General features: G+C 37.7%; 3 protein-coding genes and 2 pseudogenes across 3 annotated transcripts; 4 read left to right on the plus strand and 1 right to left on the minus strand.

Annotated features, from left to right (window-relative positions):
* Nucleotides 1-10,475: 10,475 nt before the first annotated feature.
* On the minus strand, nucleotides 10,476-11,045 carry LOC135229374 (olfactory receptor 4A47-like). The gene has a single exon (XM_064278979.1). The coding sequence runs from the start codon at nucleotides 11,043-11,045 to the stop codon at nucleotides 10,476-10,478; it is 570 nt and encodes a 189-aa protein (XP_064135049.1).
* An 18,706-nt stretch (nucleotides 11,046-29,751) lies between these two features.
* LOC135229437 (olfactory receptor 4C3D-like) lies at nucleotides 29,752-31,317 on the plus strand. The gene has a single exon (XM_064279016.1). It carries the CDS (start codon nucleotides 30,363-30,365, stop codon nucleotides 31,278-31,280), a length of 918 nt encoding a protein of 305 aa, XP_064135086.1. The 5' UTR covers nucleotides 29,752-30,362; the 3' UTR covers nucleotides 31,281-31,317.
* A 7,760-nt stretch (nucleotides 31,318-39,077) lies between these two features.
* Nucleotides 39,078-41,769, plus strand: LOC135229375 (olfactory receptor 4C3D-like). Its single transcript, XM_064278980.1, has one exon. It carries the CDS (start codon nucleotides 40,843-40,845, stop codon nucleotides 41,767-41,769), a length of 927 nt encoding a protein of 308 aa, XP_064135050.1. The 5' UTR covers nucleotides 39,078-40,842.
* Nucleotides 41,770-52,051: 10,282 nt separating this feature from the next.
* On the plus strand, nucleotides 52,052-54,784 carry LOC100669263 (olfactory receptor 4C6-like; annotated as a pseudogene).
* An 11,704-nt stretch (nucleotides 54,785-66,488) lies between these two features.
* On the plus strand, nucleotides 66,489-68,720 carry LOC135229444 (olfactory receptor 4C15-like; annotated as a pseudogene).
* The last annotated feature ends 3,369 nt before the right edge of the window (nucleotides 68,721-72,089 follow it).

The raw sequence follows: 72,089 nt of genomic DNA on the forward strand, positions 1-72,089 counted from the left end.
CTTGAAGCTTAATAAAAGTTATTATAAAAAAAAAAAGATCTAGAGAAGTTTTTATTTCCTTTTCTGAAGAGTAAATGTGACTACATGATTGGGATTTATTCACTATTTGTTCAATAAATGGAGGTATTAATATCTCTAAGTACCATAATAGAATCCAATTATAAATTCGGAAAATGATTAAGGGGGGAAAACACACACACACACTAATTTTAATGCCTTAGTATGTATGTTATGGGTAGACTTACCAAGAGGGAAACATCTAAGGTCAGAGCCTTAAACAAATGATCTTTGTAATACAGAATTGTTGTTGTTATTGGGTGTCATCAAGTTGATTTTCAAGTCATGATGACCCACATGACTGTACAACTGCTCCATTGAATTTTCTTGGCTACAATTTTTATGAAAGCAGATCCCCAGGTCTTCTCCTGAGAAGCCACTTGGTGGATTCACAATGTCAAATTTTGGTTAGCAGCCAAGCACTTATCCATTGTACCAAACTGCTACAGAACAATTATAAACAGAGAGACACCTGTGATTTATCACCTAAGTCGACAAGAATGTATAGGTGGCTTTACTGAGAATCAGAAAGGCATTCATTACATAAAACAAAATAACCTGTTCCAAAAATATTTAATATTTATTGTGTGTCTTAATTACCTAGTGCTGCTGGTGACATAGTGGTTAAGAGCTATGACTGCTAACTAAAAGCTTGGTGGTTCCAATTCACCAGGCATTCCTTGGAAACCCTATGGGCAGTTCTACTCTGTCCTATAGGGTGACTACAAGTCAGAATCGACTCGAAGACAGTGGGTTTGGTATTATTTTTATTTGCTATGACACAAATTGGAAACCCTGGTGGCTTAGCGGCTAAGTGCTATGGCTGCTAACCAAATGGTCAGCAGTTCAAGTCCCCCAGGTGCTCCTCGGAAACCCTATGGGGCATTGCATAGGGTCGCTATGAGTCAAATACCAAAACTAGGTAGCCTTAAATAAAAGAAATTTATTTTCTCATTTTTCTGGAAGCTAAAAGTCCATCTAAAGTACTGGCTGTGTCAATTCCTTGCTTGTGAATAGCCCTGGGCATTCCTTGGCTCCCTGACATTCTTTGGCTTTTAAAGAATCCTCACATGGTTTGTGTGTCTGTGTATATTCTGGTCTTTTAATAACTCAGACAAGATTAGGTTTAAGATCCACCCTACACTGGTATAGCCTCATTAACATAACAAAATAAAACTGCTATTTCTAAACAGGATCATATATGCAAGTACGGGGGTTAGAATTTCAATACATATTTTGGAGATGGCCCAATTCAATCCAATCCATAACATTGTGTTAAAAAGAAAAAAAAAAAAGTATACTCAAAGTGTTTAATGGAGGCAGATCCTGAAACTGCTCTGTGATATGTTGTTGTTGTTAGGTGCCATTGAGTAGGTTCCACCTCATAGTGACCCTTGTACAACAGAAGTAAACATTGCCCAGTCCTTAACCATCCCCACAATTGTTGCTATGTTTGAGCTCATTGTTGCAGCCACTGTACCAATCCATTTCATCCAGTGTCTTCCTCTCTTTCATTGACCTTCTATCTTACCAAGCACAATGTTCTTCTCTAGGGACTGGTCCCTCCTGGAAAACATGTCCAAAGTACAGGAAGCAAAGTCTTCCCATCCTCCCTTCCAGAGAACTCTGCCTGTTCTTCTTCCAGGACAACTTGTTTATTCTTCTGGCAGTTCATAGTACATTCATAATTTTTCAGCGACACCATAATTCAAAGACATCAATTCTTCTTCAGTCTTCCTTATTAGTTGCCTAGCTTTTGCATGTATATGAGGTGATTGAAAATATCATGGCTTGAGCCAGGCACTCATTAGTCGCAAAGTGACATCTTTACTTTAAACACTTTAAAGAGATTTTTGCAGCAGATGTTGCCAATGGAATACTTCATTTTATTTCTTGACTGCTGCTTCCAAGGGGGTTGATTGTGGATCCAAGTAAAATGAAATCCTTGACAACTTCAATCTTATCTCCGTTTATCATGATGTTTCTTATTGGTCCAGTTGTGAGAATTTTTTTTTATATGTAGAGATGCAATCAATACTGAAGGGTGTAGTCTTTGATTTTCATCAGTAAGTGCTTCAAGTCCTCTTTGCTGTCAGCAAAACCAAACCAAGAACCAAACCCATTGCCATCGAGTGGATTCCAACTCATAGCAACCTTATACACAGAGCAGAACTGCCCCATAGAGTTTTCAAGGAGCGCCTGGTAGATTCAAACTGCTGAGCTTTTGGTTAGCAGCTGTAGCACTTAACCACTATGCTACCAGGGTTTCAGCAAGCAAGGCTATATCATCTGCATATCTCAGATTATTAATGAATCTTCCATTTATCCAGATGCCACATTCTTCTTCATATAGTCCAGTTTCTCGGATTATTTGCTCAGCATACAGATTGAATAAGTATGATGAAAGGATACAACCCTGATGCACACCTTTCCTGATTTTAAAACCATACTGTATCCACTTGTTCTATTCAAACAGCTGCCTCTGGATCTGTTTACAGGTTCCATAAGAGCACAATTAAGTGTTCTGCAATTCCCATTCTTTGCAATATTTTCCATAATTTGCTATGATCCACACAAATGCCTTTCTGCCTTTCTATACTCAATAAAATACTGGTTAACATCCTTCTGGTGTTCTTTGTTTTAGGCAAAATCCATCTGACATCAGTGATGATATCCCTCATTTCATGTCCTCTTCTGAATTCACCTTGAATTTCCGGCAGTTCCCTGTGGATGTACCACTGCAACTGTTTTTGAATTATCTGTGATATGAATGACTTTAAGCATGTATTTCAACTATTGGAGAAGGTCGATTAACTAGATATACTAAATGGGGTTGAAGTACTTTTCTGTTCAAAAATGAGTCACAATTCACAAAATCGACCGTACACTACTTGGTTATCCTTGCTTCATCACAGTACAAAGTTAACAAACTTCATTTCTTATGAATTTATCTTCATCTATGAACATATGCCATGTAAATTTAATTAATTTGACAAAGTCACTTATTTTTTTGTTAGGTTAACTTTTTTAAAAATCTTAATTTTTAATTTTAAAATCTCACTGTCTGGGACTAAAAGAAATGTTTGATTAGGTCACATTTTTATGTTTCAGGAAGGCACCATGCTTCACAAATAAGAATTTGAAATAAAACCAAACATTGCTGTCCGCAAAGGAAAATTAACACAGTATGATTCAATATATAGGGGGTTAAACCTATGAAATTTTCTTTTTCTCTAAGGGCTATGACATATTCTACTTATATAAAGAATAATTTATATATAAGTCTAAAGATAAACAGTCTAAAGAATCCAACAAAAATGATTAAAAAAAAAAAGACTGGGATCACTGATAGTGAAAGCACTCCTTGGTTCTGTGAAATAATGAATATCATGTTCTGAGTGAGGGCTACAGCCCTCTTCCAACTAAGGTTACTTTTTTACTCCAAAGTTTCCCCACAGCATTTTTCATTTCTGAGTTTCTCAGGGTACAGATAGATTAAATGGTTCAACATAGGGTTATGAAAGCTAAAACCACAGTCACGAATATATCAGTAGGAAGGGAGATGTGGGCCTTGCATACAGGAAGATACAGAAAATAAAGAATAAAAAGACCACAGTCATATGAGATGCACAGGTGTTTCCCTTCCAAACAATTAGTTTTCAAGGAGTGTAAGATGGCCCCATAGAAGACTAGTAGGATGAAGATCATCACAGTTAAAATTGCCTCTCCATTGGCTATCACAGAAACAACTGTTCATGCAAGCAAGTTTCAATAAGGAATACACATTACACACAAAGCTGTCAGTGACTTTGGGGCCACAGAAAGGGGGCTGATAAATAAAGAGAATTGAACCAAAGAGTGTAGAAACCCTCCAATCCAGGCTATTATCAACATGAGAACAAATATCCACCAAATAATGAAGAGGTTTACAGATGGCCACATATTAGTCATACGCCATACCAGCAGAAGAGTAACTTCAGCACCAGCAAATAAATGATCTATAAAGACTTGTGCCGTGTAAGCATGGAAGGAAATGAACTTTTTTTCTAGTAGAGCATGTCTATGATCATTTTGGGAGCAATAGAAGTAGAATACACAGTGTCTATATAAATGATAAACAGGCAAGAAAAAAAAAAACAACACATGGGGAAACCCAGGGATTGGCTGGCTATGATTGTCACCACGATGAGCAGATTGACCACTACCTTCACAATGTAGCTGGGTAAGAATGCGACAAATGAAACTTTTTCCCCCTTCAGGATATTGAGTGAGTACAGGGAGGACAAACTCAGTCACAATGTTCCCATTCTTCATGTTTTCTTTTGAAGATGTTGAACTCGGTGTCAGAGCCTGCAAACCAAAGGGTCAATAATAAATTTGAGAAGAACAGAAACTCTAGGCCAAAAATTTGATGCCCTACTCAACAGTGTTTCTCCATAGAGCCTTGCACACAACAGTTCTTTAGAAAATGGGTTCTTGGAATCTTCTCCCACAATAATTTTCCCATGTTTTTTGCTTCACTCTCCATGATGAGACTTTGGTATTAAAGCTGAGTTCTATATGTGAGCGGCTACATCTGTGACATGATCTGCTGAAAATAAGAAGGCTTGCTCCAGAACATCCTTCAAAATGCTGAATTTAACATTATATATTCTTTATTTCATTTTATGAGCTCTATATTTTAACCAGGAACCAACCTACATTATGCAGATTACACAACCTTGCTTGCTGAAAGCGAAGAGGACTTGAAGAACTTACTGACGAAGATCGAAGGTCACAGCCTTCAGTATGGATTACCCACACAAACAAATCCACTACCTTAAAGTCGATTCTGACTCATAGCGACCCTATAGGACAGGGTAGGACTGCCCAATAGAGTTTCCAAGGAGCATCTGACAGATTCGAACTGCCGACCTCTTGGTTAGCAGCCATAACACTTAACCACTACGGCACTGGGGTTTCCGTATGGATTACACCTCAACATAAAGAAAACAAAAATCCTCACATGTGGAGCAATAAGCAACATCATGATAATGGAGAAAAGATTGAAGTTGTGAAGAATTTCCAGGGTTGCATCCATTTGTTGATACATCTCAACTGGTATTCCATCAATTCCTGGAGGCTTGTTTTTCACCAAAGCCTTCAGCACAGCTTAGATTTCTTCCTTCAGTACCATCAGTTCTTGATTATATGCTATCTGCTGAAGTGGTTGAACTTCAATTCTTTTAGTACAATGACTGTTTTCCTTCCATCTTCTTTTTTCGGTAGTTTATTTTATTTTGTTGTTGTTGTTGATAATATACACAGCAGAATATACACTGATTCAACAATTTCCACATGTACAATTCAGTTACATTTGTTATATTCTTTGAGTTGTGCAACCATTCTCCTCCTCTTTTTGCGAGTTTTTCCTCCACAATTGTCACAAACTCATTGCTCCTAAGCTGGCTGTAATCTTTACAGAAGTGGATTGAGACAGGTCTTTCCCCTACAGAGCCAGCAGCTAGGTTCCAACCACCAACCTATCGATTAGCAGCCTAGTGCTTAAATGTTGCTGCACCAGGACTCCTTCTTTAGTAGGGAGTAATAAAAAAAGAAAAATAAAAAAGAAAAACTCATTGTCATGGAGTCAATTCCAAATCATAGTGGCCCTATAGGAGAGAGTAGAACTGCCCTACAGGGTTTCCAAGGCTATAATCTTTACGGAAGCAGACTGCCACATCTTTCTCCTGTCCATCCATCTCCTTTAGATGCTGCCAGCACTGTTTAATATTTTTCCCATAGATTTCTTCAATATTGCAAATCAAGGCTTAATTTTTTTTTTCAGCTTGAGAAATGCTAAGCATGTTCTTCCTTTTTGGTTTTCTATTTGCAGGTTTTTACACATTTCATCATAATACTTTGCCTTCTCAATCCATCCTTTGAACTCTTCTGTTCAGCTCTTTTTCTTCATAATTTGTCCCATATACATTAGCTGTTCTGCCTTCAAGAGGAAATTTCAGGACCTCTTCTGACATACATTTTGGTGTTTTCTTCCTTTACCATCTTTTTAGTTACCTTTTCCTTTCTTCATGTATAATGTTGTTGATGTCATTCCACAACTCATCTAGTCTTTGGTCGTTAGTGTTCAGTGCATCAAATCTGGTCTTGAGAAATAGTCTCTAAATTCAGGTGGGATATACTCAAGGTTGTACTTTGGCTCTCATGGGCTTGTTTCAATTTTCTTCTGCTTCAATTTGAATTTACACATGACTGATTGATGGTCTGTTCCTCAGTCAGCCACTGTCGTTGTTCTGACTGATGATATTGAGCTTCTTCATTGCCTCACTCCACAGATGTAGCTAATTTGATTCCTGTGTATTCCATCTGGTAAAGTCCACCTGTATAGTCACCGTTTATGTTGTTAAAAAAAGGTGTTTCCAATGAATAAGCCATTGGTCTTACAGAATTCTATCTTGCAATCTCCAACATCATTTCTATGACCAAGACCATATTTTCCAATTACTGTTTGTTCTTTCTTGTTTCCAACTTCTGCATCCCAATCACCAAAAGTTATCAATGCATCTTGATTGCATGTTTGATCAATTTCAGACTGCAGAAGTCTGAATCTTCAATTTCTTGATCTTTGGCATTAGTGGTTTGTGTGTAAATGTGAATAATAGTTGTATTAGCTGGTCTTCCTTTTAGGTGTATCACTATTACCCTATCACTGACAACATTGTTCTTCAGGATAGATAGATCTTGAAATGTTCTTTTTGACAGTGAATGTGATGCCATTTCTCTTCAACTTGTCATTCCGAGCATAGTAGACCATATGATTGTCTGATTCAAAATGGCCAATACCAGTCCATTTCAGTTCACCAATGCCTAGGATATCAACCTTCAAACGTTCCATTTCATTTTTGAGAATTTCCAGTTTTCCTCCATTCATTCTTTATACATTCCATGTTCTCATTACTAAGGGATGCTTGCAGCTGTTTCTTCTCATTTTGAGTTGTGCCACATCAGCAGATGAAGGTCCTGAAAACTTGACTCCATCTACGTCATTAAAGTTGGCTGTACTTTGAAGAGACAGCTCTTCCCCAGTTATATGTTAAGAGCCTTCCAACCTGAGGATCTCATCATCCAGCACTACATCAGACAATGTTCTGTTGCTATTCATAAGGTTTTCACTGGTCTTTTTTTTTTTTTTTGGAAGTAGATTGCCAGGTTCTTCCTCCTAGTCTGTCTTAGTCTGGAAGCTCTGCTGAAACTTGTCAGCCATGGGTGACCTTGCTGGTATTTGAAATACTGATGGCATATTTTTCATCACAGCAACACATGAGCCATGACAGTACAACAAGCTGACAGACCAGTGGTTGTTATTATTGTTATATTAGACCCAGTCAATCATGAAAGAGGCAGTGATTTGTCTTCAAGGAACAGATAATGTTCTCTTTTTAGCTCTGCTGTATGTAGGTTTCCAAGAAACTTTTTATTCATTGCCATGAAGTATCACCAAAGATTATCTATGACCAAGAAATACATTTCATAGCAAAGCAATCTACTAATATGCGTGAAGTTTACTGGTCTTACTAATGTTCCCATTACCCATCAGACATGACAAAATTATGGATTTGGTTCTGAATACTCTATGATAGTGCTGCCTGGAAAACAAAAGACAACAAAAATAGCATTGGTATGCTATCCCACAGAATGCGGTATATACTTAAACCAAGACCATCTCTCCTGTAGCCAGAATAAAAAGCTTGTGAACAAAACATAGAGGTCAGAGTGGCCCTTGTCACTATTATGTCTAATATTCAAGTATTTCTGCTTTGTGTATTCAAAATTTTGAGCTAGCTATGTTTGGAAGCCCTAGTTGATAAGAAAGAAATGTGTCTGCCAATGAACACAGCTCTTCTTCCATTACATTTAAATGGAATTAGTCCCATTTTTTATTTGGGGATTCTATGCTGATGGAAAAGGCAGAAAGAATAGATTACTGTGCTGCTGTCATGTTTAACTATACAAATAAAATATTCAGTAGTTTAAATCAGATATTAAAAATTCAAAATTCTGAAATCTTTAGAAGACAATGTAGAATGTTTTCCTGTCCTTGTAATAGAGGATGGAGCCCTCGTGGTACAATAGTTAAGAGTTTGGCAACTAACCAAAAGGTTGGCAGTTCAAATCTACCAGTTACTCTTTGGAAACCATATGGGGGCAGTTTTACTTTGTCCTATAGGGTTGCTATGAGTCCGAATCTACTCAACCCCAACAAGTTTTGGTTTTATATTAGAGGACATCTTAAGTAAGACATAGAAGTGTTAACCTAATACATAAAGACTGAGAAATTTAACTACGTTAAGAAGTATTTTCAAATGAAATTATAAAAGTGTAAAAAGAAAAAACACAAACAGGGAAAAGACTTTTGTACTACTTTTAACTGAAATTTAAGAATTAGTACACAGGATACATAAACAATTTAATAACAGAAAGACAATCCAATTGAAAAACTGGCAAAAGGCAAGAATAAGTATATGTCATAGAAGAGGGGAACACAGTGACATCTAATAAACATGAAAACATGCTCAACTTCAATAGAAATAAGAAATGAAAATTAAAACCACAGTGAAATCACAGCTTTATACCCATTGAATGACCAAAATATCAAGCATCTACAATATCTGGTGTTGGTAAGTATACAGAGTAATGGAACTGTTCAACTCTGGTGGCAGGAGTATAACTGAGGATACCACTTCAGGAAAAAATTGCAACCATCTGTAAAAGTGAACATGTAAGTGCCCTTTTTAACACAAAATAATTTCTTTTAGAATATCCACAATGACACTGCTTATGATAACAATAACTGGAAACAATCTGTACGAGCACTGACCAGGGATGGATACATAACCTATGGTATATTCAAACAATTAAATAATATATAGCAGAAAAAATAATTGGACAAGAGCGACATGCAGATATATAATCAAATATTAAATAGTAAACATTAAGTGATATAAGTTAAGATTAAGAAAACTATGAGCTACATGATGTAATTTTAATAAAAGTAAGGAATAAGAAATCTAAATATACATTAAGGATATATACATTCATAGTTAAACTATTTTTAGCTATGATTAAAAAACTAGGAATTGAATTACTTCTGAGAAGGGGTGGAGAAATGGCATCAGAGAAGTGAAATCAGGCAGTTTCAATGATATTGGTAATATTCTAGGTAAGAGGCTACAAGATTTACAAACAATTGCATATGTTGTTGGATACACATGAAAAATTACACAGTAAAATTTAAAAATAAGAAAAATTCTAAAATCTTTCTTTTAGTTAGAAAAGTAAACTCTTGTTAAGCATAGATAAAGATCCATGTTACACTGAGAAAATTCTGCCTGCTTTCTGGCTTTGGGATGTCCCTGGACGGGCTGTAGACTGAGAAAAACTTATTTTTTTACGTAAAGTTGAAAAAACAAAATTTTGTTTTTGCCAAAACAAATCATTACTAAGTCTTTAAGTAAAAAGCATTTAAGTTTAATACAACTTTTAGGGAACATGCTGTTTATGCGACATAACACATTTCTTTCCGTATCTTCAATTTTATGGAGACAAAATCAGAAGCTCTACCTACTCTTTTAAGAACTGCAAAAAAAAATGCACATAATAACTAATGAGGAATGTGCAAAATATGTTTATAACTTAGATTGCGATTTTCATACCCAAATTGAAACAGTATCTGTCCTCTAATCAAGAACTAAAATGAGTTTTCTTCATCAACCACATCCCATCTATCAAAATTACTCACTCATGGTGTCTCAGACAAAACACAATATCATGTCCTACTTAAATATGCAGAATTAAAAATACATGGACATTGGCCAGAACTACAGAAGTAATTTTAAACACAAAATGCAAAGTACAGCTAAAAAAAGCTGTTGTGCTAAGAGGATAATGAACAGTAAAATTTTACATCACTCTCTTGGCCTCAGAAATTTGTTCTAAGTGTTAGCCAAAATGTTTTCTCATTAAATTCAGTGATAGAAAAATTTCTAAAGTAACTTGTTTTACTCTTTTTAAAAGAGAAGGAAAAAAAAAATTCTTCTAAGTCCTGTTTCAGTATATACTCAGAAAAATAAATTTGCAATGTGAGCTTAGTTTTATTTTTGTTTATAAGAAGAAAAATACCTATGCCGTTCATCCAGCCTCCAGAATGACTCTATTAGGTTAATTCTAACCTAGAAGAATAATTTATTCTACATTTTGGATGCCTTTTTTTTTTTTTTTTGTATCAATAAAGAGAAGTATACCTAGAGAATCCATAGAACTGACTAAAGCAGTCATTGTGATAATTTATTTCCTATTTCTTGCTTTAGCATTAGCAATAATATTTTCAGTGTGGAAGCATATTCTTAGTCTACCTGTGGTTAATTTTCTATTCCAGATTTTTTTTTCATAGCATTTTTCATCTCAGAATTTCTCAAGCTGTATATAAGAGGATTCAACATTGGAGTGATAAGCGTGAAGACTGCAGTCATAGATTTGTCAACAGGAAAGTTGGAAACAGCTCTAACATACAAGAAAATAGAGGGAACAAAAAAGAGGACAACTACTGTGATGTGAGAGTTGCAGGTAGACAGGGCTTTGCATCTCCCTTCCTGACTGTGAGTCTTCAGGGAGCTTAGGAGGACCCCATAGGAGATTAGTAGAAGGATAAAAATTAGCATACAGATGGCTCCACCATTGGCAACAACAGTGAGCCCTATAAAACAGGTGTCAGAGCAAGCAAGTTCCAACAACGGGTACATGTCACACATGAAGTGATCAATGACGTTGGGCCCACAGAACGGGAGGCTGTACACAAAGAGAAGTTGAACCACAGAGTGCAAAAAACCTCCAACCCAGGCCACCACCAGCAACAGAATGCAAACCTGTTGATTCATGATGATCAAGTAATGCAGTGGCTTACAGATGGCAACATAGCAGTCATAGGCCATTGCCACCAGAAGAAAGACCTCAGCACCACCAAATAAATGTTCTATAAAGTGCTGGCCCATGCAAGCTGGGAAGGAAATAGTCTTTTTATCACAGAGTAAGTCTACAATCATTTTAGGGGAAACAGCAGTGGAAAAAACAGCATCCATGAGTGACAGGCAACGAAGAAGTACATGGGGGAATCCAGGGAGGGGCTGACAATAGCAGTCATGACAATGAGCAAGTTGCCCACCATCATTACAATGTAGATGAGCAAAAACATGACAAATAACGCTTTTTGGCCCTCAGGATCCTGAGTAAGTCCCAGGAGGACAAGATCTGTTACATTGTTACTGTGTCCCAATTACTCTTCTACAAGACCTGTTTCAGAGATGGGAGCTCAGTAGAAAAAGACCTGTAATGAAATCATGAACACAATTATTAGTATACCCATTAGGTAATGGAGCACTTCTTCACTATTAATCTTCTACAGTGGTTTGTACTTAATAAACATTTAGAAATGTCTACTGGGTGCCATAGTGGTTAAGTACTATAGCTGCTAACCAAAGGGTCGGCAGTTCGAATCTGCCAGGCACTCTTTGGAAACTCTGTGGGGCAGTTCTACTCTGTCTTATAGGGTCGCTATGAGTAGGAATTGACTCGACAGCAGTAGGTTTGTTTTTACTGGGTTTCTCTTCCAAATATCCCAATTCTCTCAACAATTCTACTTCTCAGATGACTGGATTGGACCTACAAATAAGAGGTTCTATCTCTAAATGTGGAAACCCTGGTGGCATAGTGGTTAAGTGCTACGGCTGCTAACCAGACGGTCAGCAGTTCGAATCCACCAGGCGACCCTTGGAAACTCTATGGGGCAGTTCTACTCTGTCCTATGGGGTCGCTGTGAGTCAGAATCGACTCAAAGGCACTGTTTTTTTTTTAAAATCTCTAAATGTTAGTGGATCTTCTATAGAGAAGAACAGTCAGAGACCCAACAGTTAATCCTTTTTTAGAATATGACAGTGCTTGGCACTGAAGTCAGCAATGACAATGAAGGAAATTATTTCTGCTCTCAAGAAACTTATTCTCTGGTGGTGAAGATAAACTCTAAATAAATAAATTTACATAGAATCAGTACTTAGAGTTGGTACTATTTGTGGTGAGTACCTTTACAATATGATCTGTATAGCACCAAAATTAACCCCTCTTCAGGAATATCTCACTAAATATTATGATGTTCCACTATTAGAAGCTCAGTCCCTCCTGCCTCAGAGGTTGTCCAATCTTCATGAATCCTTAAATTTGAAGAGGCTGGAATTTGAAATGTATCAATTATTTAGCACAATATTCCCTGTAGCAATTATTTGGACATGGATTGTTGGTCTCTTCTTAAGGGTCCATAATGCTTTCCATTTCCTCTTTGCCTATCCTACAACTATTAACACACTTCCAAGCTCTATTGGCATAGAGTTGTTACTTTAAGTTGGTAGTATTTGTGATGAGTACCCTTGCAATATGATCTATATTTTCAGCAAATATTTTTGAACTGAAGTTATCAACTAGTACTTTAGCAGCCAGTATTTTCAAACCAGTTGGGGGTGAGCTGGGTAGTGACTGGGGGAGAAAACAGACACTGTAAAGATAGGTAGAAGACAATGGAACAGCGTTTTAAAGATATGCTTCTTAGGCACTGAGAGTGGTCAAAATTAGAACTTCAATGCCCAGATTTCAAAAGGAGCATATTCAAAGGAAAATTCCAAACTCAGCATAAGAAAGTATGAGTTGTAGACATTTTCTAAATTTAGTCACAAGTCTGTCTCAATTTCCTCACTGGAAAGTAAAAGGATTAAATTAGATAATCTTGGAATCCTTTCTAGTTCAACTGTCTATGATACTTTCAGTGAAAACCCACCTAATTTTATTCTGCTGTATACTTCCATTTACATATTTATAATTAAACAACAATCTCCAAGCTCATCACTATGACTTTAAAAATGCTAGCCAGTGTTGAGATTTGACCTTTACAGTGACCAAATAATGGTTAAAGTATCTCACTCAGTGTACCTATTTAAGGCCCAGGATATCCTTAGAGAGAACATAGCAGTGAAGAATAATGTGAACTCTGGAAAAACAGTTTTTGAATTCCACCTTCACCACTTACTATCTATGTGACCTTGGGCAACTTAATAAACCTCTTTGTGGCTCAGTTTCAGAATTTGTAAAATGGGGATACTAATAATACCTATCTCTTAATGTTGTGTGTTTCTTTTTTTGCATGTACAGCACCTAGATCACTGCCTGGAACCTGATAAAGAATCAACAAACCATAACTTTTATTATTGTTCTTGAATGTTTCACTATAGACATCGGATCAAAACAAATGATCTGGATCTTTGTCCATTTAGTAATATGTACATTACTTATAAAAAGAATATTATAGACCTATAATTCATGAACACCCAGTTTTGGACATAGGATAAAACTGTACATTGTAAGAATTATCCATTTTGCTGAATATCTGTAGTAATATCTACCTGTCATGTTATGTATATTGATGGAAGTTAAGCAGAAAAAAGGAAAAGATTGTACCCATGCATCAGATGGAGACCTGAAGAGTAGAAAATGAAAGAAAAGGAGAATCAAATCAGGAAGCAGAGATATTATATTTGAGAAATATTATACCCAGTAAATTATACACGAGTAATATTAATGTGTTAAGTGTGGATAGTGTTTTTAACAAATCTTCTTCAGGAAGATTTCTTCTAGTGAAAGAGTGCTGGAAGGCCAACCTCTGAGGCTTCCTGAACTTACTCAGAAGGCTTCTTGGGAAGCCATTGTAAATAAACAGAGACCCTCCTAGAAAATAAAGAATAAAAAAGAAAAGAAAATGAAAGCAAAGGAAGAGAAGACGAAAAGATAAAAGAAAGATGGGAGGAGAAGAGAAGGAAAGGGAAGAAAAAAGAAAGGAAGGGAAGCAAAAGAGGAAAAAGAAAAGAAAATTCAAAAGGAAAAACAACAAAAAGAACAAGAACATTGACTCCTCAAAGTCCATAGCTCTTATGGTTAAGGACAAATTCAAATAAGAGTGAATAGTACATATATAGATATAAACACAAACTTTAGGATTATTCATCGTTGGAGAAAGTTGCTGAATGACTAAACCTCAGATGTAGACAAGCTGATTTCATTTATATTGATTTGGTTTGGCGGGGGCGGGAACATGTGCAGAAGAATTCTGAGCTTTCTTTTAGAAACCAGCTGTAATGAGAGTTCTATATGTCTGGGTGGTTCAGGATTTCTGTCATTTTAGAAGCTGTAGATTAATAAAGGCACATCTGTTGAAGAATATAATGGTAAAGATAGTTTATGTCTAATTACTTTTTAACTACTGACCTGCAAAGTCTAATGTTCTTAATCTTATTAATAATTAATGCTGGATTTCACTGAAATATTCTACTGGCCAGCTAAATTACATGTAAAGAAAATGAGTATGTGAAGAATCCACTATAGTTTCAGTCCTCAAAGATTTGATACTATAAAAACTAAAAGTATGGGTAGGCTTTCAACTTAAACGCCTAAGTTAACATCTTTCTAGAAAAAAAATCCTTTGCTTTTTACAAATAGAAGTTAAAATGCCATAGTAACAAAAATAACCTCTGTAGTACATTACAATTACAGTTTTATAAGTCTCTCTAAGTTACAGTAGAGGAGGCATTTCCTGATCCCCTGTTTCTTTTTGTATATATCCTAATAAGGTTGTTGTCATTATTGTAAAATATTTACACATAAAAGCACATATCAAGCTTCCAAACACAACAGGCATTTGTTCTTTATACCCTGACAGACTTGATATAATACATAGTTTTAAATTCTCTAGCTACGGCTGCTGACCAAAGGGTAGGCAGTCCGAATCCACCAGGCACTCCTTGGAAACTCTATGGGGCAGTTCTACTCTGACCTATAGGGTTGCTATGAGTCGGAATCGACTCGAAGGCACTGGGTTTTACTGGGTTAGTTCAAATACAAAGCCTTGGTGGCTCAGTGGTTAAGAGCTTGGCTGTTAACCAAAAGGTCAGCAGTTCGAATCCACCAGCCACTCCCTGGAAACCCTGTAGTTTTACCCCATGCTACAGGGTTGCTATGAGTTAGAATCAACTCAATTGGATGGCAACAGGCTTAGTTATTTGATTTAGTTCAAATACATCTAAATTAATTATAAATATTTATTAATATATCATGTTACCTATGAACCAAAATTACAAATCTATCAACTTATTTTTAATGCACATGTTTCTTTTGTTATTTGGCAAATGGACAGTAAATGTCTATCAGGCTAAAATACTAAAGCCAAATAAACTATGTATATTCTGATTAATTTTTGTGTTTCTCTTGCTTAACTTTACAAATTCAGAATTAACCTAATGAAATATATTTAAGACATTAGCTATATTTCAATATATCATGTAAATTTATAATGAGTGTTTTCCATTAAAGATTTCAAAAACTCACCTCTTGGGTCTTGTCCTTGCTTCTGAAAATCAGGGCTTCTTTCACTGAGAATAATTGCCGATATCTCCTGTACTTATCTGCAAACACAGAACACATGGCAATGTGTGTTCAGTGGATCTAGAAATAGTTCCAAGTGGTTACACTTTTCATACTTCCATACACGCTGTTCATCATATATATATATATATATATATATATTTGATAAATGTGGAGGTGTATATGTATCTAAAGTGGATGCCTGGAATATGAAGACATTTAAAAATATTGTCAGTTTTTGGACGGAAACCCTGGTGGTTAGTAGTTAAGTGCTACGGCTGCTAACCAAAAGGTCAGTAGTTCAAATCCACCAGGCACTTTTTGGAAACTCTATGGGAGCAGTTCTACTCTGTCCTATAGGGTCGCTATGAATCAAGATTGACTTGACTACAAAGGGTTTGGCTTGATTTTGGTTTTGGTCAGTTTTTACAGTACAAAGATAGTATACAGATGAATGTTCTTACCTGTTGGGAAAATGTGTTCAGAGAACAACGAAGATGCTATGTTTGCATGAGTCTGCAAAAACTGGGCAAATTAATGGAAATTAACCTGGCCAAGCCTGTTATTTAGTGACACAAACAAAGAAAAAAGGAAAAGTTACTGATATTAGTTATTTGAATTTTTCTCCTTTTAATCAATTAAGATGAAGCAACCAAAAAGTATTTTACTTTGACTGAGGATTTAGGGTAACACTCATGTCCCTAGTCATTAATTCTGTACCTAACAGGGCAAATGCTGGGATTTATCTTCCGGGAAAAGTCAAAGACAGAGTTTTCTCACAGATAGGAGCAGAACTTTTCAGCAATTCAGTCATTCAAAAAGCATATCCAAAGACCATTTCTTTCCTCATTAAAGAATGCCCGTACATCTCTCCAACTTCACTTCAGAAAATCATGCACTTCCAGAAATTCCTACCAGCAATGAGAGATATGTATTAACAGAAAATATAACAAGAAAACATCTACAGATCCAGATGCCAATTAAAGAGAGCCTCCAGCCTGGATAGGAATTGGAGTTTTCAGAAATCTCTTGGGTCATTCTGTCAGGAAATAGTTCTTCCATTTATAAATGCAGACGTAGTGTGTGGCTTTTTACATCATCACTGTTTTAAATGAAAGACAATGCAAATTCATTATAAATTAGTTTGTTAGAATATTTGGAACAAATTCATATGAAATTTCCTCTCCTGGACAGTTTTCCTCCCCAGACAATCCCTAAAGGAAAAAAGCCTTGGGTCTTGCCAAGAAAAAGTAGCAGACAAGCAAGTAATGAGAAAAGTCTGTAATGTGAAGAGAAAATTCTAAAATAAGTTGAATAATAAATTATGAGGTTTATATTAGTAAATCTTTAGGTAATGCAGATAATGTTTATTTCAAAATGAAGGGAGAACAAGCCCCAGATTCTCTTGCCTAACCATATTCCTAGCAGAGAAAGGCCTTACTCTGACTGTTAAAGCGTGTATACACGATAAACTCTACGGCTCAGAGGCAGAGAGCATTGGAACTAGCTAAGTGACTGATATTTACCTTCCAATTCTTAAAAGGCAGATAGGCACAATTCTGCAGCTCTGGATAGGAATAAATGTTCATCTAGGTCAGCTGGAACCATACTGATCTATTTCTGAAACACAATCAACAATTGCTTTCATCAATAGTTGCAACATAAAGATTTAACTCCTAATCCAAGAGGATGTGTCTTAATTTAATCACTTTATTCTCAGTTGGACCAAGACTCAACTTGACTAGGACTTCAAACTGGTACTTTAACTTTGAGCCAGCTAAAATTTTACTTGCATGCATGGCTCCTTTACACAAAATTGATACATTTTATCAAATAACCCTGAAGCTTGCCATAACCTTGAAGTTTATAGTTGTGATGTCCAATTAATAAATACTTCATATTCAAAAGTTTTTAGTTGAGTTTTCTGTCATTTGCAACCAAAAGCAACCTAACTGAAACACCCTGATCTTAAATGTATATATGAATTTAGATTAATTTATGTGTATGAGTGTGTTTTTTGAGCCAGTGTCAATTGATTTAATTTTTACATTATAATCTGTCATTACTGTTTCAAAATTTAAATACAATTTCCATTATCATTCTTCTTTGAAATGAACTTTTAGAATCAGAGAAATGTTAGGCATAGTTATATGTGGAAAAAAAGAGAAAGAAGTGAAATATATGTTTATTTTTTTCCCAAGGATATACTTAGTATACTCACTATTTTGTGAGATAAAATTTAGACATGAGCACACTCTAAGCTAATTCACTACATTCTTCTGGCAGTCCATGGCATGTTGATTATCCTTTGCTAATACCACAATTAAGATGTATCAATTCTGTTTTTTGTCTTCTTTTTTTCTTAGTACAGCTTTTGCATTAGAAAGCCATAATCCTAGTGCTCAGATAACTTTGGAAATGTCTATTTTATGAACATATGCAGACAGACACATTGGCAGAAGCCTAATACTGCCACCTCGTGATGAACAACACTAGGAGGTGGAATTCAAAAGTTTCCTGATAGAGCTTCGAGACGCATGCTATTTGAAAGACAACTAGTAGAAGATCACTGGGATCTCATAAAGACGTGAGTAAATGACATCATGAGTGCCATTTATGTCATGGGTGATGTCAGAGGTTCATTTGCTAAGAGGCTGATCAACATAACAAAACTCCTTAAAAAAACGAGATAGTACATACAGATATATGGCAAGGAATGTGGCTCGGACAAGTCTATCATATTCCTAAGCATAATTTTCAAAACAAAATGGAAACTCTGGCAAGATTTCCACTTCTCTTGTTGAAAGATATGAATGCAATATTCTCTTCCTGCTAAAGAAAAACAAGATACTTTGTTTTCAAAAGAAAGTTCTCATATAGAAGGGTGTGATTCAATATAGAAATATGCTGAAATTCTCCCTCTGAATGGTACAAACTTAGTCAAAAAAGGCAAAGTTCATTCTCCCCGGTGCGCAGATGTATGAGCAGTATATTCAGCATGTAGGAAGCACTTGGTTCTCACAGTCAGAGCTATGCCTGGCTCTTTACACACTCATGGGTTGTGGTTAATGCACTCACCATTTGGTCAGGCAAACAATCTCTTGAGAAATGGACAGTCAAGAAATGAAGTGGTAGAGAATGCTGTTATGGAAGGCGTTATGGGTATTCTGAGGGAATATTAAAGTGGGTCATGTAGATGACAACAAAAAACCCAGGCATTGGCTCAAAAAACAATAGAATGCCTTTGGCATAACCCCCAGAAGTGGTCACTTGAATATTTAAAATGAATGACATACAATTATGCCCAGAATAACAACATATTCCCCTAAGCCAAGCAAAGTCACTAATGTGGTAGGAGACTATGCTGTATAGAAATAGCAGGAAAGCTCTTAAAATAGGGCCAAGGACCAATGCACAGTTGTAGAGAAATTGCAAAGAACAACTGGCTACAAATTCTGGTGGCTTAAAATGAATTTATCCTGAAATAATTTTTTTTTTCTGAAAGATTTTTAATTCCACTTTGGGCTTCACTTACTCTGTAATTCAAACCACAGCTGAAAACACTAGGAAACTATTCAAATAAAACATTCCATACCAATTAATTCTTCCAAATTACATCTCGTCGGACCAACTCAAAAATTTTCCCTTGCCCAGAACCAAAAACCAAACCCATTGCCGTAGAATTGATTCCAACTCATGATGATCCCATCTGTTACAAAGTAGAACTTCCACACAGGATTTTTTTTTGGGGGGGGGCTGTAATTTTTACTGAACCCGATCAACAGGACTTTCTTTCACAGTACTGCTGGGTGTGTTCAAATCACCAACCTTTAGGTTATTCATTGAGTACAAACCACTTGCACCACCCAAGGATGGAATACAGATATATGGGAGGTTGGTTATAGCTAAATCCGTGTTTGGTTAGATACAGATCCATACCTGGTTGAGTACAGACCCTTGTAAGGTCACATAAAAAACCATGTGTGGTTGAATACAGGCCATATGTGATCAGATACATGCTATTGTATGGTAAACTGTAGCATCATGTGTAAATGGATATAGACCTGTGTTTAGTCAAATAGTCATCTCAGTAGGCAGATACGAACCCGTGTGTGATCAGAAACAGATCCACATGTATTCACATACAAATGTGTGTGTGCAGTTTCAGTACACAGAATTAAAACCTTACATAATCATTGGAGGAATTGGAGGAGCTGGCTTTTGGATATTGGAGTGGACCCAGTTGAGATCAAGAATTGACAATCTAAGCTGTGATCCAGAGATTAGGAAGCTGGATTCAGAAGGAAAGGCCAATGAAACTACTTCTCAAAGTTCTTTCCTGCTTGGAGGTTAAAAAGATAATTTACTTCAAAAGTTTTAAAGCTTTGCTTTTCACATTTATGTCTTTAATCTATATAGAGCTTGAATTTTAAGGTAGTGTTTGAGGTGGTAATATAGCTAACTAGATTTTTCCAGCACCATATATTGAACAACCATTCCACTTCCTACTACCCTGCAATGCCATCACTATTACATATAAAATATCTATGGATCCATTGTTCTGTTTCTTGACTTTCTATTTCCATCAATTGGTCTGTCTATCTATGAGCCAACACTATAGTGTTTAAATTACTGTATTGTTTCAGGTACTATAGCTGTGTAACAAATTGCTCCAAAATTTAGTGGCTGAAAACAACAATCACTTTATTATCTCAGATGGTTTCTCCAGGTCATGAATCTGTAAGCAGCTTAGCTGGGTACTTCTGGTTCATGGTTTCTCATGAGGTTAAGTGATTGAGGACGAGGTCATCTAACAGGTTTCTTTATCATATATCTGGTACCTGGTCTTGAAAGTCTTGAAAAGTGATGGCTGGAATAACTGGCACTGTTTGGGCATCTCCCTCTATTTCTATGTTGTTTGTCCATATAGTCTCTCAAGCATGGAGACTTTTACATGGTGAATCAGAGCTCTAAAAGTATGTGTACCAAGAGAGTGAGCAAGGTAGAAGTGCATTGTCTTTTTTTTTAACCTAACCTTGGAAGTCACATAGAATCACTTCTGTCATATCCTATTAGTCCCCAGAGTCACAAATTCCCTTCCATGTTCAAATAGAAAGGGCATAGATGCCACCATTTGAGAAGGAAGTGGCAATGTTCTGGAAAAACATATATAACAGGATATAATGTGGTAGAAATACAATATGCCACAATATGTCCTTTGGCCTCAACAATGCACACCCCCTCCACAAGAAAAATATACTCACTGTCCCCTTTCACAAGGTTCCTCTCTCAACCCTCATCCAATGACAGTATTGAGTTCTGACTTAAGGGTCAGTATCTTATCTTCTAAATCATGTCCAAGTGTGGATGAGACTCTGAGGTGTAGTTCCATTCAGTCTGAAGACCTATGAACTAGAGATACCTTATCTGCTTCCTCATCCCCACTGCCCCCCACCTCCTGCACACTCTGACAGTTATGGGATAACTTCTAAACACACTTACATTCAAAAAGGGGAAATATGAGAGATTAACAGAAATGATGTTCCATAGAAATTTTGACAACCTATTTAAAAATATGCATGTTATTTCCAGGTCCTTGGTTATCTGTCCCGTACTTCTGGTAGTGATTTTTCCATGCATCTTTTCCCAAAATACCTTTGGGATTTTGATTCTACTTTCTGAATTATCCATTCTTTTCCATAATATATACTTTGTGTTTGTAGGTTACCAAAGATATTTGAAGGATGTGGGGGTGATTCTTATCACATTCAAATTTAATTTACTTGCTTGTCTTGGAAAAAGATGGAAAGACAGATTTAATATGTGTGGAAAATAGAAGGTTAAAAATTCCATATCATTGATCTTTACATTTTGTGATTTGTCTTTATATGATAAATTCTTTAGAACAAATTCAAAGTCTATTTTTGCTTATGATCTTTCAACATCTTCATTTCCCAAAAGGCTGGTATCGTTTGGAAACCAATGTGGGTAACTGTCTTATTATCTAGTGCCGCTATAACAGAAATACCACAAGTGGACGGCTTTAACAAACGGAAGTTTATTCTCTCGCAGTCTATGAGGCTAGAAGTCCAAATTCGGGGCATTGGTGCCAGGGGAAGGATTTTTCTCTCTGTCTGCTCAGTCAGAAGGTCCTTATTATCAAACTTCCTCTGGACTAGGGGCTTCTCAGTGCAGGAATCTCGGGTGCAAGGGACATACTCTTCTCCTAGCACTACATTCTTGGTGGTATGAGGTCCCTCTGTCTCTCTGTTCGTTTCTCTCTTTTATATCTCAAAAGCGATTGGCTTAAAACACACTTAATCTTGTAGATTGAGTCCTGTCTCATTAACGTAATTGCCTCTAATCCCAACTCATTCACATTATAGAGATAGAATTTACAACACATAGGAAAATCATGTCAGGTGACAAAATGGCGAGCAATTGCACAATACTGGAAATCATGGCTTAGCCAAGTTGACACATATTTTGGGGGCACACGATTCAATCCATTACAGTTATTGAAGCAATTATATAGATCAATTAGACAAAGCAATACCTTTTGTTTGAATTACTCTGTAACAAGTGAGAATATCAGCTATTCCATGTAGGGAAACGATGAACAGGTTGAGACTCAGGAAATCTGAATACTTATTCTTAGTCTACCACAGTCTGAATGTGCAATTTTGTAAATGTCTGTTTCTTCTCTCAGTCTCAGTTTCCTCATTTGCAAAATGAAAAGAATCTATCTACCTACTTACCTACCGACCGATCGACAGACCAGGCTACTGACCAACCAATCCATTCATCCATCTATCCATCCATCCATACATCCATGCATCCATCTATTCATCCATTTATTCTACCTATCTGTCATCTATCATCTATCTCCTTATTTATATATAATCACATTCTGGCCTGTATGTACTTAAATTCTCAGAAAATTCTCGTTATAATGTCATATGAATAGGATTTTACTCTGCTCAGTAGGAAATAGGGTCCAACTCTTTTCAGAGACTTCTGATTTTGGAGAACTCTTAAGTTAGAAAGAACACATAATGGAACTGAAACAGAATAAGCTGGCTTTTAGTTCTACTGCTCAGTAGTTACACCACACTGTGCAAGTGAAATGAAGCATTCTGAGCCTCGGCTTTCCCATCTGTGAATCAGGAATAATACACACATGGGGTTATATGAGTTTAAATGTGAAAGTGGATTTTAAATACTAAGCGCTCCATATATTATCCAAAAAATCAAAACCAAACCTGTTGCCATCGTACTGATTTCACCTCATGGTTACCCCATGTGTTACAGAGTAGGACTGCTTCATAGGGGTTTCTTGGCTGTAATCTTTACAGAAGCAGGTCATCAGGCCTATCTTCCGTAGAGCTGTTGGGTGGGTTCAAATCACCAACCTTTAGGTTAGTAGTCAAATGATAATTGTTTGTGTCACTCAGGGGCCTACTTACTTTTAATGATGAATTTAGGGTGGGTTAGAAATACTATTTGGACAGGGGTAGTAATACGTTACTAACTGACTTAAACAAATACGTATATATCCATTGCCTTCGAGTTTATTTCGACTCATAGTGACTCTATAGGGCAGAGTAGAACTGCTCCGTAGGGTTTCCAAAGAGTGGCTAGTGGATTTGATCTCCCAAACTTGTGGTTAACAGTTGTAGCTCTTAACCACTGTGCCACCAGAGCCCCAAAGAAGTATGTAAGTAGTTCTAAATTCTTGTTCTAAATTCTCCTGAGAAGGAAGATGGAAAATTCTCAGGGGACTTAGAGAGATAGGCATAGTTTAAATTCCTAAGTGTTTTTTTTTTAATCCATTTTTATGCCTCCACAAGTTAGGATGAGAGCCTTCTTAAGGCCTTTGTTGATAAACAAATAATAAAGAAGGATCATATTAACTACTTAGGTAAGTTCTTACATGGGAGATAACATGGGGTCAAGGTCAAGAGCAGGATTTGAGGCCAGAGAGAGCTGAATTAGATCTTCTGACCTACTCTTCACTAACCATATGTTCTGGGGTAAAAGGCTAACTCTATGTCTCAATTTTCCATATGTAAAATAGAAAGAATAACCTTCCTACTATATATAGTGCTTTAAAAAAAATTAAAAGAGGTAATTTATGTGAAGTGCTTTGCACAGTGCCTACCGTATAAGAATATAAGAAGCAATCATTTAATATTAGTTTTTGATCAATGCATGTAATAATAATGCCTAACCTTTGTACAGAACTTTATAATTTATGAAAAGTTTTTGTATGTCCTGTGGGGAAAGTAGGCCTAATTTCTTCAGTCCTTAATTTCCTCAGAACTCACTCTGAGATCTGAAAAATGGAGGTAAAGATAAGAAGGAGGTATGAGAAAGGGATGGAGACCAGTGGACAGCAGAGATCTTTTTGGGGTTGGGGAATGATTAGCAATAAGGAAAAAAAAAAAGTGGGATTGAAGGGGAGGGCATCAGTGAGTGACAACCTTGTAAGAATATATATTGATGTCAGAAAATTAGATTTCACCTTCATACTAAAACACTAATTGTGTGACAGATTCTGCCTCTATCTACTCAAAGCCAAAATTAACCATTAATTCTGGTGATAGTGGTGGTGCTTGTGGTGGTGGTGGCGGCGGTGGTGTGTGCGTGCGTGTGTGTGTGTGTGTGTGTCTGTGTGAAATACCTTACAATCACTTTGATAAAGAAGAAAAAAAATAAAAGGCTCATGCTAGGTTCTTAAAAAACTTGCAGATAAATGAGAGTAAAATGTGTCCTCATCTTTTTTTATAAGTAGTTGCTTTTGGGTGGCACACATACAGCCTCATAGAAAGAACAATATAATTTTTTTTAATTAATTTTTATTAAGCTTCAAGTGAACATTTACAAATCCAATCAGTCTGTCACATGTAAGTTTACATACATCTTACTCCCTTCTCCCACTTGCTCTCCCCCCATTGAGTCAGCCCTTTCAGTCTCTCGTTTCGTGCCAATTTTGCCGTCTTCCCTCTCTCTCTATCCTCCCATCCCCCCTCCAGTCAAGAGTTTCCAACACACTCTCCAGTGTCCACCTGATTTAATTAGCTCACTCTTCATCAGCATCTCTCTCCCCCCCACTGACCAGTCCTTTTCATGCCTGATGAGTTGTCTTCAGGGATGGTTCCTGTCCTGTGCCATCAGAAGGTCTGGGGAGCATTGCCTCCGGGATTCCTCTAGTCGCAGTCAGACCATTAAGTATGGTCTTTTTATGAGAATTTGGGGTCTGTATCGAATTGGTCTCCTGCTCCCTCAGGAGTTGTCTGTTGTGCTCCCTGACAGGGCAGACATCGATTGTGGCCGGGCACCAACTAGTTCTTCTGGTCTCAGGATAATGTAGGTCTCTGGTTCATGTGGCCCTTTCTGTCTCTTCGGTTCTTAGTTGTCATGTGACCTTGGTGTTCTTCCTTTGCCTTTGCTCCAGGTGGGTTGAGACGAATTGATGTATCTTAGATGGCCGCTTGTTGGCATTTAGGACCCCAGACGCCACATTTCAAAGTGGGATGCAGAATGTTTTCATAATAGAATTATTTTGCCCATTGACTTAGAAGTCCCCTCAAACCATGTTCCCCAGACCCCAGCCCCTGCTCCGCTGACCTTTGAAGCATTCATTTTATCCCGGAAACCTCTTTGCTTTTAGTCCAGTCCAATTGAGCTGACCTTCCATGTATTGAGTGTTGTCTTTCCCTTCACCCAAAGCAGTTCTTATCTACTGAATGATCAATAAAAAACCCTCTCTCTCCCTCCCTCCCCCGTTTGTAACCACAAAAGTATGTGTTCTTCTCCGTTTTTTCTATTTCTCAAGATCTTATAATAGTGGTCTTATACAATATTTGTCCTTTTGCCTCTGACTCATTTCGCTCAGCATAATGCCTTCCAGATTCCTCCATATTATGAAATGTTTCAGAGATTCGTCACTGTTCTTTATCGATGCGTAGTATTCCATTGTGTGAATATACCACAATTTATTTACCCATTCATCCGTTGACGGACATCTTGGTTGCTTCCAGCTTTTTGCTATTGTAAACAGAGCTGCAATAAACATGGGTGTGCATATATCTGTTTGTGTGAAGGCTCTTGTTTCTCTAGGATATATTCCGAGGAGTGGGATTTCTGGGTTGTATGGTAGTTCTATTTCTAACTGTTTAATATAACGCCAGATAGATTTCCAAAGTGGTTGTACCATTTTACATTCCCACCAGCAGTGTACGAGAGTTCCAATCTCTCCACAGCCTCTCCAACATTTATTATTTTGTGTTTTTTGGATTAATGCCAGTCTAGTTGGTGTGAGATGGAATCTCATCGTAGTTTTAATTTGCATTTCTCTAATGGCTAATGATCGGGAGCATTTTCTCATGTATCTGTTGGCTGCCTGAATATCTTCTTTAGTGAAATGTGTGTTCATATCCTTTGCCCACTTCTTGATTGGGTTGTTTGTCTTTTTGTGGTTGAGTTTTGACAGAATCATGTAGATTTTAGAGATCAGGTGCTGGTCTGAGATGTCATAGCTGAATATTCTTTCCCAGTCTGTAGGTGGTCTTTTTACTCTTTTGGTGAAGTCTTTAGATGAGCTAGGAACAATATAATTTTAATAGTCACAGTCATATGTTATAAAATTTCACAGGCAGTAAACATACTCTACTCTTAAAAATTTCAGTAAGAATAAAAGTAGTTGATATTGATTGTGCCTCTACTTTGGGCCAATTGCAGAGCTAGTAGTCTTGACACTCTCACAGCCACCCTTCAAGCTAGTTGTCCTCATTTGACAGAAAATAGTTGAGAGGTTCAGAGGTTAAACACATTTTACAGAATTACCTTTGCTAACTCTTTATTTCAGTGTAAGACTAGGGTTACAACTTACTGACTAACATCCAAAAACTTCCTTACCCTCTATCTTAGTTATTTCATCTTCTAAATAAAGATAATAACAATGTATGACTCAATGTTGATACAAGGATTAAATGTGCCTGGCAGTTCAAAGGTACCCAAGTAAACGTTAGCCACGTTAATCATGGCATCTGTACATGAAGTAATCTCAATAAAGGTCAACAATGTCCTTCATGGGGTGAAGTCCAAAACTTTGGAATAATTTTTACCCTTCTTTCTTTCTGACACCCCACATCAAGTCCATCAGCGGGTAGTATTGAAGCTACTATCATCATACATCTACCTCCACTACGCCCATCCTGGTGCAAATCACCATCAAGTTTCTGCTGAATTATTATGATAGCCTCTTAACTAATCATCTCCCTGCTTCTACTATTGCCCCTCTATAGTTTATTCCCCACACAATAGCCAGAACAATCATTTCTAAGATTTAGTCAGACCATGCCATTTTGCTGTGCAAAACCTTTCAATGGCTTTGTTTTTCACTTAGAATAAATTAATACCCCTTAAAATGATCTACAAAGCCCTATCAGACCTGCTACTTATCAGTCCTTGTTCATTACTCTCCAGCCACACTGATCTCCTTTAGACAATGATGCCAACCACATTCCCTCCTCAGAGTGTTTTCACTTACTGATTTTTTTTTTGGTCTGGAATGTTCTTTCCTTAGATGTCTTCTTACATCCTTCTTCACTTCTTGTTAGTCTAGTTTACATGTTCCCTTTTCAAAGAAGCCTCTTCTGACTACCTTATAGAAAACAGCACCCCACCCCCAGATTCCAAATATCCATTACCCTGCTTAGTATTCCCCATAGCAGATGTTACAATCTGAAATGCTATCTACTTTCTTTTTTATTAGCTTATTTTCTGTCTCCCCCTACTAGAATGTATGCTACGTGAGTGTAGAGACTTTATCTGTTTGTTCACTGCTATCTCTCAACTTTCTAGAGTGTTGGGCACATAATAGATGATTAATAAATATTTGGTAAATGGCTTATTAAATGGACCGCAAAACTATATTTGATTAGGTAATCCTTCTCCCCCACCTCTCCCCAGACGCCACAGGTTTTATTTTGATTAATAAGGATATTCATTATCTTAGTCATCTGGTGCTACCATAACAGAAATACCACAAGTGGATGGCTTCAACAAAGAGAAATTTATTCTCTCACAGTCTAGTAGGTTACAAATCCAAATTCAGGGTGTCAGCTCCAGGGGCCAGTTTTCTCTCTCTGTTGGCTCTGGAGGAAGATTTCTTGTCATCAATCTTCCCCTGGTTGAGCAGCTTCTCAAGCACAGGGACCAGGTCCAAAGGATACGCACTCTGCTCCAGTTGCAGTTTTCTTGGTGGTATGAGGTCCCCAACTCTCTGCTTGCTTCCCTTTCCTTTTTATCTCTTGAGAGTTAAAAGCTGGTGCAGAACGCATGCCAGGGAAACTCCCTTTACTTTGGATCGGGAATGTGACCTGGGTAAGGCTGTTACAATCGCACCCTAATCCTCTTTAACATAAAATTACAATCACAAAATGGAAGACAACCACACAAAACTGGAAATCATGGCCCAGCCCAAAAGGGCCACATTTTTGGAGGGACATAATTAAATCCATGACATTCATTTTCTCTAATTTTGTTTGGGAACAGAGTTGGAGGGGCTGATAAAATATTCTTTAATATCATATATTGTTTATATTTGATTTCAAAGTCTCAAAAAGAGATTTTATAAATGAATTAAAACAACTCCCCCAAATAAAATAATACAGAAAAACCCATGATGCAATAACACACAGAGAAAGAGAATCAGGATTTTTGAGAGTTTTTCAGCTTTCTCTCTAAGTAATTCTAATACAAGAAGACAACAGACTTTTCCAAAAAATATAAAATCATGGCTCTCATACAAATATAAAATGAATACATGACAAAGTTTTTATTTAACACATTAATTAAGGAGGGAACCAGGAGTATGTTATGATCTATTTAAAGGAGAATCCAGTGTAGCACATTTGTTCAATCAGGGATGTGTCATGAATTTACAAATAGATGCAAAACTGACTTTATCCACAATAACTGAGGGAAATCAATTGAACCCTCTTCAGACAATATTTTCAATTTTATGGACAAGAATTATTTGCATTATCAGTTTTCTATAACTGGAAGAGTTGTAAAATAGCTCAAAGACAGTGAAAGGCATAATCCTCACAGAATCATGTAATCCCAAGGGGAGTGCTATAGGCAACACATAGCTTTTCATTGAAGATAGCCAGTAATCTTTTTATATTTCAAAGTCTTTCACAATTTTTTTCTCATGGAAGTTAAATTTATTTAGCAGCTATACATCAAAAGAAGTAGAGATAATTTTTAAATAACCTAAATTTTTTTCAATTATTTCTATTATTTACCAAGAAAAAATACAAACTTTCCATATCCATTGGAGTCCTAACAGGAAACAGCATGCTCAAAAAGGCAGATTAAAAAAAGTTTAATGAAGATTTTTTATCAAGGTATGAAGGAAATTAATTAAGGGTGATGATAAAGCTTGCCAGGGCTAGCTACCAGTAGGAAATCATTACCACCAGGAGGCCTGAGGGAATAAGGGGAAGAAATTACTACAAAAGGGAATATAACAGTAGGAGATATCCACCCAACAAGAGCTGTAACCCTAGTTAAAGGTACCCTGTTACTGATAAACCACGGGAGTGACCCAGGAGAATAAACCCTGACATTCTTTTCTTCCCACCCTGTCCTCCTAACATTTATCTAGCACTTTCTGTTGGTCAGAGAAGAAGGAGGCCTCGTTGAGGAACACCATGGAAGCCCACCATGGAGGAGAAGAGTGAGAATAGATCTGAAGGGCTGAGAGGAGTATATCTAGCTCACTTTCCAACACTTTATTTAATTGTTTTTCTAGGTAAGATGGTGAACACTCCTATTTTGGAAAAAGAAAACACAGGAGAAATAAGTAAACTGTCTTCCAACTTGCTTGCACTCTTAATATTTATTGACTACCACTCTGAGTCAAACATTAAAGTAGATCTGGGGATAAAGAGGTGAAGAAGGCAGATACAGCTTTGCTTCTCTGTGGCTTATTTAAAGGGCTCTTGAAAGGAAGAGCCAGGTGGTTTGGTCTTAATCTGTGTATCAACAGTGTGTGAAACCAGAATCAGTAGTTGGTTAGCAGCCATACCTCTTAACTACTGCTCCACCAGGGCTTCTTGTATACAGATATGTATATATATATATATATATATATATTTACACAAACACACACTTGTGTGTATATATGTGTGTGTGTCATTTTAATTGTGTGTTGTGTGATTGATTCTGACACACAGCAACCATAATTTACACAGTAGAACTGCCCCATAGGGTATTCTAGGCTGAAATCTTTATGGGAGCAGATGGTCAGGTCTTTTCTCCCACAGAAATACTGGTAGGTTTGAAGTGCCAACATTTTGTTTAGCAACTGAGTGCTTAGCCATTGTACCACCAGGGATTCACACACACACACATATATGAGTTCTCTAACATTTCTTGCTGGCTGAGAAGGAATTTATAATGTGATGAGGTCCCTATGCCTCGATGTCCTCCAGCAAATGCCCAGTGACCACTTGTCACAAGATGTTGTAGATGGGATTCCAGTATCAATAGAAGCTGGATTAGACAGCCTCAATGGTTCTAATCTTTTTGTAAAATAGAAAAAGCATGTTTTTTCTCTTCCTGTATGCCATGAAGGAAAAGAGTTTATTTATTAAAATGCTTTGGTCTTATTTGAAAACACAAAATATGAAATGCTTATCACCCTGCTTTAAAAATGTTGTCTTTACAGGATAATCCCAATATCTGTGTTCATCATCAGCACTGAAACGGAAGAAAACAGGATGAATGTGACTGACTTAATTCTAATAGGACTTACACAGAATCCTCAGATGCAGAGAATTCTAGTTGTTGTTTTGCTTATCACCTACATTGTCACTGTCTCAGGAAACCTGCTCATTGTGGTCACCATAATCTGCAGTCAGGCATTGAAATCCCCAATGAATTTCTTCCTGGCCTTCTTATCTTTGATAGATGCCTGCTACTCCTCTTCCATACTTCCTAAAATGCTAGCTGACTTGCTCTCTGAGACAAAAACCATCTCCTTCAGTGGCTGCATGACACAGATCTTTATTGAACATTTCTTAGGTGGTTCTGAGGTTGCCCTCCTTGTGGTCATGGCCTATGACCGTTACGTGGCCATCTGTAGTCCTCTGCACTATGTGACCATCATGAACCACCATGTATGCTGCCTTTTGGTGGGGGTGTCTTGGACAGTGGGTTTTGTCCACTCTATTGGACAGATTCTTGTCACTTTCTGGCTCCCATTCTGTGGCCCCAACATTATGGATCACTTCACGTGTGACGTCTTCCCCCTGATACAACTTGCCTGCACAGACAATTTCCTTTTTGGTCTCCTGATTGCTGCCAATGGTGGGGTAATGTCTGTGATTACCTTTGTAATGTTGTTGGTATCCTATGTCTTCATCCTGCATTCGTTGAGGATTCACAGCTCTGCAGGAAGGAAAAAGGCCCTCTCTACCTGTACCTCCCACATCACTGTTGTTGTCTTGTTCTTTGTGCCCTGTATTTTTATGTATATGCGACCAGTAGCCACCTTCTCCATGGATAAAGGCATAACTGTATTCTATACCCTTGTCACTCCCATGTTAAATCTCATTATCTACACAGTAAGGAATGCAGAAGTAAAAAATGCCATCAAAATGTTACTGAAAAGAAATGTAATTTCAGATAATAAATGACCCAATATGAAGATTTTATTTCTATCATAATCTTTACATTTTTATGTTAATATATATGTGGGTTTGTGTGTATGTGCGTATATATATATATATATATATATATGCATATATATATGTATATATAAACCTCTTTCCCACCTGTATCACTTAACTGCCATAGAACCTTTGCACAAGAATGGCATGGAGGTTGTGTCTGACCTCCTCTAACTTCACAAGGGGAAAGGAGAATCAAAGCCAACAGCCCAAGCCTGATTCCTTGCGGAAGTCAGATATGACTCCTTTCTCTGCCATCTTTACTAATTTTGATACCAACTGTCCCTGCATGACACTCTCTACTTCTCTGCTGGGTTCGGTAATCCATTGCAATGGCCACACAGAACTCACAGACAATACTCACGATTATGGTGTTTATTAGGGAAGTAACAGTTACAATTCAGGCCCAAGAACATTCAAGATACAGCTCTTCCATCAGGGCAGCCTCTTCCCAGCTGTGTTCACAGGCACACCTCTCCCTGGTCCTAGGCGTCTACCCAAAGGCACTCAACTTTCTTCATGGGCCAGGAAGCCCACCAAGCCTTCACCTGTCAGTTCTTTCTTCCCACCACTTCTCACCATCTTCAGGGTTATAGCTCGTTGTCTCTGTTGGTCTCTTTCTTCTAGGAGCTTCTTAGCACAGGAACCCCAGGTCCAAAGGATGTGCTGGCTTCTGGCTGTTAATCTTTGGTGGCAGTGGGATCTCTTCTTTACCCCATTTGATGTGGCTCATTTCAAGCCCAGCTGGGGAGCAAAACTGACCAATCCCTTTGGTGGACCACCATTATCCTACCACGGAGTGCTGCTGGGGGTTACAAGACCGCGGCTAGAGAGGCCACACAAAAGTGATCCTTCACATCGCAGTTTGCAACAATTATTCTGATTTACAGGTGATAAAAATTAAGTTAAAAAGGGCTAAATAATCAGCCCAAGGTCAGAGGCAGAGCTATTTGAATCTGCATTTGTTCTAATTACAAATCCCATATTCTTTCAACCATTTCAAATTGTATCAGGATCAAAGGCAGCCTTTATTTTATATCGAAGCCTTTCTTGCTTTGTTACAAATTGCAAATTCTCTTCTCTAATTGCAGAGTTGTATAACTGACTTGCACATGGAAGCTGTTGTTACTTCAGAACCCATAGTGGCTACTGGTATCTAGGACAGTGCAGAATACAGTTTAGAAAGAAAATACTTGCTAATACTCTCTCAGCACACTGACAATATACCAATGTTTAAAATTATGTGGGTTTCTTGTTCTGACAAGTAAAAGCTGTCAGTAATAAAAATTCATTGTATTTAAACCTAAGTGAAATTTTAAAGTGTCCTTTGGTGGTCACAATGACCCTATAACATTGAAATTTAGTTAATGTTATTATTTTACTGGAAAAAAAGTAGGTGGGTCATAAAATTTAAATAATTAGATCATAGAACAAATAAATCAGCCTTGAGCTCAAATATTCTCACTTCACATCCTGTGACTTTTTCATTATACATATAATTCTTTTGTGCTAGTACTTAGTTATACTTAGTTATGGTCTGTTTTTTTTTAAATATATATTTTTTAATTTTATGTCATACTTGTTGCCATCAAGTTGATTCTGACACACAGCAACCCTATAGTACCCTATAGTCCAAAGAGAGACTGATATATTTGAACTACTTACCTTTTGTTTAGCAGCCAAACTCTTAACCACTACTCCACCAGGGCTCCATGTGTCATAGGAAGTGACATTTTGTTAGGTTTAAAATCATTTAAACAAAGAAAAAAACAAAAAACCCATTGCCATTGAGTTGATTCTGAGTCACAGAGATCCTATAGGACAGAGTAGAAGAGCCCCATAGGGTTTCCAAGGAGCAGCTGGTGGATTCAAACTGCTGACATTTGGTTAACAGACTTAGCTCTTAATCACTGGGTCACCATGGCTCCTTAGTGGTAATTACGTGCTGTTCTTTTTTTCCCCCCAAACACTGTGTAACATATCAATTTAACTATTAAAAATTCACTATGTTGTTACTTGAATCTAACATTATTAAGTATATATCTGAGACTTCTCTTTGCAAACTGCTTCCAGAGATGGCTTAAGCATAAGGCGTACAAGAAAAGAGAAATCATTACTCCTCAGTTGGTCAAGGGAAGATTTCTCAGCTAAAGAACTTACTTAACTCATAAGACTTTGTTGCAAATAAGTTTTGGTTCTTTTAAAAAACAAAGTTTGCAACCACGAGATGAATGTATGCCATAGATGTCTTTATAGGACACTTTGACATAGTGTTCTAGCCTCCCACCTCATGGGTATCATACATTTTATTCGAGAAGTCAGAGGATTCTAAGATGCAACAATAATTAGCAAGATATTATGACTGTGAAACACAGTGGAGGGTAAGAACACCAGCTTCAGGATCAGTAGACACTGGTTTTTTTTTTCCTTACTGTGCGATGGCAGTGGGTTTTTTTTGGGGTGCCCCCATTTCATTATATGATCTTATATAGGTCTCCCTATATTTATAGGTAGTTTACTTAGATAACTTAGGAGGTGTTCCCAAGCTCTTTGATTCTGTTCATTCCATTTTTATTTCCTTAAATATTGTTTTATTTAATTCTACTTCATTTGGAAGAAGTAAAATTGGAAGAGTCATAAGCAATTATATTTCTACAGGCCAAGAGTTGGCCACAGCCCACCACCTTAAACATTTCTATTTTTGGTAAACAGCTCAGGAGATGTTTTCCTTTGATGAAAGGATCTTTGGCCTGGACTAAACAATTGAGGATAAGACCTCTGCTCTTGAAGGTTTTATTGCCTTGAAAACATGGACCTCTGCTGATTGAAATGTATGAAGTTGGCCGTAAGATGAACACTTTGGCAGTCCCACTTCTTTTTGGTGTGGAATCAGTCCCTAAATCTGTCAAACATGAAACTGTAGCTCAACTGGTTTCTTCCCAACTGTGATCTGATGCGTATTTGATTTCTCCTGTTTTTATTCTAATTTATCTTCCAGTTTGAAAATCCATGTTACTGTCTATCCAGTGTTTTTTCCACTCTTTCCTTGGAATTGTGTTCTGGAAACAAGCTTTTCTGGTATAGCTTCAGGAACACCCCTTTTGAAAAATTACCTTCAGAGCCAACCCTGACTGATTTAAACCTAATTTTTTTTCCATGGAAGAATTGATGTATTCAAACTGTGGTGTTGGTGAAGAATACTGAATATACGTTGGACTGCAAGAAAAGTAAACAAAACAGTCTTAGAATAAATACAATCAGAATGCTCCTTAGAAATAAAGATGATGAAAGTTTTCATTGCTTACTTTTAACACATCATCAGGAAAAACCAACTGCTAGAAAGGACATCTTTTTTGGTAAAGTAGAGGGTCAGTGAAAACAAGGGAAGCCCTCAATAAGATGGATTGTCACAATAGCCAAAAAAAGGTTTTAAATATATCAAAGATTTTGAAGATGGTGAAAGACTGGATGGTGTTTTGTTCCATTACACATAGGGTTGCCATGAGTTGGAGCCAAATTGAAGGCAACTAACAACAACAACCGTAGACTCTGCCCTTTCTCTATTTCATACTACTCTAAGCCACGCAGAACTAGACTAGACAGGTGTAAGGGAGTCTAAAGAAATCTCTCTCCTCACCACTTTAGTTGCTTAGTAGAGATTAGATGACAATTTAATGGGTCACTGTGAATGGATTTCAATCTTTTAGGAGAATGGGCAAAATGACCTTGGAAGTACATGTTAATTTGACTAATTCTGATTCTGTACTTTCATTCCAGAGTTGAAAGACAAAGTTGAAGACATTTTCACAGATGGAAATCCATATTCATTAGAGTTCTTTGTATAGTTTCACATCCCCTGTCAAACTATAGAACCTGCCATGACAAGCACTATAATAGTCAGATGTTTAATCAAAATCAGTTTAGTCACATGGGCACAGACAGCTTTCTTAAATTATTTTTCTCCCACTACACATGCTGCTCACAGTGACTGTACCCTCTTGAACCAATTCAGAAGCTAAACACAATTTATTTTTCCTTTTATTTAAACAGCACAGTTGAACATAGGTGAATAAATGTGGTCCCATATAGGAATGTTTCTGAACTGAATTTATTTTGTTTTTAAAAGTAATTTTTCAAACATTGGCATTTTATTATTTTTAATAGGTGACTTGTAATATACTCAAAATGGATGTCAACATAAATGTGCCATGACACTTCTGCTGTAAAACAATAATCTAAGAATAAGAATCCTGAACCAGGATTCAGGAGGATTAGTTTCTTCTTTTACCTTGGCAGTCAATTTTCTGATTCCCTGTCTTAGTTTTCCTGGTTATACAATGTGAATATTGATAGCTGTGTCATTCCCATTACATAGGGCTAATGTTTGACTCAATTTAAAAGGCTGCAGAAAATGGCTCAGTGTATCAACTACTTCTGTGTATAAATAATTCAAGATATGAAATTTTTCCTCATTATCATATTGGTCTAATTCCGCGATTAGAGAATCAACTGCTGTGAGGAAGTACTTAACAATGTACTCAGTATGAAGGGATCATATCTGTCTCTTCCTGCATACCTGAATACAACACTTAAAAATTATGAACAACACAAAGGGTAGCTTGATAAAGACACAAAATATTATAGCGAAGAATTAAAAAGTCAGATAGTTACATACATGTCATGGATTGAATTGTGTTTCCCAAAAACATGTGTATCAATTTGGATAGGTCATGATTCCCAGTATTGTGTGATTTTCCTCCATTTTGTCATCTGATGTGATTTTCCCATGTGTTGTAAATCCTGTCCCTATGACGTTAAGAGATGGGGTTAATGGCAGTTATGTTAATGAGGCAGGACTCAATCTACAAGATTAGATTGTGTCTTGAGCCATCCTCTTTTGAGATAGAAAAGACAGAGGTGAGCAGAGAGACATGGGGGTCTCATACCACCAAGAAAGCAAAGCCAGAGGCACAGCACATCTTTGGACCTGTGATTCCTGCACAGAGAAGCTCCTAGACCACAGGAAGATTGATGACAAGGACCTTTGTCCAGAACCCAAGGACAGAGAAAGTCTTCCCTTAGAGCTGGAACCCTGAATTTGGCCTTCTAGCCTCCCAGATTGTGAGAGAATGAATTTCTCTTTGTTAAAGCCACCCATTTGTGGTATTTCCGTTATAGCAGCAATAGATAACTAAGAATTTGGTACCAAGAGTGGGGTGCTGCTCTAAGAGATACCTAAAATGTGGAAGAAGTTTTGAAACAGTGAATGTATAGAGGATTCAGAGGAAAATGAAGAGAGCTGTTACACTGGAGATGGCACAGATGGCAAGAAGCAGTGGCAGAGAACCAGCAGTGGCAGAACAAGGAGTCCAGCATGAGATGACACTGGAGCCCACCCACGAAGTGCAAGAGCTGACGGCCTTTGGCAGTAGGCTTCTTGGCAGTGTGGGGTGCCTCCAGATACTTATCAGTGGAGCTACAGAGCTTTGGAAATCTTTCCCCAGCAGGGCAGATATGGGTTGTGAGGCCCTAGGGGCTGAGAGGACAAGAAACCAGGAGGCAGAAGCTGAAAAGACAAGGAACACAGGAAAACAAGCTGCCTCAGTCTTAAAGGGTATGGCCACAACCTCTGGGGTCTCAGAGGGTGGAGCCATGGCCCCTGGTATTTCTAAGAGTGGAGTCACCACTCAGATGGACTAGGAGAATGGTGTGCCTAAAGCTGAAGGAGCAGAGTTGCTGTCCCAGTGGGCCTGGAAGGTGGAACAGAGGCCCAGGGCCGAGGGACCTCCACTCAGAATCCAGAAAGCATGGCCAATAGCTAGATCTGGAGGATAGGGCCTTTGTGTAAATGGTCTCAGAGAACAGAGGATTATTTTCAAAGCCTTAAGGGCAAATGTAATGTGTTCTGCTGACTTACATGGTGCCTATTATCCTTTCTTTCCTTCCAATTTCTTACATTTGTAATGGAAATGTTTAATTTGTGCCTGTTCCACCATTGTACTTTGGAAGCAGATAGCTTCTATTCTAGATTTCGCAAATGAGGAAGAATTTTTGGACTTGGGACTTGGAGTGGCTTAAGACTTTTGCTATGATACAATGGGGTGAATGTGGTTTACGTGTGGTGAGAACATGAAGTTTTTGGGGCCAAAGTGTGGAATATCATGGATTGAATTGAATGTGTATTAATTTGGCTAGGCCATGACTCCCAGTATTGTGTGATTGTCCATCATTTTGTCATCTAATGTGATTTTCCTATGTGTTTTAAATCCTATCTCTAGGATATTAATGAGATGGGATTAGTGGCAGTTATGTTAATGAGGCAGGACTTAATCTACAAGATTGGATTGTGTCTTGAGACAATCTCTTTTGAGATAGAAAAGAAAGAAGTGAGCAGAGAGACCTGGGAAATTCATACCACCAAGAAAGCAATGCCAGGAGCAGAGTGCAATCTTTGGACCTGAGGTTCCTGCACAGAGAAGCTCCTAGACTACGGGAAGATTGATGATAAGGAGCTTCCTCCAGAACCCACAGAGAAAGAAAGCCTTACCTTAGAGTTGGCACTCAGAATTTGGACTTCTATCCTCCTAGACTAGGAGAGAATAAATTTCTCTTTGTTGAGGCTCTCCACTTGTGGCATTTCTTTTATAGCAGCACTAGATAACTAAGATAGCAGCTGTTTATATAATGCCAAACACCTAGAAACTGCCCACTAAGCTAATTTGTTATCAAAATATCCAGATTCTAATATCTTTTCATTTATTCTTAAGTGGTCAACTCATTTTTTTCTCTTGTCATGTGATTTTTCTTCTTGTAGACTTAGGGAAGAATTTAAAAATTAAAGATGGATTCTTATAAAAGTTCTCTGATGTTCAGTTAGGTAACTGGAAATAATTGGGTGGTTGGCAAGTTCTGCTAATGATGATGAAATACTCCTGAGGTCTCATTAGCTACAGCTAAGAAACTTCAGAGAAGTTGCCTGCAAATAGGATATGTAGTAACATTTTTAAGCCTCAAGAGAAAGGCATTATTCAAAGGTGCCATTTATAAATCAGCAAAGAGATTTATTGTAGCTGAGCTATTGGCACTTTAAATCTTACAACTTTACTTATTTCTTATTTCTGTCTGGGTGATTTAACAGTGGCTTGGGGCCCTGGGCAGGAAGCTGTGCCAGATAAGTTCATAGGTGAGAATTTTTTTTTTTTTTTTTTTGAGAAAAGAATATAATTATAGAATCTCAGATTTAAACGGACCTTAAAACTGTATGGTCACCTTCCACCCCACCTCCCACAACCAAATAACAACATTTCAAATTATTTTCCTTTCTTTCAATTGAAATATATTTAAATTAGTTAGAATCAAATTAGATGTCCAAATTCAGATGCAAATTGTCCCACTTAAATGATGAGAAGAGTTTTCCTATGACATTACACAATTCTTAAAAAAAAAAAAAATCCCTTTTAAAAGTTATACACCATTCCATGAAATGCAAAATATTTGGCCTCACCGTTTTTCTAATGCTGCACATGTCATACAGTTTTATTTTTTATTGGTTTATTAATAATTGTGTTGAACATATTTGTACATAACAATTTTTCTCCTTTTAAAATGTTTTCAAGGGTTTATTCATAAAAAAAAAAAATTATTCCTAGGAGATTATTGCACCAAATAAAAAAGGCAGTGATTTCTATTTCTTCATAGCTATTTTTAAACTACTTTTTATACATAATGCCTTATTTTTCCATTATGTACATTTTACTTTTTTGGGGGGAGTCCACTTCGCAATAAGGAAATTGCAGAGAAGCTGCTGCACTGTGTTTTCACATAGGTGTAAGATTTTCATCTTGGCTAATTAAAAAATAAAAGCCCTTTACCTGATTATCTTTGAAAAGAAAATACATAATTTTTACAGAATAAATTTTACTTTATATTTTCCCTTTTCTTTTCTCTGGGAACTTTATGCTTCCAAATATGGGATGATTATCCTCGCTTTATAAATAATGCAAAATCTTGTAACTAAGAGTGATGGATGATGGACCTGCTGGGCAGGATGGGAGAAGAAGGCATAAGAATTCATATAGCAGGAGCACAAAAGACATAGGAGGATCATTCATCTCATGGATGGATGAGCCATTGCTCTTTGCTAATAAAGTGCTAGGGAGAGGTATCACTAAAACAGTAACAAGGACTTTTTTCATGACTTCATGTAGTCAAACACATATATTAATGCACATAATGAGAGTCTAATAAATATCTATTGAATGAGTGAACATGTAATAAGTAGATTTTATAGGTTTGTATGTACATATATTATATATATATGCATGTATATATTCATATATATTCAATATTTTATTTATCTCACCAAAAATATATTTCTTTCTCTTCTCCAACTTAAAATTCTATTCTTAAAACTTTGGAAATAAGGATTCCCTTTTCTTGATAGAGCTTCGTGGGCTGAAAACTTATCCAAGAGGTTTGGTTGGTTGGTCGTTTTATCTGATTTTATTAAGGCTGTAATTTTACTGAGTGGAACTAAGTTAAATTACATTGCAATATAATTTTATAAAATAAACAGTATTAATGAGCCAAAATTATAACTATCTTGACAGTCAATGATCTGGTAATATGCTGTTTCGTAGAGCCAATTAATATTTTCAACTCACCCCACAAAATTTGCTGGAAACATCAAACTGGAATGCAACTACCTTCCAAAAGTTTATTTTTCTCATAAAGAGTAGTAATAAACAGAGTGGAAGGACGAGAGCACTTGGGTTCCTAGGTTTACAGACTGGCAAAGCATGTGTATTCTTACACAGGGTTGTATAGAAAGTGTCAGTTCACCAAGCGTTCATCACTTGATAAGTGCCAGACACTGCAGACATTCTTTGACACTTTAGTAGGCACAGCAAGGAAACAGACATGAAGAGCATATGTTTTGTGGTGGGTGTTTCCAACTGGTTACAAAATTCCCTAATCTGTCGCCTTATGATAGATATTTCTTGACCAGGAGACAATAATGTCTTTCATTCTGCAGTTAGAACTGGGGGCTCGAATGCAAATTCTCCTGGAAGAAGGAATAACTCTTACCTGTGTGCAGTACTTAGAAGCTCCCAGGATACATTTCACAGTTACGATTACTAAGCTCCCAGGTGCAGAGGAGGGCTCAGAAGCGTAGGGAAAGGACTTAGCAAAGTCACACGGAGGCAGAAGCCGGATGAGAATCCAGTTCCCCTCATGTATATTGCCGAGTATTTTCTCAGTAAATTACACATCAGTTGTTGCCCTATAGAAGATGCTTTATAGTTGATTAGGTGTCTCTGAAAATAAGGAGAAAGCACATGGAGGAAGCAGGAAAGAATAATTGAACCAGTTACCGTGGTGAAGGGTGCTAAGGACAAGCTGCATAATTATGGCAACTACCCTATTTGTATATTGTGAAATTCAAACTATAACCCTTCCACCATTAATTAGGTATCTTTCTTTATCTTTTTGCAGGTAATTCAGGTCTCAGAAAGACATCATTCCCTTAATGGATCGTCTCATGCCTCCCAACAATGTGACTGAATTTATTCTCCTGGGACACACACAGAATCCACACTTGCAGAAAATACTTTTCATTGTCTTTTTGTACATTTTCCTATTTACTGTGCTGACCAATCTGCTTATTGTCATCACCATCTCCTTCAGCCCCACACTTTTGGCTCCCATGTACTTCTTTCTCACCTACTTGTCCTTTATAGATGCCTCTTACACCTCCGTCACCACCCCCAAAATGATCATTGACCTGCTCTACCAGAAGAGAACCATCTCATTGGGCAGCTGCCTGGCTCAGCTCTTTGTGGAACACTTCCTGGGAGGGTCAGAAATCATCCTCCTCATTGTCATGGCCTATGACCACTATGTTGCCATCTGCAAGCCCCTATACTACACTACCATCATGCGACAGGGACTCTGCCACCTCCTGGTGGTTGCGGCCTGGATTGGTGGGATCCTTCATGCCACAGTGCAGATTCTCTTCGTGATCAACTTGCCCTTCTGCGGTCCCAATACCATTGACCATTTCATGTGTGACCTCTTCCCACTGCTGAAGCTTGCCTGCAGAGACAGCTATATACCTGGAATGGTGGTGGCTGCCAACAGTGGGGCCATGTGCTTGCTCATTTTTTCCATGCTACTCATCTCCTACATAGTCATCCTGTGCTCCCTGAAATCCCATGGCTCTGAAGGGCAGCACAAAGCCCTCTCCACCTGTGGCTCCCATTTTACTGTAGTTGTACTTTTCTTTGTGCCCTGTATATTCACTTACATGCGTCCCGTGACCACCTATCCAGTGGACAAGTTGGTAACTGTCTTTTTTGCAGTTCTCACCCCCATGTTAAACCCTATCATTTATACAGTGAGAAACACAGAGGTAAAAAATGCCATGAGAAGTTTTTTGAAGACAAGAGTAGCTTAGGCTGTTCATTATGCCAGAAAGTGATGATGTAAATAGATAGGAAGGATCATATCTGTGGTACACTGTGAAAGAGGATTTTCAAGTTTTGCAGATCACTGATCAAAACAAGGCCCAGAAACTAACATTTATTGAGCATTTGATGGTGGTTAGGCCCTTTGATAGGTGCTTTTGATAGTTTTTCATGTACTTTATTCCAATGCTCATTGTGCATACATTCAGGATATACATCAGAGAAAGGACTGCAAGTCCCTTGTTCGGTGATTCTAGAGTACACTTTGCTCCAGTCTCACTACTATTTTATGAAATTCTTCAATCGTATGTTACTTGGGTGAAATTGGCTTTTCCACAGCACCTTGGTCTCAGGACTTCTTTTTGTGTGTGTGTGTGTGTGTATTTGGTTTTGCCTGCAGTAAGCAAAAAAGAGAAAAGAAGTTCTTGGATATATGGGAGTGGGGGGGGGAGGATAGACAGCTGGGAATGAAAGAACCACTGCCGATTTGTTGTTGTTTTTCACCACTAATCTACCAAGAAAAACAAGAGGCGCTAATAGAAGAAACAATTTGTATCATGTTTCTAAATTTTTTTCAGCACAAAATATAAGCCAGACATTTTGAATTTACCTTTAATTTGATCTTATTTTCTCAAATGTGATGTAGCATGCAGTTTTTCATGACTGTAAAGGACTTTTTTTTCTTACCAAGACTTGAGGAGCCATTTGAAACAATGAAGGTAAACATTTTTTTTTTTTTAATTTAATCTCAACACAAAGATTTACAGTAAGGTTCCAAAGCTATTGCTCTGTAAATGTATTTACATTAAATGAATGTTAGGTCATTTCATCTATGTACTCAATTGGTAGCTTCAGTATGTGCCCACCTTACAGAGAAGCAAATTGAAGCTAAAAGAAGTTTAGTTAATTTAGTTGCCTCAGGTCAGACATCTAAGATCTCAGGTACAGAATTTAAATCCAGAACTTCTATATCTCAGTCATATTCTCTTTGCAAATAAAATATACTTTCTGTGGTATGTTTATGTCTCTGTATAAGGAATTTACTTTCAGTCCTAATGATTCAATTTGTCCTCCAGGAAAAATTACGTCAAATTTGTTGCAGATATTTTTCTCATGTAGCAATATTTTCCAGCAATAATGCTTTTTTATGCAGGTCGTTCTATGTTACTATGTTGTTGTTAGGTGCTGTCAAGTCAGCTCTGACTCATAGCTACCCTAAGTACCACAGAACGAATCACCACCCGGTCCTGCGCCATCCTTACAACTGTTGTTATGCTTGAGCCCACTGTTGCAGCCACTGTATCAATGCATATTGTTGAGGGTCTTTCTCTTTTCTGCTGACCCTCTACTTTACCAAGCATGATATGCTTCTCCAGGGACTGATCCCTCCTGACAACATGTCCAAAGTATGTAAAATGCAGTCTCGCCATCCTGTCTTCTAAGGAGCATTCTAGCTGTACTTCTTCCAAGACAGATTTGTTCATTCTTTTGGCAGTCCATGGTATATTTAACATTCTTTGCCAACACCACAATTCAAAGGCGTCAGTTTTTCTTCGGTTTTCGTTATTCTCTGTCTAGTTTTCACATGCATATGATGTGATTGAAAATACCATGGCTTGGATCAGGCGCCCTTTAGTCTTCAAGGTGACACCTTTGCTTTTCAACACTTTAAAGAGTTTATTTGCAGCAAATTTACCCAATGCAATGCGTCTTTTGATTTCCTGACCGCTGCTTCCATGGGTGTTGATTGTGAATCCAAGTAAAATGAAATCTTTGACAACTTCAATCTTTTCTCTATTTACTTAAAGGAAGTGTGCAAAGTTTATCCTAAAATGAATAAGATAAATCATATTTGGATCTTCTGTGTGAGGATACTTTGGTTTAATCAGTGAGAATATTAGTCATTATCTAAGTGAGAGTAGTGAGCTAACCATTGTGAAAGGCCAATTTTGAGGCATATACTTTGTTAGGTTCTTTATATACTAAAACTCTCTTAATTCTAGTCACAAGTATTGTTAGAATGATTGTGAGGATGGCACAGGGTGAGGCAGTGTTTCGTTCTGCTGTGCATGGGATTGCTATAAGTCAGAACCAACTTGACAGCACCTAGCAATAACAATATTGTTAGTAGGCCTTTGCCCCATTTTCTACAAGAAGAAAACAAATCTCAACGAGGTTAAGCAACACTGTCAAATTTTTAGACTATGTCTCCTTTATTCTTTTCACTTCACACAATGCTTCCTGGCATGATGCAAAAATATCAAAACACAGACCTGCTCCTTATAAAGATTGTCCTTGAGGCTTTCGTCCATTGTTTTTGAGAGAGCCTCTATCTTCCCTTCATCTGTTTCTTGACTTCAGCTTCCCATGTTACTCACACTCTCTTGATTCCTGTGCCAGAGAAAATGATCTCATTCCCATAAATGTACTACCCTTCAAGAGAATATGTGTACTTAAAAAGAGGGATTCGATGGACTCAAGGAATGAATAAATAATTGTTGAATTTAAAAGAAAGTGACCCAAAAGTAAGAGAGAAGTTTGGAGGAAAAATAAGCAACTCAACCATGCAGGTGAATTGATACTCTGCTTGGGCATGAAGGCAGAATCTTGAAAAGGTAAATATTGTTTCTTAAGGGTTTTTCCCAGTGTTATTGCATACTGTGTTATATGCAATATATTACTTGAAAAATGGCCGTATGGCCAATTAAGTTTAGGAAATTTTGCCCAATTTTTTTATCCAAGAAATATTGTTCAGTGCTTACAGTGTGCCAGACAGTTCCAAAGACTGGGCATATAGTGTAGAACACTATAGACAAGAGTCGTGTTTGTGTGGAACTTAAATTCCAGTAAGGATTAGATGAGTAATAAACAAGTAAACAAATAAATGAATAATGTAAGTTTGTTAGAAATAAGTATAATGAAGAAAATAGTTTTATTAAGGAGTGATGCAAAAGACAATAACTGGATGTAGATTTGTGTAGTTGTTTGAAGTGTGTGTGTACATATATAGCACAGAGATACATGAAATACATAAATAGGTAGATAATATACCTGTCTGTGATAAGGAAAAGCATGTCTCTTTGTTGTTTGTTGCCATTGAGTTGATTCTGACTCATGATGACCCATGTGTATAAGAGTAGAACTGCCTCATAGAGTTTTCAAGGTTGTGACCTTTCAAAAGCAGAGCACCAGGCCTGTTTTCCAAGGAACCTTTGGGTGGGTTCAAATGGCCAACTTTCCTGCTCGTAGTTGAATGCTTAACCATCTGCACCACTCAGGGACCTTAGTTAGAAGGCTCCATGTATAAATCATTAGATGAGAAGGTAGAGTAATAGTAGTAGATTAGCAAAGATGATCCAAATGCAGAGGTTGTCCATCGTCTGGGAGGATAATGTTTTGTAAAATTTCCTCTCAGGAGACTTGCAAAGTGTAAGGTCAAATATGTCAATGAAACAGTTGCAAATTCCCAAGTGCAAGGTCAAATATATGAATTACCAAGTTGTAAACTCCAATGAACAAGTTGCAAAAGTAGGGTATTAGTATCTTTTTTATTAATGAAGGTAGAAGAGAATAAAAGCTATAACCTGAAATATATCTAAATTGGAAACAAGTTATTTGAGAATACAATTTCTTATGAAGTAAGAGATAGTTAATCCTTATTTTTCCTGGCTGAGATACTTTTTTCAATCCTGAATAGTAGAAACTATTTTTTTGTCTTTAACCAGCTTTTTGTTGTCGTTGTTTGCTGTGGAGCTAGTTCCTATGCATAGCAACCTTACGCATAGCAGAATGAAACACCCAGTCTTGCACCATGTTTTTTATTTGCCCTTAAAATAATTGTTCATATTGTTTCTAGAGTAGGGGATGAAAATATGGCTCAATGAGTCTTACAATAAACATTCAAATATAAAATGAATAATCCAAGAACATCTTTCTTCGTTCCAGCAGTGTGCTGCCATTGAAGATTAGAAAGTTGTTGTATGAGATAATTATATATTCTGCCATAATCTTATAAGCAATTGAGGCATTATGTTAAAAATATCAAGGAAAAATTCTATCAAATGCTAAGTAATTATAGAAATGTGCCAGTAACCCAAGGCACAGAGGGTCTTTCTTGACTTTGGAATTCACAAAGTCAGATGTGATATAATTTTAATGATAGTGTTACAAGATGAAAAGATCATCAGGCTAGGTCATAGAAAAATTCAGTCCTGGTCCCTGCTAGATGGCCAATAAGTTGTATTCTTTTTTCTTTTTTTGGATCTATATTATCAAGCAGAAAGATGGTTGTGGTCATTCTGTTATTTAAGGACAGAGCTTAGTCCTGGAGTAAATAATCGAATGGTTAATACTAGGATCTGTATTTGTGCTTGTGAATCATCAACTTGGTCTGGTTCCAGTGATGATCAACCCCTGAGAGCTAAATGGGAATTCACTGCAAGGTGATCAGCTCCTTAGTCAGTAGAGACTCAGCCTCAAAGGGATGCAATTCCAATGATGCAAGTTGGTGCATTTCCAGCTTTTGAAAATAGCACTCTGTCCTCTTTTAGTACAGGCCCATTACCCAAAGGAAGGTATCTTATTAATGATGCTTCTTCTAAGATGTGGATTGGAAACTCCTTTCAAATTAAGCTCAAAGTACAGCTAGATGGCAGGCACAGTCCCTTGAATGATTTTGTAAATAGCTTTCCTGGCTGTCTTTTGGCAATCTTTCCTATTTAGAGAAAATTTAAATTACTCTGCCAACCACAAAGGTTTTTTCCTATATAAGTCCTTGTCACTTAGAGCACCTGTTTTAAATTTCTTTTGAAAATCATTAGACACTCTACCTGTTGCCATTGAGTTCTATCAAAATAATTCCCCATTAAGTAATAGGACTATTTATTGGCTTGTACAGGTCCTGATTTACTTGCCTCTACATTTGGAATAACCAAGCTGAAACTCTCACATGTCTTAATTTCTTGCTGTTCTATAAAAGAAGCTTCATGTGAGTAAATTCTGGCCAGAGTCAGACCTTTAGTTACTCTGACGTGATCCTAGAATATTTATCTCAACGGCCTTCTACCCTCTACCTGCCGAGATCATTGGGTAACTAGCTGGGTTCTCAGAAGCCAGAGATGACACCAGACTGAGCTTTGGAGATGGCCCTAAAAGCTTAAGTATTAAACATGTTCCTGTTAATTTAAGTTGCTATTTTGAAATTGTTGAAATAATTGAATCATCTAAACACACGCACAATTATACCTAAAATGTGTTAATAATTCACCTGTTTGATCTGTTTACACAAATTGTGATCTCAGGGTAAGAACCTTGAGCTATCAACAATTTTTAGCTTCATTTACCTTAATACTTTTGGCACGTTATCAAAACAGAAATGTCATAATTTAATATTTGGGCCTTTATCCAGATATGGATATTAGCAAATAAAAGAGTGTGTATACGTGATTCAAAGATGTGCTTGTAGAAAGGAATGGGAACACTTGGTGTGATGAGGATAGTTTAAAAATTTTTTTTTCTGTTTTCCTTCTATTCTTTCTCATATGTTTAGATATACTTAATACATTTATATATATATATATATATATATATAGCCCTGGTCGTGCATTCGTTAAGCTTTTGGCTGCTAACCAAAATGTTGGCAGTTCGACTCCATCAGCCGTTCCTTGGAAACCCTGTGGGGCAGTTCTACTCTGTCTTATAGGGTCATTATGTGTCGGAATCAACTCAACAGCAATGGTATATATATGTACATATTGATTGCCGTTGAGTCAATTTTGACTCATAGCAACCCTATAGGACAGAGTAGAACTGCCCTATGGGGTTTTCAAGGCTGCGATCTTTACAGAAGCAGACTGCAACATCTTTTGCTCACAGAGTGTTTGGTGGGTTTGAACTCCTGATCTTTTGGTTAGCACTTGAGTGCTTTAACCACTACACCACCAGGGTGCTCTCTCTCTCTATATATATCTATATATCTTGTTTCCTTTTGTACCAATTTCTTTAACCTTAATTTTTCTAGTAATAGCCTCTGAGAAAAAACTTACATGGTGTTTTTATTTTTTTCTCTTTTACTTAGTAAAAGATACTTCAGATTTCTGGTTTTCATTATCAATGTCATGGTGAGTTGAAATCTTTAAAATATATCTCTCAATCAATATAAAAACTTACACACCTATTTGTGAGCATCCCTGCTGAAGGGGTGGTGGTAGTGTTGTGTTGGGGGTGATGCTGGTGATTTGCTTAGGAAGAGGGTGGAGAAGTTAAGAAAGAATAACCCTCCCTTTCTGCAGAAGAATTCCAAGTAAATATTAATTTTTGTATGTACAATCATATAGTAACTTCCATCCTACACAAAAGCACAACTGGAGATTATTCTGTCTTCACTAACAAGTCTTCGACTCTCAAGAAAAGCAAGGTGTATTCGGAAGACTTACGGACGGAAATAGTCCTTTTAAAGTCCTTATTCATGATGTATATGCTTGGGGCACATACCTTCCCAAGAAAGCAGGGCTGCTGATTGCTCATTAAAAATGACTACCCAGAGGCACTCACTGAACACATTGCTAACCTCTTCTTGTTTTCCAGGACTTCATGGGAGAAATTATCTCTGTGAGAAATTCAGGCAGAGGAAACATACATAGCCTATAAAGTTCATACATTGCAGCAATGAACATCATTTTACAAATGTCTTTGTTTACTAGTTTGAATATTTTTACTGGAGAAATTCCTAGAAACATCATCACCGAGACCAGAGGTGTATCTACAGAAAATAGTGCCTAAGGCAATTAGTTTTAAGTTGCTGAATGATGTTTCATGACTAGAGATGTAAAGTGCAATGGTGAATAGATTCAAATCCAGACTTTGTCACTTAATAACTGTATAACCTTGAGCAGTTTGTTTGTTTTGCTCTTCCTCAGTCATAAACTGTGCCTTGTCATTGCCAGATGTGAGAATTAAATAAGATAGTTATATCAAAAACTAACCAAGTACAAAAATGCAGGTGTTTAACAATTTATTATTATTATTAGTTTGATATGGATAGTTGTATATAGACAGTATATCTCTACACAGATGTTACATTGTATTTCACTCAGCTTTTTCTGGGTACCAGTTTGTAACCTATGTCATCAATGAAATTCTTTGAATGAATGATTGAATGAATGCGAATTAAATGAGATATTATTTTTCACCCTATAATTTGTTGAATATAACCAAGATTGAGAATATCTAATGTGAGTAAGAATACAGGGAAATGACTCTTTAATACACTACTGATGGGAATAAAACAGAACTTTGAGAGAGTAATGCTATAGAAAGGAACCCTTGTGGCGCAGTGGTTAAGTGCTCAGCTGCTAACCGAAAGGCTCGTGGCTCGAACCCACCAGCTGCTCTGAAGGAGGAAGATGTAACAGTCTGTTTCTGTAATGATTACAGCCTTGAAAACCCTATGGGGCAGTTCTACTCTGCCCTGCAGGGTCACTATGAGTCCAAATCAACTCCAAGGCAAAGGGTTTTAATGGTACAGAATCCATCAGAGTTAAAAATGTGCATATTTTTAGAAGCACATCTAGGGTAGAAGCATAACTAGGGTATGGCAAGTATGAGACAGGCCCTGGACACCACTTGAGGGGAGGAAGGGAAGGGCAGTTTACATCTCTAGTTGTGAGACATCATTCAGCAACTTAAAACTAATCTCCTTAGGCGCTACTTTCCGTAGATATGCCTCTGGTCTCGATGATGATGTTTCTAGGAATTTCTCCAATAAAAATATTCAAACTAATAAACAAAGACATTTGTAAAATGATGTTCATTGCTGCGTTGTATGAAAGGCAGACTAATAGAAACACCATAAATGTCAAGCAAAATATTCATGAAGACTGGTGAACGGGGTATTAGGAGTGAGGCATGAAGGAGGGATGATGATGGATGGGGTGACAGCCGAGGGCATGGGCAGAGGAAGCAGTAACTTAAATGAATGGAAAATAATCATGAATATTTGAACAGTGCACTCCAAAGAATCTCATGCTTTTTACTTCCTTTGACCTTCACTACAGCATTGTGAGGCAGAATATAAAATTCTTGGAAGGGTTGTAGAACATAGTGGCTGGTAGCCTGTGCTGTGAACTCAATCAAGTACCTGACAAAAGGCTTTAAGCAAGTTTCACAAGTTCCTAAGCCTCATTCGCTGCAACAGAAATTCAGGTTGGAATTTCAAAAAATGATAAAAAATAGTTCGTATATCATACAGTTTTTGTGGGAATTAAAAGAGAAAATCATGTACCCTCAAGTGGTAAGTACGACACATGTTGACTTTACTTACTGTTGCATTCTTTTATTTTTTGCAGGATTTGAAGGTTAGGAAAGTTGATACTAAGAAGTGAGTAAGCAGCCTGATGGAGTCCCTGGGTGGTGTAAACAGTTAACACTCTTAGTTGCTACCTGAAAAACTGGAGGTTCAAGTCCACCCAGAAGTGCCTTGGAAGAAAGGCCTGGTGATCTACTTCTAAAACATTAGCCACCAAAAACCCTATGGAGCATGGTTCTACTCTGACACGCATGGGTCCCTGTGAGTTGGAATTGACTCGAGGGCAGCTGTTTTCTCCAGTGCCTGATTGGAATGGAAAACTAAGTCTGCTCACTGTGAATCCATGGCCTTTCCCAGGGTACAAAATAATTGGCTGAGGTGTGTGTTCTTGTAGCAGGAGATGGGTCTGACTGCAGTGGGAGGGAGAAGAACAAAAATAGCAGGTTGACTAGTTGTGGGGGAGAGTGATAAACGTCAGGCTCTGTTTAGATGTGCACTAGTAGTCAAAGTCGAAGAGTGATAAATTAATAGATTTCAACAGAGGAGCATTTTAATCTATTCCAGTGTGTGTTGTTTTAAAACATTTCAAGTGCTAAATTGGCTCAAAGGAAATTTTACTTGGAAGAGTAAACATTTAGTGAAGATGAGCTGAGCTGCTCTGTTTGAAAGGGATAGAGTCCTGAGATGTAGCCCTCGAACTCCTAGGATTCCATCATCTGCCAAAATCAAGTCACACTCCAGAGGAGGAAACTGAGGCCCAATGTGGTAAGCACCCTAACAAGGTACCCTAAGGCAGTAGAGAGACAGTGTGGAATAAAACTCAGCTATCCTGATTTCCAAGAATGTGTTCTTTCTATTTGATTAGAGCTATTCAAGAACTTTTGAATTATTTGAGCTCAAGGTGAAAGAAATCCGGGTTGGTCCATATACTGTAGATTTGAAAAGAGTCTTCTGGAAGTTGCTTACTTTGTTGAGTAGGGGGTAAGGGTGATGCTAAGAATGGGACTCTTAGTATTTAGAGGACATGTAGTTTATATCACCATTTAAAGAAAAGCCCTTTGTACATTCCTGCCAAGGAAAAGACAGCCTATTTTCAAGTACCCTTAGTAAAGGGGAGTTTGCTGCCTACTGAAACAGTGCTTTTACCATATCATTTGTTCTTTGCTACAGAAACACATTGCATCTTGCTAATAGAGGCTGCTGATCACTTCTTCAATGGTATAGAGTCTAGCGGTGAAGCACTTGTGCTTCGAAATAAGATACTTGGATCCATAATCCACACTCATCATAGATAAGATAATAATTTTAAGCTTCATTTTCCTTATCCACAAGATGGGATTCATGATAGCACCATTTCGTGTGATATGAAAAAAAAAGATGAGATAATGCAAAAAGCAGACCAAGCACATTGCTAGCATGTAATAAATTAAAAAAAAAAATACATGGGTTGATTTATTGATACTTTGGCTCATCTTTAGAACCCTTTGTTCTATCTGAGAGTCCCCCTTCCCAAGGAAGAATGGAAGGAATGATATACACTATGCTTATGTGTGGAGATGGTGTCTATCACGTGTGACCTGGGTCTTCCTGGAACAGAGAAAGAGAACTAAGTTTTAGTTTCTGTAAGCAGCACATCTGGGAAATTACTAGAAACAATTGGGCAGTCAGGCAGTCATTGTAATTTATAGCTTCAGGACTAGATACTTAATGTATATAAGCAGAACATGTTCTTTACTGTAGTAGACTTGTTGCATGTTCTGGTGAGTACAGGAAGAATATATCTATTTCATTGGATTATTAGAAAAGTGAGATTATATCATGAAACAGTGGTTCACATGTATTGTGCACTTGATACTAGAGTAAGAAATACAATATAATTTGTTAATGGAAATGATTTTAGAACCAGAAAAATCTGGCTTCTGTGTTTACTAGTTGTATGATGACGTTGATGTCATTTTTTTCACCCCAAGAGCTATAGATGCTAACCAAAAGTTCAGCAGTTCAAATCCACCAGGCTCCTTGGAAACCCTATGGGGCAGTTCTACTGTGTCCTACAGAGTTGTTATGAGTTAGAATCAACTTGATAGCAATGTTTTTTTTTTTTTTTAAACTTCAGTAGCTTAACTCTAAAATGACAAAAATATCTCATAGGATATTCTACTGCCTGAGACATAGTAAAGACTCATTGAATATTATAAATACATAATGATATTAATAATAACAATGACAACACTAAGCCAATTTGAAAAGAAAGAAATGTGGGTGGGAGGAGCAGAGGATAGGCCTTAATAAGTAGAGATTCCTTGGGATATAGCCTCTCTGTCTTGTAGGCTTTCCAAATAGCACATTTTAGGGGCTCAATAAATATGTGAAATAAATGAATGAAAATTCACAAGAAAATTCCCAAGTTCTTGGATGTCAAGTTATTAAAGGTCAGCGTTCTAGCTTGGGCCCAAAGAAGAGGCTGAGAGAAGAGCTTGTATGTAGGTGATTTATTCTGGGAAACAGGATAGAGGAACTGGGAAGAGTGAAAGAGGGAAGGAAAGCAAGTTAACCCAAGGTTGAGTTGAGCTGGTTACCATTTATCTTCTGGCTCCTATATCCAAATGATCAAGAGTTTCCCTCTGGAATGTGAAATCCCTCATATTTCTAAGTGTGTGTTTGTGTGAGAATGATGTATCAGGGTCTCCAAAATATCTCAAGTAGCAAGTGCATGGACAGAAAGCAACAGATGTGACTGTGAGAGGAGGTAGTGTTGGATCAATTTGTAGAATCAAGCTACTGTCAGGCTATAATTGTGAACAGCTGGCTGCGAGGGCAATGGTTGGAAAGATAGGTCAAGAGGGTGTGAGATGGGGCACAAAAAATGCCTAACACCTGGTGATCATCAATTAAAAATAATATTGCTGTCATATTGTGAGGTTTGCAAATGTGTATAAATTTTTGAATGAGAACTTGACTTGAGCTGTAAACTTTCACCTAAAGCAAAGTAAAAAGAAGTAATAATATTGCTTTTACAAAGGACAAATGTTATACATCCTTTGACTAATATGAAACACCCAGAATAGGCAAATGCATAGAGATCAGAGTTTAACAGTAGCTACCAGGGACAGGAGAGAGGATGAAAGGGAGAATCATTACTTAGGAAGCACTGAGTTTCTCTTAATGGAATGGAAAATTTGGCAACGAATATTGGTAACGGTTGCACAACACAATTGATGTAATTGCTATCAGTGAATTGTACATGTGAAAAATATTGAATTGACAAATGTTGCATTTGTATTATAACATTTTTACAATAATTAAAAAAAATTGCTCTTGCAGATTTTCCAGCTCATAGTTGTGTGATTACATCAGCCTACAGTAAATGGAAAATCAAGACAATGTGACTGAATTCATTCTTTTGGGTCTTACAAAGAACCCAGAGCTACAGAAAATGTTCTCTGCTGTGTTTCTAATCATGTATGTGGCCACTGTACTGGGAAACTTACTCATTGTGGTAACTATGACTGCAAGTCAGAGTCTGAGGTAACCTATGTATTTTTTCCTTACTTCTTTTTCACTCATGGATGCCACCTATTCTTCTGTCATAACCCCCAAGATGATTGTGGATTCCTTCTCTGACAGTACTACCATCTCCCTAGAAGGCTGCATGATCCAGCTTTTTGCAGAACATTTCTTTGGTGGGGTGTCAATCATCCTTCTCATCATGATGGCCTATGATCGCTACGTGGCCATCTGTAAGCCCCTGCACTACATGACTGTCATGATTTCTCAGGTGTGCTGCCTGCTGCTGGGAGGGGCCTGGGTAGGCGGGTCCATGCATGCAACAGTACAGCTTCTCTTCATGTACCAAATACCCTTCTGTGGTCCCAATGTCATTGATCACTTTAAGTGTGATTTATTTCCATTTCTGACACTGGCCTGCATGGATACGTGCATGCTGGGCCTCTTGGTCATCCTCAACAGTGGGGTGGTGTGTGTGGCCATCTTCCTTATCCTCGTTGCCTCCTACATGGTCATTGTCTGCTCCCTAAAATCTTGCAACTCTGAAGGGCGGCGCAAAGCCCTCTCCCTCTGTGGCTCCCACCTCACAGTGATTGTCTTGTTCTTTGTGCCATGCATTTCCTTGTATGTGAGACCTGTGGCCACTTATCCCATAGACAAAGCAATGGCTCTGTCTTTTACCATTGTTGCACCCATGTTAAATCCCTTGATGTACACCCTGAGAAACGCAGAGGTGAAAAATGCTATGAAGAAACTCTGGAAGAGGCAACAAATCCTGGATTGTCACTAGCTTCCATGCCAAGAACAAATTTCTCCTATAGGTACCGTGAGGTCTCATCCTCCCCATTCAATCAAATCTCTTGCATGTACAATACTAAGTGGCATCTTTTAAGCATACAAATCTGCTCAAGACACTGCAGTACTCTGCCTAACCACATTGCTGCCTACCTCTCCGGTACATTTTGTACTTCATCATTTTCACAAGGCTCTAGCCCCCTTTGTCTTTTCTTCTTTTTTTTAACTGATTTTTGGAGAAATCGACATTTTCCCAGTTCATGGCTTTTGTTCTCACACTTCTGTCTGATGGCATCTCCTTCTCCAGATGCTTCATCTGCCTCAATCATATATATATATATATATAATTTCATTTTCAGATGACCACCCACCTCCTCAAGAAGTCTTGTCTCTAGTAATTTCAGTTATTCTCTAGCTTTCCATCCCATTTATATCCTTAACGATAAATAAGCAGAAACTGTACTTAACTTTATAAGTAAGTGTGTTTTTATTTTCTCTGTTTTCTCCACAAAATTGTAATTGTTAGGATAGGGGTGGTGTTTATTCATTCACGTTGTAAACCTAGTGGTTCATACGCTTCCAGTTAGCTAACTAGTTGCCATGGAGTTGATTCTGACTCATGACAGCCCTATGTGTGTCGGAGTAGAACTGAGATCTGTAGGGTTTTCAACGGCTGATTTTTTTCAGAAGTTGATTGCCAGGCCTTTTTTTTCTGAGGCATCTCTGGGTGGACTTAAAACATCAAACTTTTGGTTAATAGCAGAGAGCATTAACCTTTTGTACCACTAAGGGACTCCTCTAGTCAACTAGCAGATGCTTAATAAATATTATTCAATAAATGTCAGTCTAAAAGAGACTTAGTTGTTGATTTTTAATCTTTTTAAATTCAATGGTTGGGAAAAATTGGGAAAGATAAATACATATAAAAAGCTAAGGAGTTAGAATTCAGAATTCTCCTGGTTTTTGTGCTACAAAGTGTCCTTTTTGAAGGCAAGCATAATCTCAGTTTTTAGTGGTGTGCTATTTAATATGGAAGCCTCTCTAAAAAAAAAAAAAACTGATTGTTGTCGAGTTTATTCCAACTCATAGCAACCCGACAGGAGAGAGTAGAGCTGCCCCATGTGGTTAACTCTCCACTGCCTTTTGTTATCATTTACAGAAACAGACTAAGAGTCACTCATGCAGGAGTCAAGAGATTTTAGAATCTAGTGTCTTTGTCCGCTGTTATTCATAAGGTTTTCACCGGCTAATGCTTTTCAGTAGACTGCCAGTCCTTCTTCCTAGTCTGTCTTAGTTTGGAAGATCAACTGAAACCTGTCCCCCATGGGTGATCCTGCTGGAATCTGAATACTGGTGGCATAGCTTCCAGCATCACAGCAACACGCAAGCGCCCACAGTATGACAATCTGACGGACACGTGGTAACTCTGCTGCAAAGGACCTCTTTAAAGTGTTGAAGAGCAAAGATGTCACCTTGAAGACTAAGCTGCACCTGACCGAAGCCATGGTATTTTCAATAGCATCATATGCATGTGAAAGCTGGACAGTGAATAAGGAAGACCAAAGAAGAATTGACGCCTTTGAAAAGTGGTGTTGGCAAAGAATATTGACTATACCATGGACTGCCAAAAGAACGAACAAATCTGTCTTAGAAGAAGTACAGCCAGAATGCTCCTTAGAAGCAAGGATGGTGAGACTGCGTCTTACATACTTTGGACATGTTGTCAGGAAGGATCAGTCCCTGGAGAAGGACATCATGCTTGGCAGAGTACAGGGTCAGTGGAAAAGAGGATGACCTTCAATGAAGTGGATTGACACAGCGGCTGCAACAATGAGCTCAAGCATAACAGCGATTGTGAGGATGGCTCAGGACTGGGTGGTGTTTCGTTCTGTTGTGCATATGGTCGCTATGAGCCAGAACTGATTTGACGGCACCTAACAACAACAAACAACAACGACAGTGCCTGTGTCATGAAGTTATTCATTCTTTATTGGACAAGAAAGAAGTCCTGGTGGCACATTGCTTAAGTACTCACCTGCTAACTGAAGGGTTGATGTTTCAAATCCACCAGCTCCTCTGGGGAAGAAAGATGTGCAATCTGCTTCTATAAAGATTACAGCCTAGCAAATCTTATGGGACAATTCTACTTTGTCCTCTAAGGTTGCTGTCAGTCAGAATCAACTTGACGGCAACAGATATAGGACAAGAGAAATGATATTGTCCTATTTTATTTTTAACTGTGGGAGAATGATTCCTGCTGTTATCTTCTAGATGTGGGTTTCTAAATACAAAGGGTGTTTGTTTATTTTCTCCCTGATCCTGTTGTGGAAAAGCTGTCACCAGAGAGACACTGTTTCTTTTCTAAAGGTCTCCCCTGACTAGGTCTATGGGAAGTCAAAGGTCATAGCATGATTTTACATTGTTATCATTTTCTTATTAAGACAAATATATGTGATATATATGATGACAATAATTGTAATGATCAGTTATAGTATTTGAAACAAAGTACAGCATTTAAATCAACATTTTTAAGTACAAAATTGATATGTACAGTAGTTATCTAGCTATAACAACCACCAACAATTTTTCTTAACCACCAGGTTTATTCATTATTGACGTATAATTGCTGAGTTTGTGTTGGGTATACAGTGGTCTATATGACAATCAGCTTTGCTTTCCTCTTGGAGCTTACATTCCAATAGAGGAGACAAAAATATATGTAAGATGATAATAAAGTCATATAGTGATAACAGACTCTTAGTAAATTATAATAGAGTGGTATACGTGTGACTGGAAGGGCATTCTATTTAGGTGGACACGGGTCTTTTTTGAGAGGTGGCTTCTAAATTAGGGTCTGAATGATGAGATAGAAGGAGCATGAAACAAATCAATGGGTAAAGAATCCCAGGCCAAAAAAAAAAAAAAGCTTATGCAGAAATCCTAAGGCAGCAACTAGCCTGAAGTTAAGATCTGGGTAATTGGTACACAGAGGGTAAGGGGGAATCTGGTACAGGATGAGATATGGAAACCAGGCAGGGTCTTGTTAAGCGGGGTCCTATTATTTTTTAACCGTTAAGTCCAAAAAGAACACGGACATCAGCATGACTCTATTGGAATAACAACTAAAAAAGAAATCTTTCGTGGGTTTATTGATGACTCTAGAAACTTAGTACCGAGACCTTTGCACATAGCTTCCATTTAACTTTTGTTATACCTATAAAAAAATAGTAGAATATAATGTTTGCTGTCTGCTTACAATATTTTAGAATTAAATACCTGGATTCGTTTTATACTTATTCGCCTTGCTCCATGTCGAAGAAGAAGAAAAAGTATGTGACAGCATGATATGTCTGCCTGTGTAAGAACCTTATGATGATCATTTTCTTATTTCATTTATAGAATTTAATAACTGGAGGGACCAAAATGAGATTCCTCACCTTAAATATTTTTGATCTGTTGGATAATTTTCCTAATGTTAAAAGCAGGCTCAGATAGATAAACTAAATGTGTTACATACATAAGGAAGAGTATTACTCACCATAAAAAGAAGTAAAGTCCTGATACATGGATGAAGCTGGAAAACATTATGCTGATTGCAATAAGTGAGTTACAAAAGGAACAAATATTATGTGATCCCACTTATATGAAATATTTACAAAATAGGCAAGTGTATAAAGTTTATTAGTGTTATCAGGGGCAGAAAGGAGGGGAAAATGAGAAGTCATTGCTTAGGGGGCACAGAGTTTCTGTTAAGGATGAAGAAAATATTTAGAAATGGATAATAGTGATTGTTGCACAACACAAATATCACTGAACTGTAAGTGTAAAAATTGTTGACATGGCAAATGATTTGTTATAAATATACTTGTCACAATTAAAAAAAAGGAAGAAAGAAAAAATAACTAAAGTAGGTGGAAAGCCAAATTTGGCCTTTAGTGTATAGTTTGCCAATCTCTGGTCTAAGGCAATCATGGTGAGGCAGAAGTCTTATTGACTTAATTATCTGCTGCAGCTATAATAGAAATACCAAAAGTGGACAGCTTTGACAAAGAGAAATTTATTTTGTCACAATTTAGGATGATAGAACTCTGAATTCAAGGTGCTGGCTATGGGGGAAGGCTTTCTCTTCTGGCTCTAGAGGGAGGTCATTTTGTCTTTCAGCTTCTATTCCTTGGACATCTCATGTGGCATGGCTTTTATCTTCCCCCAACTATTTGCTTTGTTGCTTGCTCAATGTGTTCTTTTATATCTCAAAAGAAATTGATTTAAGACATACCCTGCGTTAATGCAAACTCTGATGGCTTAGTGGTTCAGAGCTACGACTGCTGACCAAAAGGTTGACAGTTTGAATCCACTGAGCACTCCTTGAAAACTCTATGGAGCAGTTCTACTCTGTCCTGTAGGGTCGTTATGAGTCAGAATCCTCTCGAGGGCAACAGATTAATCCGGGTTAGCAAACGCTAATACAGCCTCGGTAACACAACGAAGAAAACACATTCCCAAATTGGATTATGATCACAGGTATTGGGGTTAGGATTTATAACACTTATTTCTGAGGACACAATTCAGTCCATAACACCTGTTCTTCTCTTCCCTTTTAGTAATAGAACTCCCTTTTATAGTACTAGCACAGACACATAACTAAGGAAACCTGGTGGCACCACGGTTAAATGCTTGGCTATGAAGCAAAGCTGCTCCACAGCAGAGAAATATGGCAGTTGGCTTCTATAAAGACCACAACCCTGGAAACCGAAGGGGCAGTTCTACCCTGTCCTATAGGGTTGATATGTGTCAGAATCGATGTGATGGCAACAGGTTTTGTTTTGTTTTGTCCTTTTTTGTTTGTTTGTTTAAGACATACTACTGCCTACCTGAAAGACTACATTTCCCAACAACCCATGTATCTAGGTGTGGCCACATGACTAAGTTCTGGCCAATGAAGTGTAAATGGAAGTCATAGTATAAACGGTAATTCTGTGACTGTGGAATTTTGGTGGAATTTCAAGCAGCGATGGTGGATCATAAGGATGTGTGTTAAGGTTAGCAGAAAAGCAAAACAGAAGGAGCCTGTAATCCTGATGTTGTGGAGCTGCCATACCAGCCCCATACAACTTCCCCTAGGCTTCCTTTATGTAAGAGGAAAATACATTTCTGTCTCGTTTAAGTCACTGTTAAAAAAAAAAAAAAATAAGTGGGCTCAGAATCTACATCTTCTATTACATGAGTTGTTCTGACCATTCATGTAATATTACCTATCGTTTAGATCTCACACATTTTTATCTGTTTTTTTTTTTATGCATCCTCCAAGTTGTTGTTGTTGTTAGGTGCCCTCGAGTCAGTTCCAACTCACAGCAACCCTATGCACAACAGAACGAAACACTGCCCAATCCTGCGTCATCCTCAAAATCCTTATGTTTGAGTCCATTGTTGCAGCCACGGTGTCAGTCCATCTGGTTGAGGGTCTTCTCTTTTTCACTGATCCTCTACTTTACTAAGCCTGGTGTCCTTCTCCAGAGACTGCTCCCTCCTAATAATATGTCCAAAGTATGTGAGACATAGTCTTGCCATCCTTGCTTCTAAGACTGCTACTTCCACAGGTGTTGATTGTGGATCCGAGTAAAACGAAATCCTTGACTTCAATCTTTTCTCCATTTATCATGGTGTTGCTTATTGGTTCAGTTGTAAGGATTTTTGTTTTCTTTATGGTGAGGCACAATTCATACTGAAGGTTGTGGTCTCTGATATTCATCAGTAAGTGCTTCAAGATTCCTTCATGCTAACAAGCAAGGTTGTGTCATCTGCAAATTGTGGGTTGTTAATGAGTCTTCATCAGTCCTGATGCCCCTTTCTTCTTCATATAGTCCAGCTTCTTGTTTCATTTGCTCAGTATACAGATTGAATAAGAATGGTTAAAAGATACAAAACTGAGGCACACCTTTCCTGACTTTAAAACAAGCAATATCCCCTTGTTCTATTCAAAGGACTGACTCTTGATCTATGTACAGGTTCCTCATCAGCACAATTAAGTGTTCTGGAATTTTCATTCCTCAAAATGTTATCCATAATTTGGTATGATCCACACAGTCAAATTCCTTTGCATAGTCAATAAAACCCAGGTAAATATCTTTCTGATATTCTCTGCTTTCAGCCAAGACCCATCTGACATCAGCAATAATGTGCCTGGTTCCATGTTCTCTTCTGAATCCTGCTTGAATTTCTGGCCGTTCTATGTCAATGTACTGCTGAAGCCACTTTTGAATGCTCTCCAGCAAAATTTTACTTGCGTGTGATGTTAATGATATTGTTCAATAAGTTCCGCATTCAGTTGTATCAGCTTTCTTTGGAATAGGCATAAATGTGGATCTGTTCTAGTCACTTGGCCAGTTAACTGTCTTCCAGATTTCTTGGCATAGATGAATGAGCACTTCCAGCACTGCATCCATTTGTTGAAACATCTCGATTGGTATTCCCTCAATTCCTGGACCTTTGATTTTACCAATGCCTTCAGTGCAGCTTGGACCTCTTCCTCCAGTGCTATCTATTCCTGATCATATGCTACCTCCTGAAACAGTTGAACATAGACCAGTTCTTTTTGGTAGAGTGACTGCGCATTCTATCCATCTTCATTTGATGCTTCCTGCATTGCTTACTATTTTCCCTGTAGAATCCTTCAATATTGCAACTCAAGGCTTGAAGTTTTTCTTCAGTCCTTTCAGCTTGAGAAATGCTGAGCATATTCTTCCTTTTTGGCTTTCTATGTCCAGATCTTTGCACATATCTTTATAATTTTTTACTTTGTCTTCTATAATCAACCTTTCAAGTCCTCTGTTCAGCTCTTTTACTTCATCATTTCTTCCTTTCTCTTTAGCTACTCAACATTCAAGAGCAACTTTCAGACTCCCTTCTGACATCCATTTTGGTCTTTTATTTCTTTTCTGTCTTTTTAATGACTTTTTGCTTTCTTTAGGTATGATGTCCTTGATGTCATTCCACAGCTAGTCTGATATTAGTTCATTAGTGTTCAGTGAGTCAAATCTGTTCTTGAGATGGTCCCTAAATTCAGGTGGAATATACTCAAGGTCATGCTTTGGCTCCCGTGGACTTGTTCTAATTTTCTTCAGCTTCAACTTGAACTTGAAATTGCATATCAGCAATTGATTGTCTGTTCCACAGTTGGCTCCTGGCCTTGTTCTGACTGATGATATTGAGCTCTTCCATTATCTCTTTCCACATATGTAGTCAATTTTGTTCCCATGTATTTCACTGGTGAGATCCACGTGTATAGTTACTGTTTATGTTGTTGAAAAAAAAGGTATTTACAATGAATAAGTCATTTGTCTTGAAAATTCTATCACACTATCCCTGACACCATATTTATCACCAAGGCCATATTTTCCAGCTACCGATCCTTCTTCTTTGTTCCCAGCTTTCACATTCCAATCATCAGTATTTATCTATGCATGTTTGATCAGTTTCAGCCTGCAGAAGATGGTAAAAATCTTTAACTTCGTCATCTTTGACCTTAGTGGTTTGTGGGTAAATTTGAAGAACAGTCATATTAACTGGTCTGGTAGGTGTATGGATATTATCCTATCACCGAGAGCGTTATAGTTCAGGATAGATCTTGAAATGTTCTTTTTGACAATAAATGCAACACCATTCTTCTTCCAGTTGTCATTCCCAGCATAGTAGACCATATGATTGTCCAATTCAAAATATAGCCAATACTAGTCCATTTCAGCTCACTAGTGCCTAGGATATCAATGTTTTTGTGTTCCATTTAATTTTTGACAATTTCTAATTTTCCTAGATCCATGCTGTGCATATTCCATGTTTGGATTATTAATGGATGTTTGCAGCTGTTTCTTCCCATTCTGAGTCATGCCACATCATCAAATGAAGGTCTAGAAGCCTTGACTCCATCTTTGTCATTAAGGTTGACTCTGCTTTGAGGAGGTAGCTCTTTCCTAGTTGTATTTTGAGTGATTTCCAACCTGAGGGACTCATCTTCTGGTACTATATTAGACAATGTTCTGCTGCTATTCATAAGGTTTTCACTGGCTAATTCTTTTTGGAAGTAGACCACCAAGTTCTTCTTCCTAGTTTGTCTTAGCCTGGAAGCTCAGCTGGAACCTGTTCCCCATGCGTGACCCTGCTGGTATTTGAATACTGGTGGCATAACCTCCAGCATCACAGCAACATGGAGGCCCCCACAATACTACAGACTGACAGGTGCACGGGGCGGGGAGGCGGGATTAGGGGCAGTTATGTTAGTAAGATAGGACTCAATCCACAAGTTTAGACTGTATCTTGATTCAACCTCTTTTGAGATATAAGAGAGGGAATAGAGCAGAGAGGAAGAGGATCTCACACCACCAAGAATGAAGAATGAGGATTGGAGCACGTCCTTTGGACCTGGGGTTCCTGTGCTAAGAAGCTGTTAGACCAGGAGGAGATTGATGCCAAGGGTCTTCCCCCAGAACAGGCAGAAAGAGAAAGCCTTACCCTGGAGCTGGTGCCCTGATTTCAGATTTCTTGTCTCCTAGACTGTGAGTTAAAGAATTTCTGTTTACTAAAACCATCAACTTGTGGTATTTCTGTAATAACAGCACTAGATAACTAAGACAGCAGCTAAATGCTTAACTACTGTGCCACCAGGATTCCTATAGGGATTTGGGTTTCCTAACCTTAGCTTGTAAAATACGTGATTATCTCTATATTAAAATTTGAAAAATTCACCGCTACCCATGATAAAAATGTTTAATAAAGTGAAAACAGATAGTTTAATTTGAAAAAAGATATCCACCTAAAAAACTACCAGAAAAATCAAACTTAATTGGAAACACTAGATGAACATTCTATTTCACTGAGATAATTTAAGTCATCAAAAGAAAGCTTCTGAGACTCGCACAACTGTATCTATCAGTCTATGAGCATCCATTCACTTATATGCTGCCTTTTAACTGCTACTGTAAATGAAGTATCTGTGACCCTTGCCAAAGACAACCAGTCTTTCTATACTTCTACATGTGACTTCATCTCCTCACCACTTACACAGGACTTTTGTCTGAGAATCTCCTTTGTCTATTATTTCATCCTTATTTCCCTCTCTACTGAATCAGTTACATCATCAAAGAAACAATGTGTTACTGCTCTCATTGTTAAAAATATTTTTTTGACTCCTCATGGATAGATGTTGTGCCTTATTCCAGAACTCAGCTCTTGCATTTCGTAAGAACATAGGGGTTTCCATTCCAGCATACACATTGCTATATTCCGGAACAAAAAGGGAAGTGAAAACATCTTCACATAGAATCTCAGGGGTAGTTATAAAAGAAGGAGATTAAAAAAAAAATTCCCAATTGATTTGGGACGTCGCAATTCTGCCAATGCTTAAGTATTTCAAACCATCTAAAAGTATCTCGGATAATCATGCTGACTGAAACTTTTCAAACCCCCGAGAGGCAACTGAGAGGCAGTTCTACAGGTTCATGTCCTCTCAGGGAAACCTCTTTAAATTCCAGTTGGAAATAAAGGAGGAAACCTTTGCTTCTCTGTGTTTTGTTCCATGACACCAAATTGGAAACAGCACTTGAGAAGCAGTGGTGAACATTCTCTGCCTAGTGTGCCTGTAAGACTTTCTCTCTTTCTTAGATGTAGAAATAAGACTTGGAAGTGGCATTCACATTTTATCCAGCCACTGAATGGACTTTTCTCCACAAAGAATAGGAGATTGGCAACATCAGAATTTTCAAAAAAACATGATATATGGTGAGATTTATAATTCACTTTTTTGCATTTTCAGAATTATTTAATCATTAATATAAATTGGCATCAATTAATTTACAGACGACTTGATTTTCTTTGTATAAAGAAGCTGCCTGAAGTAGACGTAGACTCATGTGGGTTAGAGAGCTACTAAAGGATTACAAAGGTCATTCAAAAGTTCTATGCATTAAAAAAATTGGCATACCTACACTGTGACCAAGTAAAATGATTTCCATTTTTAAATTAATAAAAGAAGAAGGGAAAGAGCTTATCAGTAAAAGCACTTGTCGGCCCTGTTCATGATTACGGGAGAATTAAGTGTAAGTAAAAATGTTGACAATTCTTCTCCGTGTCAGTGCTGTGGGGTCTTGATCTCCTGTTGAATGTATTTATGTGTATTGTGTTATCTGATTCTATCAATAGGCATTCTTATTAGCTCACTTTTCAGAAGTGGAAAACAAGGATTTGAAGTAACTTGTTTCATTAGGCATAACTTAATAGAAGAGCTTGGATATGAACCCAAGCCTGTATGACTCTGGAGTTGATGTTCTTACTTATTTCACTTCATTGTCTCCCTTACTTTTGTCCTAGGCTAAACTGACCACTGTCGTATCCTATATCTGTTGTAGAGTGATAACTTTCACTAATGCCTTCTGCAACAGAGTTTTTTATTGTGACATATCAGAAAACAAAAAAGGGAAAATGACTGTAAGCACTCAGGCTACAAACAAACCAAAATCCAAAGAAGGATAATCAATAAGTGCTTTTTATACAATTTTGACAGGTGCAGATTCATTAAGAGTCAGGGAGATTCAACTGGCTCTTTACAATCCTTGGAATAATTACCTATAAGTGACTTACAGACTATCGTTGGTTAAGGGAAAGACAAAGAACTAAGATCATGATTGGGAGGCATTTTCTTGTTTCTCTTTTCTAACAATTTGGTCTGTTGGCTCAGGGGTCCTGGCTCTATCATATAATAATTGCTTTCTGTGGTGGGGGCTACCTGTGATATAGGGTAGATCTCCAACTCGCTTCCTGGGGTAAATTGTTACTTACTTTTGGTAAGCACTTCCTCAGTCCATTGAACAAGTTAGAGCACTCAGTCTTACCCCATTGGTACAATTTCTTAGTGTTTGAAGCCTTATGGATCCTGAGAAACAAATTGGCCTGTTGTGGTTATGGCCTTCTGTGGTTAGGTTAACCCTTTATTCTACTGATAATCTTTATATTTTAATATATGTTTGTTGACAGACCCAATGACCCTTTTGGGTTTGTTTTATGTTTTGTTTTCTGGGTAACCACTTGCAGCTAGATATGGAGCTATCTGTGCGGGCACAATTTAGGATTGCCTAGGTTCCTGGGAACATAAGGAAAATGGCTGTTTAAAAGCAAACAGATGACATTAATTTTATTTGTCAATTCTAAGTGGCATTCAACAAAATCAATTTACTGATATAAACCCCGCAAGTATTTTATTCATCTCTTTAGCAAACATGTAATTACTTAAATGATTTGAGTGATAAATTTCTGTTATAGGTATAAAGGAGGACACACTCATCCTTCAAAGCTGGGTCTACCTATGGAAAATGAAGTCAGAAGTTGAAGTAATTATGTGGTTGAGTCATGGAAATGCTTTCTATGGGGAAAGCAGCTGGTTTACTGAGTGAGATAATAATAACCACAATCTGCAACACTTCTTTACCATAAGCAACACCTTCACATTTTCAGAATTAGCCCTCATCGTAGTCTTAGGAGATGCTTAGTTAAGCAATGCATGAACTATTTTACAATAATGTTATATAATTGTGAAACAAATAAACCGTGAGGACTTGCACTTGATCGTATTGAGCCACATTTTTTAAGTAATTGGTTAAGAATTAATACAGTCTTAATTAATTAAAGAATGAATAAAGACTGGCTTATGTTGAACATGTTTCTATTCTTTACTTCTATGGTTGTTGCCCTTTGTATATGTATTTCATGCGTATGTGTGTATATATAGAGTCGGGACAATACCTTCTGGTTATAAATCATGTGGAGTTTCTCAGAAGGTTTTAACAATGAGAGGTGTGTGGTGAGCATAGAAAAGCCATCCTTACTCTGAAGTTCTCCCAGAAATGAAACATTCTCACTGCTTTCTTTATGGATCCAGTGGAATGGACTTTGGCTGTGGTACCAGAAAATCCCAGATCTACTTTTGTTAATTTCTTAAACTCTCAAACCATAACTTAGCTAATGTAAAATAGGGATAATAAGACTTCACATTGACAGTATCCTAGACACTAGACACTGAGCAATTGCTTTTTTCCTTGCATTATTTCACTCAGTCATCAACAGAACACTTTGAAGTGAGTTTTATTATTTTTGTCGGCTTCTGTTTATATTTTAAAATGATGACTAAAACAAAAACAAAGACAACCCAAAACTGAATGCATCCTTATTTTTGTTAAACATACAGTTAGGGAATTTTCTGTTGGTCTTTATTTTTGATAAGAAATGAATTAATTCATCTTAAAGGCCCAGTTCAGATCAGATTTTTAAAGAAATATTTGGGGGAGTAGGCATGATTTCCAATTGCCTGTTAAAATGCATGTTAGCTGTTCTTTTATTTGTAGGTAAGGCAGTCTCCTGGAGAGAGATGCATTTCCCATGCAAGTCATCCTGGTTCCCATGCCATGTCAATGGGAGGCATAACTAATACATTATAGTCCTCCTTTCCTCAGAGCTTGGATGTGCTTCAGAATCCTCCTCAACATTTCACTCTAGGTAGCCACACCTAACAAGTCAAAGCTGGCACCCACTTTAAAAACTATTTGTCATCCCTACCACATGTGAATGGTTCCCTTCCCCCATACTGAAAGCCTGACTGTTTTAAAGAGTTTAACCTCAGTTCTGACTGATGCCTCAAGAAATTTCTAATTTTGTATTTTTAAAAACAACAGAAGCACTTAAACTAATTTTGATTATGGACGCACCAAAAATTCGATGACTATACTAATAACTAATATCATCAACTGGTTTGAGACAAAAATCTTTCTCATAATTTCAAATTCTATATGATCACTGTGTTAGCTTCCACCTTTTCCTCTGAAATATGCAAAACCAAAGCTTTGTAACTGAGTTCGTCCTCTTGGGTCCTTCATGGAATCCAAGTGTTCAACAAATAGAATTTGTTGTATTTTTGTTCTGCTACATTGCAACTGTTGGGGCCAATTTGCTAGTTGTGGTGACCACTGTCAGCAGCCCCACACTCCTGAGATCACCCATGTACTTCTTTCTGGCCTTCCTGTCCTTCCTGGATGCCTGCTATTCCTCTGCATTTGCACCAAAGATGATTGTGGACTCCCTCTATGAGAAGAAAACCATCTCCTTCAAGGGCTGTATGACCTAGCTCTTTGCTGAGCACTTCTTTGCTGGAGTGGAGGTGATTATCCTCACCGCCATGGCCTATGACTGCTATGTGGCCATTTGCAAGCCATTGCACTACCCCTCTATCATGAACTGGAGGTTCTGTGGTATCCTGATGGGGGTAGCCTGGACAGGGGGCTTCCTGCATTCTGTGATACAAAGTCTCTTTACTTTCCAGCTGCCCTTCTGTGGCTCCAATGTTATCGATCACTTTCTATGTGATTTGTACCCATTATTGAAGCTTACCTGCACTGACACTCACATCCTTGGCCTTTTTGTGGTTGCCAGTAGTGGACTTATCTGCACCATAATCTTCTTCTTGTTGCTCATCTCCTATTGTGTCATCTTGCTCTTGCTAAGAACCCATAACTCTGAAGGGCGGTGGAAAGCTCTCTCCACCTGTGGATCTCACATTGCTGTTGGGGTTTTATTCTTTGTCCCATGCATAATTGTGTATGCCCGACCTCCATCTGCTTTCTCCTTCGACAAGATGGTGGCCATAGTTTACACCTTCGTAACTCCCTTGCTCAATTCTTTGATTTATACTTTCAGGAATAAGGAAGTGAAAAATGTCATGAGGAAATTATGGACCAGATTGCTGGGTTTCTGGTGAAAAATAAAACTTAAAAATTTAAATTTGAAGTGGGAAGAAATAAAATGCACGTAACCAAGTACTTTATAGGGGCTGGAACTTGTAAGGCAGAACGTAATGTACTGCCATAGAAAAATACTAACGAGTAGATCAGGAAATGCTATTACCACCCTCAGATCACTCATATCTTGGAGTTGGCAGCTCAGTATCCTTATAGGTAATCTAAGGAGAATTGAATTTTATGTTTGTCTAGAATATAGCAATGAAAAGAAATCACTACAAAAGAGGATTCAGATTATCTATTAAACTTTTTGCCATTGACACCATACTTTGAAACACCTTTATGGAAAGAAGAAAAAAAATCTTAAATATCATTAATAGGAACTTCCTGAAACTATTTTAACTTAAAAAAAAAGTTTACTTTTAAGGTCCTGATCCCAGTCAAGCAGCCCTGGTGGCATAGCAGGTAAGCCCTCAGCTGCTGACATAAAGAGTGGTGGTTTGAAAGCACCACCTGCTCTACAGCAGAAAGATGTGGCAGTCTCCTTTCCTTATAAAGATCAAAAATCTGGAGGCCTTTTGAGTCCAAATTCAGGAGATGGCAATTGTCTTTTTGTTTGTTTGTTTTTTGTTGCTGCTGCTGTTTTTTTTAAGAAATATTGCTTCCTAGCTAAAAGACATTTCCCAGCATCCAATGTAGTTAGGTGTGACCATGAGAACAAATTATGGCCCAAAAAATGTAAATGAAAGTGGTATATTAAATGGTAATTCTGTGAATGTGGAATTGTGGTGGGAATTCAGGCAGCCGTCTTGGACATTGAGGATGTGTGTTAAGGTTAGTGGAAAAGCAAGACTGAAGGATCCTAAAACCCTAATGTTGTGGAGTTGAAATAGCAGCCCCATAATACCTGGCTCAGACTTCCTATATGTAAGAGGTAAATAAATTTCCAACTTGTTTAAGTCACTGCTAAAAAAATAAAGTAATATCAGAATCTACGTCATCTATTACATTTATGAGCTGTTCTGTTCATTAATGTTGTAATATTCCCTGTTAATTTGTTCTCACAAATTTCTTACAGTTCTGTAGGATCCCCAAAGTAGTTCACATTAAATAGCCTTTACCCATTAAACATGTTTTTTAACAGCTCAATGTCTGACTTTTTTTTTTTTTTTTTGAACACCTTGGCATCTGAAACAAATTTTGTTCATACTGTTCTGTTATGGAGACTTGTTGTTACTAATACTAACTGGTAAATTATATGATTACCTCTGTATTAGAATTTGAAAAATTCTCACCTGTTCATGACTCTGAGGTTTAGCAAAGTAGGAATTGAAGGATACTTCCATTTGAAGAAAGGTATCTGAGCAAAAAATTACTACAAGCTTCAAACTTAATGGGAAGCATTGATGTACTTTCTCCCTATTTCAGTGAAATAATTTAAACCATCAAAAGAGAATTTCCAGACTCCCACAACTATATCTATCAATCTGCCAGCATCCAATCAGTTATATTCTGCCTTCTAACTGCTACTGTAAATGAAGTGTCTGCGACCCTTACCAAAGACAAGCAGTCTCTCTTTACTTTTACATGGTACCTCATCTCCACCCTGCTTACACAAGGATGCTTGTCTAAGAATCTCTTCTGACTCTTATTTCATCCATGTTTCCCTCTCTACTGAATGAGTTACATAGTCAAAGAAGCAATCTGTTACCTCTCTCATCGTTAAAAATATTTTTGACTCTACTTCCTTTTTATCTAATACCCCATTTCATTCTCCCTCCTTTGCAGCAAAACTAAGAGATCTCTATAATGCCCATCTCCCACCTCTCTTTAAAATCCTTTCAGTCACATGTCAATAATTAAAATTATTTGAAAATCCTCTCTTCAAGGTCACCACAGACCTCTGCATTGGTAAATTTAACAGCAGTTTTTCATTTCTCATCTTATTAAATCCATTAACATCATTTAAGCCAGTTGATCTGTTCCCTCTTTCTTTCCATAATCTCTTTACATGACCAAGGTTCCCAAATTAATATTGCCAGCCCAGACCTCTTCCTTGAGGTTGAGATCTATAGGTCCAACTACTTCTATGGTATTTCCATCTAAATGACAAGTTGGTTTCTTAAACTGAATAAATCCAAAGCTGTGTTTCTGGTTGTTCTGACCCAATTCCCCAGCAGTCTCCACTCACGTCATCCTCCATCTCTACCTATGGCTCATTTGGTTCATTTGTTTTTCTCCTTGCCCACATCCACTCTATCAGGAAATCCTCTCAGCTTTAACCTATATCTCAAATTCAAGAACTTCTTTTCATTTTGAGAGCTGTCACTTAATTCCAAGCCACCATCCTCTTTCACCTCGATTATTGCAAGTCCCTCTTACTTAGTCTCCCTGCTTTAACTTGTACACGATACTCCAATTCTATCCTTAGCAAGAAAGTTAGAGTTATTCTTTAAACACATAAGTCAGATCATATTATGACTCTACTCAACTGCACTGGTGCTCAGGATAAAAGCTAAAACCTTACAATTGCTAAAGATCAGGCAGCAGTAATCTTGCTACCCTCCCACCTCTCTGAACTCCTCACTCATGGCTGACCCCTCACTGATTCTTCAGTCCACGTGACCCTTTTCTGTTCTGCTTGCTGGCCAGGTATACTCTTGTCATAGGGCCTTCACATCCATAGGCTATTCCTTCTGTCTGGAATACTTTTCCTTCCCCTGAACTTTCTAAATGACTTACAATCTCATTTTGTATTCACAAATTTGAAGAAGTGATATTTTACATAAAACTACCCTTGGACCTGGACAAGCAGAACCGTGCCCCTGCTTGCATGCTTTGAATTGCCTGCTGCAAAATGTCCACCATTCTCCAGTGCCTGTGACTGGGAAGTCTGTAGTGCCTTCTGGGTACAACATCCCAACTTGGACATGACTCTATGGACCCCTGACCATTTCTACTTTTCATCTTGCTCTTCCATACTCTATCCCATCCATGGAGTCAACCAGAATCCTCCAGGAGCTCTTATTCAGCCCCTATCAAGTTATGACTGGTCCTGCAACTGGGACCCCGGTTCAAGGTATATGGTCTGGCATCCAAATGGCTTCAGCAGGCTGGATCTGTATTTATTTATTTCTACAGGATTGCACTAGTTTGGGTTACCAGAGTGGTGCTGACAATGCTCAGTTCGAGACACAAGTTCAGTGCTTTGGGATAAAAATATTCCCCTGCTGATCCTTGGCCTTGGGCCCTTTGTGGGGGCCTTATCAAGCTCTCATCTGTCTATGCTCTGACTGAGGGTGTTGAGAGTGAAGGAAGACATCCTTTACCCTGAGTGTCCATCTTGACAGTACCTAACAAGATCATCCAGTCTTTCCACAGATTCCAGGCCCTGTATCAGGCAGCTGTCTGTGGCTTTCTGTCCTTGAATCACAAGGAATGTGGCCCATGTCAGCCAGTTCTTCTGGTCAGAGTAAACCTCTAAAATTTTAATAAAAAGAAAGCAACCCTTGTTCTTTGTTCCCATAGGTGCTTGATGTGAAGGTGCCTCTGGGCCTTAACTTTTCTGATGAATCACTTAAATTTTACATCTTTGTGAGGTATGAATTGCCATAGAAGTAGGTAAAGTAAAATGTTTAAATAGTGAATGGAGTAACAAAGTGTTTGGTTTAGCCCCTTTCTGAAGCGGCCTGTTGGGGCATCTCCAGGTTTTCCTTCAAACTTCAATCACAATACTACATTTCATCAGAGCAAACTGATCTGTCACTCATTCTTTTCATATAACATGGGAAGAGAAGAAAATATTAAACAAACAAACAAACAAAACCCATTACTGTCGAGTTGATTCTGACTCATGAGGACCCCATGTGTGTCAGAGTAGAACTATGCCTCATAGGGCTTTTAAGTACTAATTTTTTGGAAGCAGATGGCC

This window comes from Loxodonta africana, unplaced genomic scaffold (genome assembly GCF_030014295.1).
Source record: "Loxodonta africana isolate mLoxAfr1 unplaced genomic scaffold, mLoxAfr1.hap2 scaffold_29, whole genome shotgun sequence".
Classification (NCBI taxonomy): Eukaryota; Metazoa; Chordata; class Mammalia; order Proboscidea; family Elephantidae; genus Loxodonta; species Loxodonta africana.

Coding starts and splice junctions, on each gene's coding strand:
- LOC135229375 (XM_064278980.1), top strand. CDS start 40,843: ATGGATCGTCTCATGCCTCCCAACAATGTGACTGAATTTATTCTCCTG.
- LOC135229437 (XM_064279016.1), top strand. CDS start 30,363: ATGAATGTGACTGACTTAATTCTAATAGGACTTACACAGAATCCTCAG.
- LOC135229374 (XM_064278979.1), bottom strand. CDS start 11,045: ATGGCCTATGACTGCTATGTTGCCATCTGTAAGCCACTGCATTACTTG.